General features: G+C 35.3%; 1 pseudogene; it reads right to left on the reverse strand.

The window, feature by feature from the left end:
• Nucleotides 1-4,178: 4,178 nt before the first annotated feature.
• LOC123581202 lies at nt 4,179-54,610 on the reverse strand (annotated as a pseudogene).
• Nucleotides 54,611-72,089: the final 17,479 nt, after the last annotated feature.

The following is a 72,089-nucleotide window of genomic DNA, read 5'->3' on the forward strand; positions in this document are numbered from 1 at the left end:
TGCATGGATAAAAGAAGTAAAAAATAGTCAGAAAGAAATAAAAAATGCTATAACTGAGCTGCAATCACGGATGGATGCTGCAGAGGCAAGGATGGATGAGGCAGAACAGAGAATCAGCAATATAGAGGACACACTTATAGAGAATAATGAAGCAGAAAAAAAGAGGGACATTAAGGCAAAAGAGCACAATTTAAGAATTAGAGAAATCAGTGACTCATTAGAAAGGAACAACATCAGAATCATAGGCATCCCAGAAGAGGAAGAGAGAGAAATAGGGGTAGAAGGTTATGTGAACAAATCATGGTGGAAAACTTTCCAAACCTGGGGAAAGACACAGACATAAAAATCCAGGAAGCACAGAGGACCCTGCATTAGATTCAACAAAAACCAGCCATCAACAAGGCATACCATAGTCAAATTCACAAAATACTCAGACAAGGAAAGAATCATGAAAGCAGCAAAGGAAAAAAAGTCCCTAACCTACAAGGGAAGGGAGATCATGTTTGCAGCAGTCCTATCCACAGAAACTTGGCAGGCCAGAAAGAAGTGGCAGGATATATTAAATGTGCTGAATCAGACAAATATGCAGCCAAGAATTCTTTATCCAACAAAGCAGTCATTCAAAATAGAAGGAGAGATAAAAAGTTTCCCAGACAAACAAAAATTAAAGGAGTTTGTGACCACTAAACCAGCCCTGCAAGAAATTTTAAGGGGGATTTTCTGAGGGGAGAAAAGATGAATAAATAAATAAATAAATAAATACCAAAAGCAACAAAGATTAGAAAGGACCAGAGACCACCACCAGAAACTCCAACTCTACAAGCATCATAATGGCAAGAAATTCATAGCTTTCAGTGCTCACTCTAAACATCAATGGACTCAATGCTCCAATCAAAATACATAGGGTAACAGAATGGATAAGAAAACAAGATCCATCTATATGCTGTTTATAAGAGACCCACTTTAGACCAAAGACGCCTTGAGATTGAAAATGAGGGGATGGAGCATCTATCATGCTAATGGTCAACAAAAGAAAGCCGATGTAGCCATACTTAGGTCAGACAATCTATACTTTAAAATAAAGACTGTCACAAGAGATGAGGAAGGGCATTGTACCATAATTAAGGGGTCTATCCACCAAGAAGACCCAACAGTTGTAAACATTTATGTGCCAAATGTGGGAAAACCCAAATATATAAATCAATTAATCACAAACATAAACTCATGGATAGTAATACCATAATAGCAGGTGACTTCAACATCCCACAGCAATGGACACAATGTCACAGTAATGTACAGATCATCTAATCAAAAAATCAACAAACAATGGCTTTGAATGACACACTGGACCAGATGGACTTAACAGATATATTCAGAACATTTCACCCTAAAGCAGCAGAATATACATTCTTCTCCAGTGCACATGGAACGTTCTCCAGAATAGACCATATACTGGGACACAAACCAGCCCTAGGTAAGTACAAAAATATCAGGAACATACCATGCACATTTTCAGACCACAACGCTATGAACTCGAAATCAACCACAAGAAAAAATTTGGAAAGGTAACCAATACTTGGAGAATGAAGAACATCCTACTAAAGAATGAATGGGCTATCCAAACAGTTCAATTTTTTTTAACGTTTATTTATTTTTGAGACAGAGGGAGACAGAGCATGAACAGGGGAGGGGCAGAGAGAGAGGGAGACACAGAATCTGAAACAGGCTCCAGGTTCTGAGCGGTCAGCAAAGAGTCCGATGCGGGGCTCGAACTCACGGACTGTGAGATTATGACCTGAGCCGAAATCGGACGCTTAACTGACCGAGCCACCCAGGCGCCCCATATAACTTCAAAGAGAAACTGAAATTTAATTTTAAAGCAAAAATTTCCAATATTTATATACTTTAATAATTTAAAGAAAAATATTAAATATCTTCTGCAACTCACAAAGCATGTCTATTCATCAGATGCTGGTGGAGGCTAAAAGTTTTTACATTGTCCTCTAGGTTTTTTCACATCTTACCTAATTCTGAAGAAGCAAAGACAGACACCCGCATTCATGACATATGACAAATTTGGGCCAAAAGGGAGTGGAAAAAGACAAGAAAGATTCTATTATTGGAACCTAGATGTAGAAATTAGATAGTAAGAATGCTTCAGATTGCAGACTTTAAAACTACACAGCTTTAGTTTGAGTCTTTGCTTCAACATTTCTAAGTTGTGTTGCTTTTGGCGAGTTATTTATTTAAATTTTCTGCTGGTATCAACAGCAAAATGAGGTGAATAATTTCTGCAGTGTAGAAATGCTAAATGGATTAAATGAGATAATACAATAAAGATATTACCACAGTGTCCAGCATGGAATAAACTGATAGAATTGCCATTTGCTCCATCTAATGCAATGATTCCCTAAATTTTCTGCACATTCGAATCAGGGTGCTATTTGAGAATTAATAATCTCTGAGCCATTTTCCCAAACAATTACATTAGACTCTTCATGGGGGGAACATGGTTTTGGGTACTTACAAATCTAGGAGTTTCTCTGGGCTCCTAGGTGGCTCAATTGGTTAAGTGTCCAACTTCAGCTCTGGTCATGATCTCTCAGTTCGTGAGTTAATAAGTTAATGAGTTCATGAGTTTCGGCCCTTGCATCAGGCTGTACACTGACAGTGCAGAGCCTGCTTAGGATTCTCTCTCTCTCCCACTCTCTCTCTACCCTTCTCTGCCATGTGTTTTCTCTCTCTCCCTCCAAATAAAAAAATAAACTTTTAAAAAAAATCTAGGATTTTCTAATGTGCAGTTGATTTAACTACTACTTTCTAATGGAATGGAACATAGGTGTATACAGTTGACTTATGACTGGAAAAGAAGGTGATTTACCACTAAGATATCACTTTACACCAATCAGAATGACGAGTATGAAAAAGACAAGAAATGACAAGTGTTTGTGATAATGTGGAGAAAAAGGAACCCTTGTGCACTGTTGGTGGGAATGTAAATTGGCGCTATGGAAAACATAGTCACTATGGAAAACATAGGTTTTTTAAAAGATTAAAAATAGAAATACCACACTATCCAGTTATTTCATTGCTGGGTATTTATCCAAAAAAAAATGGATTTGAAAGGATATATATACCCCTATATTTATTGTAGCATTCTTTACTACAGCTAAAATATGGAAACAGCTCAAATGTCTATCAGTAGATGAATGGATAAAGAAGATGTGAGATAGATAGATAGATGATAGATAGATATATAGATAGATAACTAATGGAATATTACTCAGCCATAAAATATAATGAAATCCTGTCATTTGCAACAATATGGATGGATCTGGGGGATATTATGCTAGGTAAAATAACAGACAAAGACAAATTCTATATGATTTCACTTATATGTGGAATCTAAAAAAGCCAAACAAATGAGTGAAAAAACAGAAACAGACTCATAAACATCAAGAACAAATTGGAGGCTTCCAGAAGAAAGTGGGGTGGGGGGTGGGTGAAATAGGGGGAGAAGAGTAAAATAAAAAGAGTCTTTTCTGAGCCTTTGGTTGCCTTGGTTGTTTCTACATTGATCTTTTAAAATTCCATGTAAAAGAGGCAATTATCTTTTATTTAATTTTTATGAGACTCTTTTAAGTGAAAAGCTTTTTTAAAATTTCTTTCTATAGCTCAGATACTTTCCTAATTCATACATAAGACTTTCTCATTTGTTTTTTAGATTGGCAATCACAGAGCTATAGAATTATAGAATTACTATTAATATTTCTGAGTCTTTATAGAAAATGCTGTGCATGGGTAAATATTTCTCATCTATGCTCAAGACTGTTTCTGAACATTATATAAGTAGATTTTTTTTTGTTTTTCTCAGGTTGAACTTGTGCTTTGATTATTCTTTATCAGTCAGTTTTTTAGGTGGCAGTTCATATTTGCTCTAAGTTCACTGCAAAACTTACACAGTTAATTATTCTTCCAAACAACTCAGAGGTAAAATTTTACCCAAAGGCAGATTTGTTTAAATATGTAAATTTCCTTCAAATAAGGAACTAGCAAAATTGTGAGAAGTTCTTAAAAAAAAATTATTTGTACAAAGATCACAGGATACCAGTCCCATGCTGACAGAAGCCCAGGTGTTACACCAGTCCTTCCATCCTCACATTGGCAAACAGAAACCTCTACATTGGAGCCTTTCTTGGGGACTGGGCACCTTTGGAAGACTGAGCCACAGCAGGAGCTGGAGCCAGAGTCACAGCTGCAGCCTGGGCCTTTGTTTGCCTTGGTCTTGGATTTTGGCTGGCAGAACCTGAGACCCTTGGCAATGTGGGCATGAGCGTGTTTCCTGAGCTGAGAGTAAGCAATGTGGGCAAGTCAATTGAGCTTGAGGCTACTGCCCTTTGGGATCCTGGGTTTGACCTCCTTGGGCTTGATGAGGACGTTGATAGCCTCAGCATGTGTACTAATGGCCTTGGCGTTGTTGGCCTGCATCTTCTTATGGCCCTTTTTGTTGTGCTTCTAGGCAAAGTACCTATTCCTCAGGAACTTCGGGTCTAAGTTAAGGCCCCAAAAGATTCATATCTTTGCGACTCGGTTTCTTGATGCCATTTCTGTGCCATTTTCGTGACTGATTGTGTGTGGTGTGGTCCTTGGACTTGGCTGTGTCTGCACCAAAGCCCACAGCTGTCAAAGTGCCTTTTTTTTTTTTTTTAAATGTATTGAAGCTCTTTTCTTTGCATTGGAGATCTGAATCACAGTTTACAACATCATTAACCTGATAATGCTTTATAATTACTCATTATCAATGAGGACTCCATGGAACCCACAATAATAAATTCTATTTGAGAGATTTAAAGAAATTAAAACAGATTGAAAATCAAATTTCAAGAGCTCTTAGAATTATGGGAAAGAAGTACATAGTTAAAGAACACTGTGCTAGGAGTAGCTAGCTTTTCCAGACTCCATCAATACCAGTTAAATACAGGTCACTAGAGCACACACAGAAGAAGACAGTGGGGCTGTGAGTGGACGTGGACACTTTACAATCAAACTTCTCTTGCCATATTGTTTCTTATATTACCAAAAGATATGATTGAACAACTGGTATTTTTAAAAAGATTTTTCCTCTTCCTTGGGTTCAAAACCATTAAAATTGCTGACCATAATTTCTTAAGCACTAATTAGAGGGCAACTGAAGAAAATCTAGGCAGAGCATGGACATAAGCAATGAATCATGTTAACCACAAACCCCAAAATGCTAAGTCTTTGATGAAATTCCCAGATAAAGATAATTAGCAACATTTTCCTTTGTTTGACTTTTCTTTTGCTTCAGAAGAGAACTTATTTTCATATCACGTGCTTTCTTTGGGGAGAACAATCTGGAATTTCTTAGCATATTTTGTGGTATTTATTTTTCTCTTGATGTATTTCATTCACTGAATTCAAAACCTACAGCATTTTCATCTTATTTGCAGGGCTCCACAATGTGAGATCTCAAAGTACCAAAAACTATTTAGCTCAGGTTATGTCAACATAGATTGGGTTTGTTGTATCTGGATGCTGGTGCTGGAAAACAAAACAAAACAAAACAAAACAAAACACCTTGCTCTTCACTTGATTCTGGCTCCTTACTTCCATAAGCTGCTGGCCATTTCCCCTTCGTTTCTTATTTATTCAGCCTAACTGCCAACACTTTTGACCCATTGTTGAGCTTTGATATGTCAACTCTGCTTGATTCTCTAGACTTTCCTTTTATACCCAGAGCTATAAGCATTTATTAACTTTGACCTTAGTAGAAAAATTAGGTCTATATTCAACTATGACCTGATTCCTATTCCCTAGCTTTGAATAGAAGAACTAATCTAGCTCAACTTTTTTTTGTGTATGTGTATATCTATCCAACTCTTCTCATGGAGAGTAAGATAAAGATTCATGGTAAGTTAAATTCTATTAATTACTTTCAGAATCTACTATTCCAACCTTCTTCATACACATATATAAAAAAATTAGTAATGTCATGCTGTCAGAAAAGAGAATATTTGTGTTGAAGAGTGAAAAATGTTTCTCTGACTCTTACCTGTGGAATTGGAGAACAGATTTGAACTCAATTTACTGATATTTTGTCTTCATAAACACTGAAGCTGAATGAGAACAATGTAGTCTGCTTCTCTAAATTCTTCTTGAACCCTTTATGTGTGTGGGTGATGTAAATCTTCCTCAATCACTAATGATCCCATTATTCTCTGTTCACCTATTCTCTGTTCACTTATTGTCAATGATTCTCATTGACTCTCAGGGAGAGCCTTTTCTCTTCAGTTGATTCAAAGACCTTTAGTGTTACTTCCAAGTATTTCTCTTTACACTCACCAAATGGCAATGACTCTTCACGTCTTCTGTATACACCCTATTCTCCAGACTCTTCTTTCTACCCCACATAATCTTGTATTTACCCAAAATGTTCTTTAAGCCTGTTTAGGAGCAAACTTATTACATTTATATTATTTTATTTTACAACGAATTGCATTCTAATAGACATCACTTTTGGAAGAGTTTTAGACTCTGTTCTCATTTAGTATTAATTGCATGTTTCAGAGATTTTTCGTAGTGTGTGATCTCTTTCATTCAGATATATACACATATGTATATATGTGTATATATATAAGCAGGGTTGATGATCAAAATAATTCAGTGACTAGAAAGGCATAAGCATAGAGTAAACAAATTAACAAAACAAATCAGTAGTAATAAGGCCTATTATATTACACTGGAACACGCTGGCTGAACATTGAATATGTGTGTGTCTGTGTGTGTCTATGTGTCTAATAATTTACAGATATGATTGGCAGAAATGATGACAGGTTTGCATTTTAGAGGGAGATATTTTTCTTTATAGAAAGTTTAATCTCCTTTTCAAGTTACAGTGATTCTCTGTAAGTTCTTAGATGCTAACTCTAAGTTGTCACCAATTTATTTTCATTTAGCTAACAAAATGAACCTTGGACTCCCTAACTAATATCTTGTCCTTGAGAGAAATATCATTTGGCCTAGGGGTAACACAATTAATCTATATTGAAGTAAAGACCATTTTTTTTAATAGACTGCAGACATGAAACCTCTTTTTAAAAGACATCTTTTATGTTTGTTAGCTTGTTCAGCTGTTTAACTTTTAAAAAGATTGTGAAAATACAATATCTTGAATTGCATGAAAAGTTAAAGTTATCACCAATTTAAATATATCAATGATATTCCCTATCTGGTATGCTTACAATGTTATAAAATATTGTTCTCAGTTCATTGAACTACTATTATAAGTTTTTACAAAATTTAGTTAAGCATTACAGTGATAGATCATTGATACATAAGGATGTAATTCAAAGTAAGTAACTGCAAATTTCATAAGGCAAACTTTGATTGTAATGTGAATTATGTAATTTTATTAGATAATTATACTTCAAAAATTGAAGCAAAAGTAAACAGATTTAGCTTCTGTCAGATTTAAAGCTATCAGCATTCTTCTCAGTATCCCTCTAGTGTTATTAACATCGTATGACAAGTCTCTGATAAAACAATATGTAGGTGGATTTTTTCCTCTGGCTTATACCTAGGTATAAATGTTAATTTTTTTAATGTTTTATTTATTTTTGAGACAGAGAGAGACAGAGCATGAGCAGGGGAGGGGCAGAGAGAGAGGGAGACACAGAATCTGAAGCAGGCTCCAGTCTCTGAACTGTCAGCACAGAGCCTGACGCGGGGCTTGAACTCACAAACTGCGAGATCATGACCTGAGCCAAAGTTGGACGCTTAAGGACTGAGCCACCCAGGCGCCCCATATATCTAAGTATAAATATTAAAAGAAATGAAATTTTAGATTACTAATGATGAAAACTTAAATGCTGTGGTAGCCTATTAGAGAATAAAATGTTGATAAATGGAACCTAGTACAATGCTTGAATCACAATTCATATTCTGTTTAAGTAAGCATTTAGATTAACCCACTGATTAGTTATCGGTGAAAACCATGTGGAGTTTTCAGATAACATAAACTAGAAGGCAATGCACACTAAACGTATACTTTTTATTAAACAAGAATTTATGTTATACCTTAAGGAAGAGGCATTAGTAGAGAATTAGTAACATTGTGTTTAGCTACTTTTTAAGATTTTTTTTTCCAATTACCCAGAAACATTGTTCTTTCTCCATTCATGTAATTTTTTATTTGTAGACTAAAAAGGATAATTTTATTCAAATAAAAACTTTAGACTTTTCTTGGCAATAGACTGTTTTCATATGAAACCACAATAAATATTTTAGGAAAGAAATTAAAGACATATAGAAACAAGGCACATGTTGAATTAAGAGACACACTATCCTACTTTATAAGTGTTATGCTAAATACTCTCTGTAGTGGTGAAATTTACCAAAGCATGGCATATTTGAAGAACAATTATTCATAGTCACAATCATAAATGACAGCAATCATGAAACTGTCCTTAAAATACCACCTTTAAACAAAAATAATTAGGTAATAATAAAAATATGGCTTCCAACAAAATGTTAAAAAATAGATTCAACCTCTTTTAAGTATACTAGGAAATATATATGTATACCAGGAAATTTTTATTAGAACCTTATTTGGCATTCCTTTTTCCTTCTATTAATTAGGAGACTGTTTTTATGTGTATAAGGCAAAATTCTTCTTTTAGGTTTATTATGTATGAGAACATACCAGGAACATAAAGAACTACTCAAAACAATGTAAAGAAGGATCTATATGATCTAAATCCAAAATTGGAGAGTTTAAAAGATGACTCTTCTATATGAAAAGAAATTCAAATGTTTATACCCTTTGTTAAAAAAAAATCCCTATCTTCAGATCTAAGCAGTTGAAAGAGGAGAGAAATTTAGATCCAGGTTCTAAATCTAGTTGGTATTTATAAACTTCTGAATATAAAATAAAGTTACTAACACAGTGTTACTGATGAACTCCTCCTAAGGTGGCCCTCAATAGAAATTTCAGTGAAGGAGTACTCAAATGACTATAAATGAGAGATTTTTGAAATTCAGTTAATAATAACAATTGCTATTACTCATTGAACTTTAACGAATATATCTGAAAGTATAATCTGTAGGTACTAACATTTTACAGATTAGGAAATGATACCTAATTTGGGAAGCTGGACTGCTATCACAAAATTAGAGATAGGGGTGCCTGGGCGGCTCAGTCAGTTAAGCATCCGACCTCAGCTCAGGTCATGATCTCACGGTCTGTGAGTTCGAGCCCTGCATCGGGCTCTGGGTGACAGCTCGGAGCCTGGAGCCTGTTTCGGATTCTGTGTCTCCTTCTCTCACTGCCTCTCCCCAACATGTGCTCTGTCTCTCTATGTCTCTCAAAAAATAAGTAAATGTAAAAAAAAAATTTTTTTTAAATTGGAGATAGATCCAGGTATAGAACTTTGGACTGTCTGATGTCAGCATTGGTATCCATAGTGCTACTTTTCAGCTCCTGAATTTTTTTCTATAGCACTTGGATTGAATAAATTTTTAGTTGTTTCTGATGGAGAGTGCATTTTCTACATGCATAGTCACACCCCAAATCCTTTAATGCAATTAGGGAACTGCCTAGGGCATTGTGGCATGAATGAAATATTATCCTTTTCCTTGATGACCTAATACAATAACTTTTTTGAGAGGCTACTATGTTGCATTGTATTTATTTACACATATAGAAGTGGGAAGTGCTGAACTCATGATGCCTTGTACAATTTTAGACAAAAGGTAACTTTTATACTGCTTCACTTATGACAAGTAGTTATTTCCCTGGAAGAGATATTGAGAGATTCAAGAAACTTGTCAGTGTAGCGAGATTTTGGAACTTGTCAGTGTAGACCCAGGAAATAAACTGCAAAAACCTTGGCAACATAAAATAATATAATGGTGACTACAGTTTGGACTTTTGTCTAAAGAAGTTGGGAGACATTGTAATATCAAAGCAAAGGCTTAACTTGTTGAGATCTGTATTGTAGCAAAATGACCTTGGAGCTGTGTGTGAAGTTTGGTGTGAAACGAGGGTAAACCAGAGTTAGAAGACAGAATTTAGACACTATTTCAGTGGTTCAGAACAGAAATAATGAGGGCCTGAATGTTAGAATGAATAAGAAGAAAGGTTTTGATCGATGCAAATAAGGGCTACCATTGAGAGAGCTTCATGAATCACTGGTTGGGAGAGGAGGGACAGAATTTAAAGAAGAACTGATTTGAAGTTTTCCAGCTTGAATAATTATTGGAATTAAAAGTATCAATGACTCAAAAGAACATCAAAGCACTCTGGGGAAAGTGAGTTTCCAAGAAGTGATTCTAGAAGCCCCTTATTTTTACTTTCTGAAGAGAGAAGGTGTGTGTGTGTGTGTGTGTGTGTGTGTATTTTTATTTATATATGCTATATATATATATATATATATAATGCTACATATATATATATTACATATATATTATAATTATGCTATATATATATATATATAGCATATATATATATTATGCTATCTATATCTATATGTATATCTATATACTAATATGATGTTACGGTATTTTGTCATGAAGAAAGACTAAAGTACTATTATGGAGTTGTTTTGTTTTGTTTCTTTTCTTTCTGTCCTCTTGTCTCTGAAGATTTCCTGTATTCTGACTGTTTCCCAACACTAACCTAGTTAGTTTTATTTACTGAACGGTAAATGAAGAGGACTCACGTAAAGGTTTTTGGTTTTGTTTTGCTTTGCTTTGTTTTGTTGTTCTTCTGTTACTGCTAAATCCCATGTCAGGAAAGGACTTAAGATAGCATCAAATCTCGAACAGGTTCAATCAGTTTGAAATTGCTTAAGATTGCATTCCAATATTGTTTGTCAGGCCAGAATGGAAGTAAAATTTCCAGACCTCTAGGAACACACAGGAAGTAGAAAATGAATAAGGCTGATAGTGATTTAGTGGTTGTAAGAGATTGCTGTCTTTACTAACTGAATTTTTAACATTTTTTTTAATATCACATTTTTGAAGAAGAGCATTACCTTTGTATATCAGGACTAATCATTTCCACTAGCTTGATACCCTGACCAATAAATTAAGAACTACGTTATGGCAGCAATGGCAAATGAAGAACTCAATCAGTTACCTGGAGAATACAGCCACTGAACGTAAAAACAAATAAAAAACTGTGATTATATACAACAAGATGCACTACCATCCTGATCCATCTCAAAAAGAATTTCCTGATCTATGTCTGGAAAAGAATTGCATTCTGTAACACGTTAATAAAAGCAAAGGAAAATAAATGCAAAGAAAGGAGGGAAGGAAGGAAGCAGCAGCAAATCGCTACACAGTAACTACAGATTCTAGCTAAAGTTTAAGTTATGGTGAAGGTGAAATATAGCATATACCTGTAAAATTCTTCTAACCTTTATGTGCAATGGCAGAGTTGAATGGTTATGACAGAGACTTGTATAGCTCAAAAAAGCTAATATAGTGACTGTGTGGCTCTTTACAAAAAATGTTTGCAAACCTTTGATCTAGTTAATGTTATCATGTTTTTATTAGGAAATTAGTCATTATTATAAACTTGTTACATTAAAAAAATTTTTTTTTCAACGTTTATTTATTTTTGGGACAGAGAGAGACAGAGCATGAACGGGGGAGGGGCAGAGAGAGAGGGAGACACAGAATCGGAAAGAGGCTCCAGGCTCTGAGCCATCAGCCCAGAGCCTGACGCGGGGCTCGAACTCCCGGACCGCGAGATCGTGACGTGGCTGAAGTTGGACGCTTAACCGACTGCGCCACCCAGGCGCCCCAAAACTTGTTACATTTATATGGTGGTTTATACACACACACACACACACACACACACACGCTATTTAACGTGATAAGATGTAATTCTCTTATTTGTTTTTTGCTTACCCAATAAAATCATATGACCATATGTTTATAATTTCAGCAGGTAATTTATGTACAAAGTCATATTGGATCACATTTTTAATCCTAGTATGTTAGATTTCACAACCTTCCGGCATCATCTCAAACTACTAGAATATTTAAATTGATTCATAGTCAAAGAACTTTGGCAAAAGACTGATCTATATTTCTCTGCCTACATACTGGATTCATTGACCAAATGGTTCAATAATCCTGACTAGAAATAAATAGTGAATCACAGGCTGAAAGCTACCTTGAGAACAATTTAATATATTCTGAGAAGAAACTTCTTTAAGACAATTTGACTCTATACTTGTGCTTCTTTCTAGTACTGATATTTTGTTGTAAAGATTATGGTACAGATACTATGTAATAATTACCTAAGATTTATATTAGAACAAGAAAAATACAGCATATAATTTTGTAAATAGGTATCTTGTTTTGCATCCTGTAATAGTTTGAAAAGAGGACTCTACTGAAAAACATTGAAGCAAAACTCAGTGTTAAAAGGAAATCTATTTCTGGTCAATTGACTTTTGAAATGATTTTATAGTGTTGAATATACTCTTTGAATGCCCTGTAATTTAACACCAGAAATTCATAAGTTAGTATGATATTCTCCAAATGAAAAATTAACTACTTTTTAAGATAAAAGTGTGATCAACCTGTGTGATTTTATCTCTGAGGAGATTCTATGGGCTACAAAATGTTCAAGGTGTTTAGGATATCAGTGTACAATGATTGATGTATAAACAGTTCCTTCTCTCAGTGACTTTCCAATACAGTGCATGAGATAGAAATTAGACAAAAAAAGTAAAGGTAAAATAGTATAGTATAATAAAATATAAAAATAGTGTAATAAAATATTTAAAAATAAATTAGTATAGTATAATATAAGGAAAAGAAAAAAGACTAGGGTACAAGGATAATCACTGTTTTTATGATTTATAATTGGAAATAAATGAAGAAAATGTCCAAATGTAAGGATTAACGACACCAATTTATAGTCTTACCAAGCGTAGGGAAGAAAAAATTGCCAGGTATGAATCTCACTCCCATGTCTTCTGAAGTGCCTAGGAGAAAATTGAATGGACAATTATTTAAATGTTGTTCTGTATGTGGGATGAGCACTTTGGTGACTTATGCTTGAAGCAGCACCATGAGTCTCTAGATGAACAACAGCAATCCTGTCCAGCGCCCAAGGAAGGAATTAAGGGATGAGGTGGGATTCAGAGGAGATTTAATCTTAGAGGTACTACAAAAAATTTATTAAAAGAATAGGGCAGGGAATGGGGAAGATGGCGGCATAGGAGGATGCTGGGCTCACCGCGCGTCCTGATGATCACTTAGATTCCACCTACACCTGCCTAAATAACCCAGAAAACTGCCAGAGGATTAGCAGAACAGAGTCTCCAGAGCCAAGCGCAGACGAGAGGCCCACGGAAGAGGGTAGGAAGGGCGGAGAGGCAGTGCGCGCTCCACGGACTGGCAGGAGGGAGCTGGGGCGGAGGGGAAGCCTGCCGGCCAAGCAGAGACCCCGAGTCTGGCTGGCAAAAGCGGAGGGGCCGAACAGCAAGCGCGACTTAGCGTCTGGGAGGTCATAAGTTAACAGCTCTGCTCGGAAAGCGGGAAGGCTGGAGGACAAAGGGAGGGAGAGCTGCTGAGCCCCCGGACGACAGAGCTCAGTTTGGTGGGGAACAAAGGCGCTCGCCAGTGCCCATCCCCCAGCCAAAATCCCAAAGGGAACCAGTTCCTGCCAGGGAACTTGCTCACTCCGCACGAACACCCAACTATGTGCTTCTGCGGAGCCAAACCTCCGGCAGCAGATCTAACTCCCTCCCGCTGCCACAGGGCCCCTCCTGAAGTGGATCACCTAAGGAGAAGCCAGCTAAGCCTGCCCCTCCTGCCCCCATGCACCCCAGCTAATACGCCAGATCCCCAGCACCACAAGCCTGGCAGTGTGCAAGTAGCCCAGACGGGCCACGCCACCCCACAGTGAATCCCGCCCCTAGGAGAGGGGAAGAGAAGGCACACACCAGTCTGACTGTGGCCCCAGTGGTGGGCCGGGGGCAGACATCAGGTCTGACTGCGACTCCGCCCGCCAACTCCAGTTATACACCACAGCACAGGGGAAGTGCCCTGCAGGTCCTCACCACGCCAGGGACTATCCAAAATGACCAAGCGGAAGAATTCCCCTCAGAAGCATCTCCAGGAAATAACAACAGCTAATGAGCTGATCAAAAAGGATTTAAATAATATAACAGAAAGTGAATTTAGAATAATAGTCATAAAATTAATCGCTGGGCTTGAAAACAGTATAGAGGACAGCAGAGAATCTTTTGCTACAGAGATCAAAGGACTAAGGAACAGTCAGGAGGAGCTGAAAAACGCTTTAAACGAAATGCAAAACAAAATGGAAACCACGACGGCTCGGATTGAAGAGGCAGAGGAGAGAATAGGTGAACTAGAAGATAAAGTTATGGAAAAAGAGGAAGCTGAGAGAAAGAGAGATAAAAAAATCCAGGAGTATGAGGGGAAAATTAGAGAACTAAGTGATACACTAAAAAGAAATAATATACACATAATTGGTATCCCAGAGGAGGAAGAGAGAGGGAAAGGTGCTGAAGGGGTACTTGAAGAAATAATAGCTGAGAACTTCCCTGAACTGGGGAAGGAAAAAGGCATTGAAATCCAAGAGGCACAGAGAACTCCCTTCAGACGTAACTTGAATCGATCTTCTGCACGACATATCATAGTGAAACTGGCAAAATGCAAGGATAAAGAGAAAATTCTGAAAGCAGCAAGGGATAAACGTGCCCTCACATATAAAGGGAGACCTATAAGACTCGTGACTGATCTCTCTTTTGAAACTTGGCAGGCCAGAAAGAATTGGCACAAGATTTTCAGTGTGCTAGACAGAAAAAATATGCAGCCGAGAATCCTTTGTCCAGCAAGTCTGTCATTTAGAATAGAAGGAGAGATAAAGGTCTTCCCAAACAAACAAAAACTGAAGGAATTTGTCACCACTAAACCAGCCCTACAAGAGATCCTAAGGGGGACCCTGTGAGACAAAATACCAGAGACATCACTACAAGCATAAAACATACAGACATCACAATGACTCTAAACCCGTATCTTTCTATAATAACACTGAATGTAAATGGATTAAATGCGCCAACCAAAAGACATAGGGTATCAGAATGGATAAAAAAACAAGACCCATCTATTTGCTATCTACAAGAGACTCATTTTAGATCTGAGGACACCTTTAGATTGAGAGTGAGGGGATGGAGAACTATTTATCATGCTACTGGAAGCCAAAAGAAAGCTGGAGTAGCCATACTTATATCAGACAAACTAGACTTTAAATTAAAGGCTGTAACAAGAGATGAAGAAGGACATTATATAATAGTTACAGGTCTATCCACCAGGAAGAGCTAACAATTATAAATGTCTATGCGCCGAATACCAGAGCCACCAAATATATAAAACAATTACTCATAAACATAAGCAACCTTATTGATTAGAATGTGGTAATTGCAGGGGACTTTAACAGTCCACTTACAGAAATGGATAGATCATCTAGACACATGGTCAATAAAGAAACAAGGGCCTGAATGATACATTGGATCAGATGGACTTGACAGATATATTTAGAATCTGCATCCCAAAGCAACAGAATATACTTTCTTCTCGAGTGCACATGGAACATTCTCCAAGATAGATCATATACTGGGTCACAAAACAGCCCTTCATAAGTTTACAAGAATTGAAATTATACCATGCATACTTTCAGACCACAATGCTATGAAGCTTGAAATCAACCACAGGAAAAAGTCTGGAAAACCTCCAAAAGCATGGAGGTTAAAGAACACCCTACTAAAGAATGAGTGGGTCAACCAGGCAATTAGAGAAGAAATTAAAAAATACATGGAAACAAACGAAAATGAAAATACAACAACCCAGACGCTTTGGGATGCAGCGAAAGCAATCCTGAGAGGAAAATACGTCGCAATCCAGGCCTATCTCAAGAAACAAGAAAAATCCCAAACACAAAATCTAACAGCACACCTAAAGGAACTAGAAACAGAACAGCAAAGGCAGCCTAAACCCAGCAGAAGAAGAGAAATAATAAAGATCAGAGCAGAAATAAACAATATAGAATCTAAAAAAAAACTGTAGAGCAGATCAACGAAACTAAGAGTTGATTTTTTGAAAAAATAAACAAAATTGACAAACCTCTAGCCAGGCTTCTCAAAAAGAAAAGGGAGTTGACCCAAATAGATAAAATCAGGAATGAAAATGGGATTATTACAACCAATCCCTCAGAGATACAAACAATTATCAGGGAATACTATGAAAAATTATATGCCAACAAATTGGACAACCTGGAAGAAGTGGACAAATTCCTAAACACCCACACTCTTCCAAAACTCAATCAGGGGGAAAGAGAAAGCTTGAACAGACCCATAGCCAGCGAAGAAATTGAATCGGTTATCAAAAATCTCCCAACAAATAAGAGTCCAGGACCAGATGGCTTCCCAGGGGAGTTCTACCAGACATTTAAAGCAGAGATAATACCTATCCCTTCTCAAGCTATTCCAAGAAATAGAAAGGGAAGGAAAACTTCCAGACTCATTCTGTGAAGCTAGTATTACTTTGATTCCTAAACCAGACAGAGACCCAGTAAAAAAAGAGAACTACAGGCCAATATCCCTGATGAATATGGATGCAAAAATTCTCAATAAGATACTAGCAAATAGAATTCAACGGCATATAAAAAGAATTATTCAGCATGATCAAGTGGGATTCATTCCTGGGATGCAGGGCTGGTTCAACATTCGCAAATCAATCAACGTGATACATCACATTAATAAAAAAAAAGAGAAGAACCATATGATCCTGTCAATCGATGCAGAAAAGGCCTTTGACAAAATCCAGCACTCTTTCTTAATAAAAACCCTTGAGAAAGTTGGGATAGAAGGAACATACTTACACATCATAAAACCCATTTATGAAAAGCCCACAGCTAACATCATCCTCAATGGGGTAAAACTGAGAGCTTTTTCCCTCAGATCAGGAACACGACAAGGATGCCCACTCCCACCGCTGTTGTTTAACATAGTGCTGGAAGTTCTAGCATCAGCAATCAGACAACAAAAGGAAATCAAAGGCATCAAAATTGGCAAAGATGAAGTCAAGCTTTCGCTTTTTGCAGATGACATGATATTATACATGGAAAATCCGATAGACTCCACCAAAAGTCTGCTAGAACTGATACATGAATTCAGCAAAGTTGCAGGATACAAAATCAATGTACAGAAATCAGTTGGATTCTTATACACTAACAATGAAGCAACAGAAAGACAAATAAAGAAACTGATCCCATTCACAATTGCACCAAGAAGCATAAAATACCTAGGAATAAATCTAGCCAAAGATGTAAAAGATCTGTATGCTGAAAACTATAGAAAGCTTATGAAGGTAGTTGAAGAAGATATAAAGAAATGGAAAGACATTCCGTGCTCATGGATTGGAAGAATAAATATTGTCAAAATGTCAATACTACCCAAAGCTATCTACACATTCAATGCAATCCCAATCAAAATTGCACCAGCATTCTTCTCGAAACTAGAACAAGCAATCCTAAAATTCATATGGAACCACAAAAGGCCCCGAATAGCCAAAGGAATTTTGAAGAAGAAGACCAAAGCAGGAGGCATCACAATCCCAGACTTTAGCCTCTACTACAAAGCTGTCATCATCAAGACAGCATGGTATTGGCACAAAAACAGACACAGAGACCAATGGAATAGAATAGAAACCCCAGAACTAGACCCACAGAAGTATGGCCAACTAATCTTTGACAAAGCAGGAAAGAACATCCAATGGACAAAAGACAGTCTCTTTAACCAATGGTGCTGGGAGAACTGGACAGCAACATGCAGAAGGTTGAAACTAGACCACTTTCTCACACCATTCACAAAAATAAATTCAAAATGGATAAAGGACCTGAATGTGAGACAGGAAACCATCAAAACCCTAGAGGAGAAAGCAGGAAAAGACCTCTCTGACCTCAGCCGTAGCAATCTCTTACTCGACACATCCCCAAAGGCAAGGGAATTAAAAGCAAAAATGAATTACTGGGACCTTATGAAGATAAAAAGCTTCTGCACAGCAAAGGAAACAACCAACAAAACTAAAAGGCAACCAACGGAATGGGAAAAGATATTTGCAAATGACATATCAGACAAAGGGCTAGTATCCAAAATCTATAAAGAGCTCACCAAACTCCACACCCGAAAAACAAATAACCCAGTGAAGAAATGGGCAGAAAACATGAATAGACACTTCTCTAAAGAAGACTTCCGGATGGCCAACAGGCGCATGAAAAAATGTTCAGCGTCGCTCCTTATCAGGGAAATACAAATCAAAACCACACTCAGGTATCACCTCACGCCAGTCAGAGTGGCCAAAATGAACAAATCAGGAGACTATAGATGCTGGAGAGGATGTGGAGAAACGGGAACCCTCTTGCACTGTTGGTGGGAATGCAAATTGGTGAAGCCGCTCTGGAAAGCAGTGTGGAGGTTCCTCAGAAAATTAAAAATAGACCTACCCTATGACCCAGCAATAGCACTGCTAGGAATTTATCCAAGGGATACAGGAGTACTGATGCATAGGGGCACTTGTACCCCAATGGTTATAGCAGCACTCTCAACAATAGCCAAATTGTGGAAAGAGCCTAAATGTCCATCAATTAATAAATGGATAAAGAAACTGTGGTTTATATACACAATAGAATACTACGTGGCAATGAGAAAGAATTAAATATGGCCTTTTGTAGCAACGTGGATGGAACTGGAGAGTGTGATGCTAAGTGAAATAAGCCATACAGAGAAAGACAGATACCATATGGTTTCACTCTTATGTGGATCATGAGAAAGTTAACAGAAACCCATGAGGGAGGGGAAGGAACAAAAAAAGAGGTTAGAGTGGGAGAGAGCCAAAGCATAAGAGACTGTTAAAAACTGAGAACAACCTGAGGGTGATGGGTATTGAGGAGGGCACCTTTTGGGATGAGCACTGGGTGTTGTATGGAAACCAATTTGACAATAAATTTCATATATTGAAAAAAAAATAAAATAAAAGAATAGGGCAGTGAGGTAACCCTCCAGAAAGTATGTTTTTCCCAATATTTATGTGAGAGAGAAGCCAGAAATTTCCCCTTGATCACAATGAGAGGTAAGTTATTTTTAATATATAAGAAACAGGCGCTAGTTTCCTAGATGTTTGTACTGTTATTAGAAAGCTATCCAGGTAGCTTCTTTTTTTTTTTTATTTTTTTTTCCAACGTTTATTTATTTTTGGGACAGAGAGAGATAGAACATGAACGGGGGAGGGGCAGAGAGAGAGGGAGACACAGAATCGGAAACAGGCTCCAGGCTCCGAGCCATCAGCCCAGAGCCCGACGTGGGGCTCGAACTCACGGACCGTGAGATCATGACCTGGCTGAAGTCGGACGCTTAACCGACTGCGCCACCCAGGCGCCCCTCCAGGTAGCTTCTTGTTGGAGAAAGGACTACGATCAAATAATTTGGGGGGGGGGGGAATTGGAGGGTTTAGTTGAGAAAATGTAAACCCTGGGTACAGGCAAAGAAAATGAATGTGTTTGAGATGTCTGCCTGTGACATAGTGGATTCCTGAGACAGTTCTAAAATAGAGCTTCAAATGACATGGCTAGCAAATGACATGGGAATGATGAGGCCTGGAAGGTCTGTAGTAGGGAGGAGCACAACTGCGCATAGGCAAAATATTCAGCTCAGCCTGGCATGTGACCCTCCATATGAGCCATCGTTTTACCACCAGTACAACCATGCAGACCCTTGCTGGGATCCAATATCTTAATTTCCCCAGTAAGGGCATAAAACAGGCAACCGTACCCTAATTTTGTGCATTGCATTTAAGCTGTCCATGCCAGGAACAACTGTGCAGCCAGCAATCTTCTTGGTTGATTCAGGAGGTAGATGTTTCTCATTCTCAAATTTTCTTTTTGGGTCAGTAACTGGGAATTCCAAAAAAATAAAAATTACAGTTATGATTGGGGAATATACATTGAAACAAGAAGAATGGATTATCAGTACATGTGTGTATGTATGTATGTATGTATGTATCTATTTTTCTCTCTGATCAGTATCTGGAGGTTGTAATGACTTTAAATTTATAATGTAAACTGGAAATTAACTACAAAATTAATCAGCAGTCATGTAGCACCCCCTCCATCAGCCTACTTAAAAGTATCCTAAATGAACATGTAGTCCAAGTAAAACTGAACAAATACAGCCTTAAAACAAGTCTCCTCTTAAAAATTTTTAAAACTCTAAAAAAACAACAAATTAAAACAAATCTCCTCCTCTCAACAATATCTTTGTCTCTATTTTCTTCCTCTAAATAAATTTCAGAGAAGTCAATGAAATCAACAGAGAAATATAGAGACTGTGCAGATGGAGTGACTTTTAGAAGACAGACTGATATCTAAGCCTTTTAGATTTGACTAAATCTGCTTGAACATATGAAAACAAAAAAGGAAACATGTGAGCTGCTCTGGAAAGGAAATTAAGCTCTCAGTAGAATCTATACAAATAGAAGAGTTTTTCCCTTTTGTTTTGGTTTGTTTTACATATTAGGCTTCCATATAAGATCTTGATTTTAAGGAAGTGGTTTGTTGCTTTAAAAATGCATTTTCAAGGATGTTTCTAATCTGGTTTGATGGAATGTCATTTTAAATTAGATGAACATGAATTAAGTAATACCTCCATCATTAGCTCTATGTCATCAAGCTTGCCCCTTGGTTTCTTTGGGTCTCAGTTCTAGTATTTGATAAACACGGATAAAAAATATATTTTTAAAATTTTTTAATGTTTATGTATTTTTGAGAGACAGAAAGAGAGAGACAGAGTGTGAATGGGGGAGGGGCAGAGAGAGAGGGAGACAGAGAATCTGATGCAGGCTCCAAACTCTGAGCTGTCAACGCAGAGCCTTACGTGGGACTCGAACTCATGAACTGCGAGATCATGACCTGAGCCAAAGTCGGACACTTAACTGACTGATCCACCCAGGTGCCCCAGGGATAAACATATTTTATAATATTCCAGAATTGCTTTTATGATTATATGAAAAGCATTTATGATTAAATGTATACAAGTATACAGACCATTTTATCCTCCTTTCCTTGCCTCTGTATTAGATCTTTTTCTAATATGAAATGTTCTTTCACTGATGTTTCTTAGACAAAAGCATATCACCAAGTCTTTGTAACAATTGTGAGAAAACATTGTTTAGGTGAAAATTTTATTCATTTTTATTTTTTTAATGTTTATTTATTTTTCAGAGTGTGAACGTGAGCAGGGGAGGGGCAGAGAGCGAGGGAGACAGAATTGTAAACAGGCTCCTCACTCTCAGCACAGATCCTGATGCGGGGCTCGAACTCACGAACTCCTAAGATCATGACCTGGGCCGAGATCGAGAGTAGGATACTTAACTAACTGAGCCACCTAGGTTCCCCTGTTTAGGTGAAAATTTTAGATAAACATTGTTTACTTTACATATTTCAAGCACCTATAATAATAATCTTAAGCCATTGATATTGTTTCTGACACTCTTCAATTATTTTGGACTGGAAATAACCTTGACAATTGGCTTTTTTGTAGTATATACACATTTATTTACACATCTCAATAGATAAATAGATATTAAGCATTTACCAGGCAACAGCTAGACCTAGTGAATATAGCGACTCAGTAAGATACAAACTATAATCTCACAGGTCCTGCAGAAAGTTAGAGTGATGACACAGAAAGTGTCTAAGGGACTAGTTCAGATCTGATGGCCAGCAAAACATTCTGAGAAAATCACAGGTAAGCTTAGGTTAGAATGAGTTCTCCATAGAATGAACTCTCCCTTAGAAAGATGACAGGAAGAAGAGTTCAGCTCAGCTGGAATAAGTGGTAGAAAAGCCTTAAGACTGGATTGACTTGAGATATTTGAGAAACAGACCAAAGTCCATGGGTCAGTATTTATGGACAGAGGGCAGTGGCAAAAAAGGAGATTGAAGAGAGCAGGGCGTATAGGTAGAGCATCTCTGTAGGATAGTATACCTTAGGAGGCTTACTGTAGGGCCAAGATATAATCTTTTTGGTTTTAAAAGGCCCATTTTTGTTTCTTTGTTGGCAAGGAATAGTCAGGGGTCAAAGAGAAGCATAGAGACCAGTTAGAACACCAAGGTAGAGAATATGTCTCAGGTAGCAGTAAGGGAGATGGACAGGATTAGACAATAACAGGTTATTCCCCATAGCATATGGTTTTATTCATTTACCAGGCACTCCCCTACACACACACACACACACACACACACACACACACACGTTATTTTAAATTTCTCTCATTGCATTATTGAATCTTTCCTCAAATGTTACCTTTCATCTATTTTAGATGAATTCTGTCCTTTTCCTGAGAGTGTATTAATATGATATTATAAATAATAGTTACAGAAAGCTAATTTGACTATTCAATAACTTTTCCACCAGTTATTCATTTACTATATCATTTTTAATAAGTGTGTGTTGAGTGTACCACTGAATGAATGAGTGAATCAATCAGAAGATGGGATGAAATTTTCATATCTTTGTTTACAGCCTTCAAATTCTAGCTGTGAACTTCAAGGTCCCTAGAGATGCCTTCTTGTTTCTCTGGTTGCATCAATCATCTGTCCATGAATGATCAGGACAGGTTTTATCAGTGACTTTGGTGAATATTTGATTATGCTTCTTCATGCTTTATCGCACTTTGCTTGGTTTGTAGGTACTCCTGGAACATCTGCTTTTTAATTGGTTGATTCCAAGTCTTTTTTTTTTGGTTGCTATTATATTTATTAATATACTTATTAAGCTGTCTACTACTCTGTTAGACATGTTCAAATAGTTTAATTAATCTTCTTTTTTTGCTTTTTTGATCCAAGTACTTAATTTTTATTAGAAATAGCAGCACAAGCAACTGTCCCCAAATTTGCTCCATCTTTATATTCTTATTCAGCATATCTTCTAGGTAAACATTTCTACAGTTAAATATTCATTTGCTTACTTATCTTTTACTTATTCTGAACTTCTGACTAATCGATGGCCCTTTAATATATTTAATTAGAGTTAGACATTATAGAATAAATAGAGAATATCTAACCGGGCAGTCTCAAGCTTGCCTTTAACAATGCAGTATTTTTACAAATGAAATCATAGCATACAAATAAGAAAATAAAAGAGATAATAGAAAAGTTGTTCTTTCTGAAGGAGCTGGTGAGATGGAACCTTCTAGTTTGTTTCAATTTCCCATAAAGTTGCTTCTGATAAGATTGGAGGAACCCATAGCCTCAAATGAATCCAGATTGCAAAGAATGAATTTAGTACAGCTTCTTATGTTACAGATGATGACACAGAAATCCAGAGAAATTTATCCAATACAATGCAGCCACCTCGAAGCATAAGTTGGGGTGGCTTCTAGACACCGGGATCATAAGGTAGCAGTATTAAAAAAATCAGAAAGTCTTTGATGTTAAAAAGACTTGGTGTTAAGTACTGCCATTTACTTCTTATCACTTTTGTGATCCTGTGAAATTTACCTACTTTCTCTGATAATACAGGCTTTTTAGGAAGTTGTGATAATTGCATGCAAATAAATGATAGTGTATAAAATGTCACCATATTCTATTCAGTACTTTCAGTCGTCTTATGGTTTACATAGATAATATTATTCCATTTTATAGATGAAAACATTGAAACCCAGGTATTAACCCAGTTAATAAGTGACTATTCTAGGAATTGAACACATAGACATCTGATATAAAGTTCCATTATATTACTGACAACAGATGTTAATTAAAAAAGAAAGGGTGATGGAGAACCAACAGTGCTATATGTATTTAATGTTTTGCATTGCACTTCCAACACAACAATCTCATTTTTAGTCCATACCAGCCTTATAAAGTAGATTTTATTACTCTTCTTTTACAGAAAAGGGAACTGCAATTGAGGGGTTAAATAACAATGTCACACAAGTAGAAATCAGAAAACTGGATTTTACCTCAGGATTTTTAATCAAGGACTATTTGAAATTCATCGTAATTTTTCACTCAAATATACGATTCTATTAGAGCCAGATTGAATCTGTTTTGTTACTTGGGACAAGTGGAAAGAATCTACTGATCCTTGCTTCCTGTCTTTTCCTGTCCACTTATTTTTGCTAAATCTCAAAATTACACTATAAAACCTGGAATTATTTAAGAACACAGCAGCATAAATTCTTCTTGTATTTAGGGAAATAAGCAGGGCTTCTTTTCTTCTTTTCTTGAACCTCTTGGTACTTACATAATGTTGAAAGCATCATTAGTGAGATGCTCATCAGAATTTGATATGTATGCTGTGTGTCTAATCTGTGAATCTAGCATCTTGGAACATGCATCAGTGCCTGCTGGCACTCCAGACTCATGACAGTACTTACAGAAAATGCTCTGGCAGGCCACAACATAAACAGAGCACATGGAAATTACTCAGGATAACTTCCTCCAGGCTATTCTTTCAGCCACAAGACAATACAATACCAGTGTTCATCTAGTTCTGCTGGAAGTCAAATGACTTCTGAGTAGCTTCCAACATCCTCATTCTTAAATTATGAATCTATCTTCCAACCACAAAAACCTGCTTAGTGTGTATTTTCTAGTAGTTAAGAAATTCACACACCCACAGGGAGCTAACTACATATTTCCATTTTCTTATTTCTTCTGTCTTGCTTTCATAATTACATGTCTGGACCATCAAGAAAACACCCACCACTTTTCTTACATCCATTCCCACAAAACCTAATAAAAACATTGACACCTACCTTAAAGTTCTGTACCATTTATCCTTTTAACTGGTTATAAATATCAATAGGATTCCATTGCGGAATATTTTAAAATATAAAAAAGCATAAAGAACAAAAAATCCTACTGGAAGTACTCCTATATTAATGTATTTCCTTTTGGTGCTATGCTTTGAATGTATAAATGCTCTGTGGGCCTGAATGTGTGTCTGTGTAGGAGCCAATATTGATATTACGTCGTATGTAGTAGTTGTATTTATTTATTTTCATCTTATATTGTGAACAGATCATTAAATATTTAACAGGTTGCAGAATATGCCGTCTCATGATTATTTCAAACAATATTTAAGCATTTTCCTATTGTTTGCAATTAGATTCTTTCCAAATGCTTCTCAGTAATTCTGATATTAATCTATTTGTGTGAATAATCTTTGATTATGTCTGACTGATTCCTTAGGACAGAGTCACGCAAATAAATAAAAGCCTCTAGAGGATTACTTCATTTTAAATTTCTTAAAATAGTTTGACACAATTAGTTTTCTAGAAGACTATGGAAATTTATGCACAAAACTGCCACTCCTTCTGGTTATTGTAAAGATACCAATATCTAGTTTTTGTAAAAAATTTAGAAAACAAAGGAAAAAATAGAGAAAAAATAAAAACTACACCAAGTTATACTTCACCAGATTACCCTAAAGACATTTTTGGAGCGCCCGGGTGGCTCAGTCAATTAAGCATCTGACTCTTGATTTCTGCTCTTGTGTCATGATCTCATGGTTCATGAGGTCCAGCCCTGGCTTCTGGTTCAGTGCTGACAGTGGTGTGGAACCTCCTTGGTTTCTTTCTCTCTCTGCCCCTCCCCCGCTCGCACTCTCTCTGTCTCTCAAAATAAATAAATAAATAAACTTAAAAAAAAAAGACATGTCTTTCTATACAGATATATGGATAGCTAAATTATAGATGTAGTGAAATAGAGAACTAGAGAGAAAAAAAAGACAAACGCTAAGATCTTACTACAGAGATGAGTTCCTAATTCTTTCATTGAATGCTATGACATGCTCACTTTATTTGTTTGTAAAAACTTTAATATGAAAAGCAAAAAAAAAGTTATTACATATATTTTTCAAGTAGAAGGTTTTGGATACTTAGCAATACTCTCTTCTAAACATTTGCCAACATTTTAATACACTTTATAGTTTCATTTTTATATTAAACCCTTTTAAAATAATTTTTATGAAAGTATTATGAAGATGTAACTTTGATTTTATTTTGTTTATAATTCATTTGTTTATTCTACAATATCTATATAGAGATGGGCAATCTTAACTTATGCTATGCCCATATAAATTAGAAATATATTAATGCTGCTTATTCTATCCATAGAATTATGATTTATTTATCTCCATTGAACTGCTCAGCTGATCAGAGAAAATGAATTCATATAAGTTTACCTAAAGATATCATAGCTGTACTCGTAAGTATGCACATGCATGCACATGTGTGTATGTTTAACAGAATTCCCCTCCCCTACATTACAGCCAAGTCTGGGTATAGCTAAGCCTGAAGTTTTTCCCTAAAGAAGACTAGAAAACTGCACAGAGCAAAGAAAAGTGGAAACATCATGTGAACTCATCAGAAAGTTTAACTTCCCATCAGTCTGGTTTTTATAATAAGTGAAATATTCCCTTGCCTTCTTTTCTGGATCCAAAAAATATGTTTTATATATCATATAAATATTAACTCTTCATCTAAATTAAAGACACTTAACAGCAGGATCTGTGTTTTATAACTCTTTATATCCCCAAGGATCTAGAGCAGCGCTCTGCACACAATACATTTTCAACAAAAATTCTTATTGATTACCATAATGAAGTACATGGTTATTTTTCTGTCTCAGTAAGTTTATCCGTTGGCAGAACAAGAAAGAAGGAAAGGCTGAATTTTTGTCAGTTCACACTGCTCATGCTTTACAGATTTCAGTCACAATTCTTCCCAGCCCCTGCCTTTCTACATGTGTAACTCCGGAAACACACAGTTATTGAGCATCTGTGTACACTGTGCTCCAAGACCTTTATATCTGGGCTCAGTATTTCTTAGTGTTTTACTTTTTTCCCAAAAAACTTAGAATAGAAAGCTGCAATAACCATGGTGATGGAGGACAACAATAGGGCCTATTTTATAGGTTTGGCTATTTGTTTTAAAGGCAGAAAAATGTACTGTATAATGAGCATACTTGGTCTGAAGTATAGATAAAAATACAACAGAGAGGAACTTTTGTGTACTGTATTCCAAAATGGCAAAAGGCAGATGGTGCAATAATATTGAAGGAAAATACGAGGACTTAAAATTAAAAGTGCATATAAAAAAAAAAAGAAATAAAGTGATACAAGTACTAAGGGAAGAACAGATTGTTTTGAGCATGTTTTGTGTAGAAAACTAAATGAGAAAACAAAATTTAGAAGGTAGGTCAAAGGATACTGGGCTTAGAAGAGGACAGACTCAGGATTTACAACCATATGTGAAATACGTTAAACAAAAAAACATGGGGCAGGTGAATGAAAACAACATCCATAAATACAATGATGCAAAAAAAAAAAGATGTTTTGCATTTAGGAATATCTAATACCAAGGGGAAAAGAAAATAAATGAATAGGATGAAATACATTCTTATACAAAAGCACCTACAAATCTCTACTTCACTTTGCAATGAGAGGAAGCATATTGATATGAAAATAACAATCAGACTTTAACCAGGATCAAGTTCAGGGGCTGAAAAACTTTAGGTAGCTACGGATAAAATTTGGAATAGTACAAAGCAAAGTTATTAAAAGTTCCTTTTAATAACTGAGGAATTCCATGGAACCAAAATAGAAATAGAGAGTGGTGTTTGACCATGGGCTATACTTTAAGGTTGTTAAACAGATGAATTTTTTTTTAGTTTTCCTAGGACAGCAAAACATACCGTAGTAGATGAATTATAACTACTTTTTATTTTAGGTTTGTTTAATTAGAGATTAATCTTGAAGAGAACTGATTTGTAACGGAAAGTTACTATGTAAAGAAAATACATTAGATGTCATTAAAATCTACTTTGTCAAACTTTTTTGTCTGTGCGGCACAAAGACCATGATTCACGTGGGAAGCATGTGGAATATAAGCAGATGTATGGTGCACATGCAATTGGCAATACATTCAGGTGAAAAATTAATCTGCTTTGCATTACTAGTAGAATCTTTGAAAATGTATGTTATTTTAAAAGCAATGTGCTGCTATAATATACAGATGCCAACTCTTCCCTCTTACTCATTAAAAATATATATAAATGTAGAGACTAATCACCACGCATCAAGGTTTTATAAGTGCCATCTGTCTGTCTATTACTCTAAAAAGGGCTGTGCTGGGCACAAAATTAGTTACTCCAGAATATCTCTCAAAGTGCTGCCAACATTTACTACCATGCTTCAGTACTCATCATCATTTCTCTCCTAAACTATTTTTCTCCATTCCTCATTATTTCTGAGTAAATTTTAGAAGTGCAATCTGATTGCGCAATTACTCTGCTAAAAATCTGTATGTGGATTACCACTGCCTTTGTTAAAGCTTAAATTTAGTACCATATTTTACCAGATCTTTCTTCATCTTGTTCCTGAATTCTATTCAAGCTCTGTGACTACCATTCCTGCCATGTATCCTGTGATGCAGGTATATGTCATAAATTACGGTTCATCAAATGGCCAATGTTTTCTCATGGTTCTGTGCCTTGGCAATTACAGCTTGCTGTGCCCAGATCTCCATTTCCCATATTATCCATAGATTTAATGTACTCCCTCAAATGTAGGTTCCCATCACCATCACCAAACCTTTTGTGACCATTCCATCCTCCCCTGTCCCTAGCACACATACCTAAATTTCACTGGGTGTTTTCCTCCTATAACTCATTAATAACATCTCCACACTATTAAGGTTGCTGATTTCTTTATTTTCTGAGTTGAAAGATAATTTGTTTAGTTACATCCAAGCTTCTGGTAACTTAAAAATTGTGAGTCCTAGTTTCCACATGTGTTAGAACCAGTCTTATTGTGACAGTGGAGCAAAATGAGGTGTGTAAGGTAGATTCTACATAAATGAACGATCCCTTCCTATTGCCCTTTTTCCCCCATTTTCACCAAAATTACAGTTCTTCATCTGCATATTTTTAAGACTTGGAAAAGTTCCTAGCAGGAATTTAGGATAATATTGATGAAGAAAAGGAAAAGGGAGGATTAAAGGAAGGAGGAAGACAAGGAAGAACAAAAGAGGGCTAGGAAAAGAATTATAGCTTGGAGAGAGTAGGAAGTGGAGAGTAACCCAAGCTCACACAGATGGAGTTGGATCCCCAGGTTTCAGAATCCATTTTTCTCTCCTTCCAGAGGCCCTCTCTCATTGTTTAAAGGGGAACAAGCATCCTCTCCTGTTGCTCAGATTCTGGTTTCAGGTTCTCACTCTTGCTTTTAAACACTGTTTTCTCAGATGTTTGAGGTTTGGGGAAGGAACAGTCCTTGACTCAGGCATTTTGTACCTCATGAAGCCAAGATTGAGATACAATCTATTTAAGTATTTACTACTGTCTCCTGTCTAGACTTATGTTCTGGCTCTTCTCTTATTTTATTATAATAATGTATTTACACCTATCTTATCCAATGTAAGGCTGCTCTAAAATGTTAGTTTTGGGATTTAACAAGTGTGTACTACTCATTTCTTTCCAATTTCCTTACAAGCTTCTGTTCTGTAATTATTTTTTGTTTAAGGGGAATGGTTAAAGGTTAAATCCTGTTTTCAGTTTTTGATATATGCATGGATTAGGACAAGATTTAAATTAAATGCAGGCTTACTTTCCCCTCCTAATACAATATTTTGTCTTTAAAACAAACAGCCACAGAAATGATACCTGAAATAAATAATAGTAATAATATTAATGTCCTCAGCAAATTTCCTTTGTAACCTAGGATTCTGTTTTGTTTCATCTTGTTTTAGGTATGTGCTTTCCATTTATGTTCTTGGTAAGCTAATAGATTTCTGAAGGGTATGCTTGAGTGAGACCATCTTAAAGTGTTATAGAGAAAAAAGACACTGTGAATCTCAGCATGTGCCATATATTGATCCAACTGGTTGAATTCGTAAACTCAGGTAACTTCTCTCCAAAGCTCCGAGTATGTCTCATCATGATTATTGCTCACTGTTTTAAGTCTTTATTCTTATATCACATTCTAACTGTGTGTAAGTACTCACAGATAGCCTACTTATTAATCTAAGGTAGTAGAAGCTGGGGATTGTTAGACTGCAGAAACAGTTCCTAAGAGATCTGGGTAATTTTAATTAAACACGTTTTATAAATAAATAAATAGTAGAGTACATCATCCCTAATGACATAAAATGGGGCATAAAATGTCCTTCGATATAAAGTGGTAAAACAAACACATTAAAAGGAGCTGAAGCTCAGGTCAGAACATGTATAATGAGAAAATGCCTAGAAATTCTAATGACCTTATGGTTTTTTCGGGTAACTTTTATCCAATTAACAAGAAGATTTACATATCATATCAAAGAGATGCTACATTAAGGATGATTAATGGAAAGAGACTTCTCATAATATGCCACAAAATCTTTGGTCTCATTCTTATCAAACTTTTTCTTTTTAATGGATGACTTGGATGAAGATCCAGAAGCCAGGTTTGAAAAGATTATACTACACTGGAGGAATAACTACCACCACATTACAAGAAACAATAATAATAAAAAATACAATTATATGCCCTGGCATTAGGGAAATGTAAAGTATTGGATTCATGGTTAAAAAGAAAAAAAAAAAAAAAAAAACAATTGCAGGGCACCAGGGTGGCTCAGTCGGTTGAGTGGCTGACTCTTGATTTTGGCTCATGTCTTGATCTCACATTTCGTGAGATCGAGCCCTGCACTGTCAGTGCAGAGCCTGCTTGGGATTCTCTCTTTCCCTCTCTCTCTCTCTCTGCCCCTACCCGCCTTGCTCTGTGTGTGTGTGTGTGTGTGTGTGTGCGTGCGTGTGTCTTTCAAAAAAATAAATACACTTGAAAAAAAAAACTATTGCACACAATGTGTGAATGGAGGGTTAGAGAAAGGGTTTTGGTAGTTGGGGAGCTGTGTGCTTGGATAGAATTCAAACAGAATAAAATGAAATAAAAAGTCTATTTTGAGGCCCAAGAAAAGAAAACTATTTAAATAATAATAAAAACATAGTATTTGATGAAATAATTGCCTTCAAAAGACTGAGAGCCAATATCTCACCCTGAAGTCTATACTAAAATAGTAACAATACTGTTTTCAAGTCAAAATTTAAGAATATCATGAAAAATCAGCATGTATTCAAAACATGGTGAACAACATGGAGAACATGCCAAAAGAGCAAAGATATAATTAAAAGTAATGGAATGTTGAGACAAGGGCGAGAGAAAGATGCGAGCAGCTAAAATTAGTCTTAGAGCTACAGAGACTGGATAAAGAACAAATGGATATTATTAAGAAGATGCAGATTACTTACCTTACAAGACAATATTTTTAGAAAACTGATCTATTCAACAATGAAATGACCTGACTCAAAGAACACTGAGTTTCTTGTCACTTACAGTATCTGAGATCTATAATGAATGACCACTTGTCAGAGATACTGACATTGATAATTTCTACTTTGGGTGGGTAGTTAGGCAAGGTTATGTCTTGGGTCAGTTCCAACTCAAAATTTCTATGATTATTTCAAGTGAAAGTGAAAAATCTTTTAGATTTGATGAACTCACAGTGACATGTGTAAGTATCATAGATAATAAATGCCTGCTAGCCAGCTGGGGCCAAGAATGAATTCTTCTTTTTTTATTACACACAAAGACTGTTTAAAAATTTATTTGAGGAGCTGATAGTAGTTCATCCCCTCAGAGCAGTCATTCTTGAATTAATTTGATATTGTTAGAGGGGCTTATATGGAGGGGAATAACACACACACACACACACACACACATTCTTCTGGGAGTAATATAATAAACTACAGTATTTTTATCACTAGAATTTGTGGTACCAATAATAAGAACTTGCCCTTCTCATGCTAATCTAATAGCAGATATTCTTGTTTTATTTCAAATTCATATATGAACAAAATAATAGGGATTCACATGTATAAGTAGGTCTGAAATATGTCAAGCAATTCCATAAATCTAAGTCAGATTTTCTACATGACAAATAACCATTATCAATCTCACGCTAAGTGGATGTTTAAATTTTCAGAAATCAAAACAATTGAAAAATAAAATCAATCATCATAAAAATCAGAGCTATAGTTCATCAGTCATGAGGTGTCAGAAGGTCCCATATTTCCATAACTCCATTCAATCTGAAATAATCAGACAGTGAAAATAAGTTATAAAATACATAAATGTCACTTTCACTTCCCTAGTGTTTTGAACCTGGAAAAATTTAGATTCACAGAGACTCCACTCAGACATTTTATCTCAGTCTACCCCTGCATCACTAGTTTGCATCACTGCAAAAGGAGAGAAAAAAAAATTGCTGAAGCAAGCTTCACAATCTGACCTATTTTGTAAGGATCCAGTTAATCCAATGACCATGTTACGCTTTGGCTTATACTATCAAAATTAATACCCCTGTTTGAAAATGATTCATACACTGCATATGAATAAACCCAACATTTTCTTCTTCTCTTTTGTATTTGTATATAGACCTTGGTAACAAATCTGTACATTTTTTCATTAAAATTATAGTTCAGTAATTATGCACTCCCATCTTGGAATTTCATTCTATATAATCTGTCTCCTCCATCTACTTCTTGCCAATTTATGAATGAACAATTTTTACAGATTCAGGATCTCCATGTGAAGTTATTCTCTCTGTGGCTTACATTTTGGCTGTTGGCAAAGAGTACCAGAGACAGCTCAATCTGATGCCAACTTTGGCAGGACTGAACTTAAGCAGTTTTCCAACATATTTGACTCTGATAGCCTCCTTTCCTCGGTTTATTTGTATTCTGAGAGAACACAATTATAGGCTACAGCAAAAGGGGAATTTAACTTTTTCTTTTACATGTTCTTCATTTACCTTTGCATCAGCAAGAATTAATCCATGTCAAACAATATTCCAAAGATCAATCTTTTTCCTTGAATCACATATTAAAATACTTCTGAGTTATTGCTAGTCAACAATGACCTTCTGATCTTAGAGCTTGATCTACAGAAAATGCAGATAGATCTGCTTTGGATTGGCACAAAATGTACTGTTTGAAACATTGCCCAATAACTAGAGACAGAGGTACTAAAGCAGATGATGTGTAAGCAGGTGCTTTTCAGGCCTCAATGACAGCATTAGCAGCTCTGGTTGGAACCAATCTTTGTTTTGCCAGTTCCCCAACAGTGCACAGTGAAGCATATTCTTTTGCTTTCCAACACCAATGTGCTTGTGGAAGCATGTTTTATATTTTATAAACCAGGATAAGTTTGAGATTCTTTACCCAGCTTTGTACAAACTGCTGAACACTTGTTCTGGTGCCCAGACCATGCCCATGCAGTTTGAGGAGTTGACTGTAACAACATCCCTGTTTTGCTGCTTGTAAAATAGAGCTCATAAGAGTTGTATTAATCTTCTGTTGCTGATATAACAAATTGCCACATATTTAGTGACTTAAAACAACAAAAAAATATTATCTTAAGTTCTGTAGGTTACAAGTCCAATTCACTTCTCACTAGGTTAAAATCAAGGTGTTGGTAAGGATGTGTTCCATTTGGGAGGGTCTTTGGAGGAATCCATTTCTTAACTTTTCCAGCTGTTAGAGGCAACCCACATTCCTTGACTGATGAGCCTCTTCCATCTTCAAAGCCAACAACTACCACCCAAGTTCTTTTCCATTTAACCCACCTAGATAATCCAAAAGAATCCTCCTACCTGGCAATTAGCAACCTTTAGTCAAAAGTTTGGCTTTCCTTGTCATGTACTGAACATATTCCCTAGTCCCAGGGATCAAGACATGGACATCTTTGGAGGGCTATTATTCTGCCTACCACAGTTGTGGTTAACAATGTGTTTCTCTTATCCTGGGAAGAATCGCTTCATCTTTGATTGTGATTCTAATTTATTTACTACAATTAAATATATAATTGTAAAATACATATAATTTATTTATTTCATATTTTTAAATGGAAATGCTACCAGGAAAGTGGTCTATACTCTCCTTTTGGCTAACAGCTCATGGGGAGCAGAAGGGAAAAGCAGACAGTTTATGAAACTATGGTTCAATCCTTTCCTTTAACCAACATCTTAGACCTTTTGATTCTCAGGCAATAGAATGGAGCTTTCCAATTCATTCACCTTATTTTCCAAGAACTGTCATAGAATTTCTGGCAACATCTAAAATTTTTGGAAAACTAAAACCTTGGTGACTTTCAAAATAGTGTTGAATTAAAATATATTACAAAACAATAAAACATTTAGAAGCTATGTCCAATTCCAGGAAGTTTCTTTATTTCTATTTCATTTCTTTCTTTCTTTTTTTTTTTTTTTTTACCTACAAAGACTTCTTCCCTGTAGCAAATGGATATGTATTAAGGGCAACTTTTTTCATGCTCTTAGTGCTTAAGGATCAATTTAAAAAATTACATATAAAACTGCATTTTTTCAAAAAGATGAAATTTGAGTTTTTATACTGAAAGTAAAATATGTAAATGTTATTAGAGAAAAATGGCTTTTTTTATGAGACTTATTGCCCAGAAGATAAGATTGAAAATTTCTTTCATTTTAGCACCAGTACTGGAAGGAACTGTGGTTATTTGCTTTGAAAATTTTTTTTTTTTAAATTTTTTTTTTTCAACGTTTATTTATTTTTGGGACAGAGAGAGACAGAGCATGAACGGGGGAGGGGCAGAGAGAGAGGGAGACACAGAATCGGAAACAGGCTCCAGGCTCCGAGCCATCAGCCCAGAGCCCGACGCGGGGCTCGAACTCACGGACCGCGAGATCGTGACCTGGCTGAAGTCGGACGCTTAACCGACTGCGCCACCCAGGCGCCCCTGCTTTGAAAATTTAAGGCTAACACTGTTTTTTTTCTCGCACAACCAATTAGATAAATGCAATTTTTGAAATGAAACATTAGAAAAATATACACATTTCTATAATTTCAAAAAGTTTTAACACCAAAATTTTCTTTCCTAGTCCATAATCGTAATGCTAATAATACTGATTCTTAAATCAAATCATATAAATTAATGATTAAGGATATAGATAGGTAGATAGATTACTTAGATAGATATGGATATATACCTGTGTATACATATATACATAATTGATATGGATAATTGAGTATCCTCTATTAATAGTATTACTACCAATGAACAATGTCTTTTTAAAATCTTTTCATGTTTTGGAGCACTCAGGGACCACATTTCACTACATTTAATTCCATCTCTGAAATTTAATTTTACAGATATTTTTAGTTGAAAAAAATATTCACAAAACACATACATAAAAGTAACACTCTACCAGTACACAGCTTAACGACTTTTCACAAATTGAACAGAGTTGGGTAGCCAGCATGCAGATCAAGAAGCAAGTACCCCAGAGTCTGTGTATAAAGTGCTTTCATCACTGTTTCCACTCACAGAATAACTATCCTAACACCTAACACTATAGATTAATTTTTACTTTATTTGAGATGCATGTAAATGGAATCATGTAGTGTAATTTTTTTCTCACTTCTTTCATTCAACATATTTGTGAGACTCTTGTAATTGTATGTTGTTCACTTTCACTTTTGTATAAAATTTCATTGTATGATTATACCACTTCATCTATTCACCCCAGTGAAGAGGATTGTTGGGTTATTTCCAGTTTGAGCTATGAAAAGACTTTCACTATCTTTATAAGTGTCTTTTTCGTGAAACACACACACATGCACAAAGCAATTGTTGGACATGTATCCAGAAGTATTAATTGCATTTCCTTGTGACTACTGAAGTTGAATAGATCTTAAGGTTTTTATTGGCCATTTGATATTCTGTTTGAGTTACTATGTAAATATTTTGTAATTTTTACATTATTATTTTAATGGATTCTCAGGAGATCATTGCATAGATAATGTAACCATGGCCCAGGGATACAGTAGCATCTGGCTTCAGGGATCCCAATGAGACCAGGTTCCACCACTTGCTGCTGACAAAATCCAAAGGCAGAGAGACTAGTGGTGGTGAAACAAGAAAAGAATTTATTTCAGTGAGGCTAACCCTGGAAGACAGAAGACTAACATCACAGGACTGTTTCCAAAGTGCTGAAAATATTTCTAGGTTTAAAAAAGAAAAATGTGGGTCAAAGATCTGGTGGGTATGTGCAGGTAGGCAGTAAAGGTCAAGTTGATCATTGTCTTGGGGTCAATCACAGAGGATGGTGTCAGGGCAGTTCCTACTGCAAAAGGAGGTAGTCTTGGTTCCCATTACAGGGTGATTTGCCTACTGAGATTTTGCCTGAGTTAAAAGATAAGTTAGAAAGAAGAATTTATGTCGCTGTCCAGTTTTCCCAGCACCATTTGCTGAAGAGACTGTCTTTTTTCCATTGGATATTCTTTCATGCTTTGTCAAAGATTAGTTGGCCATACATTTGTGGATCGATTTCTGGGTTCTTTATTCTGTTCCCTTGATCTATGTGTCAGTTTTTATGCCAATACCATACTGTGTTGATGATTACACCTTTGTAGTACAGCTTAAGGTCCAGAATTATGATGACTCCTGCTTTGGTTTTCTTTTTTTTTTTTTTAATTTTGTTTAATGTTTATTTATTTTTGAGATAGAGAATGACACAGCATGAATGGGGGAGGGTCAGAGAGAGAGGGAGACACAGAATCTGAAGCAGGCTCCAGGCTCTGAGCTGTTGGCACAGAGCTCGACGCGGGGCTCGAACTCACAGACCGCGAAATCATGACCTGAGCTGAAGTCGGGTGCTTAACCGACTGAGCCACCCAGGCACCCCTGGTTTTCTTTTTTTAACATTATTTTGGCTCTTTGGGGTCTTTTCTAAAATTTGCATAAAAATTTTAGAATTGTTTGTCCTAGCTCTGTGAATAATGCTGGTGTTATATTGATAAGGATTGCATTGAATATGTAGACTGCTTTGAGTAGTATTGACATTTTAACAATATTTGTTCTACCAATCCGTGAGCATGAAAAGTTTTTCCATTTCTTTGTGTCTTATTCAATCTCTTTCATAAGCTTTCATTAGTTTTCAGCATATATATCTTTTACCTCTTTGGTTAAGTTTATTCCTAGGTAGTTTATGGTTTTGGTGCAATTGTAAATGGGATCAATTCCTTGATTTCTCTTTCTACTGCTTCATTATTGGTGTATAGAAAAGTCACAGATTTCTGTATATTGATTTTATATCCTGCAACTTTGTTGAATTCATGTATCAGTTCTAGCAGTTTTTTGGAGTACTTGGGTTTTCCATGTAGAGTATCATGTAGTCTATAAAGAGTAAATGCTTGACTTCTTTGTTGCTGATTTTGAATGCCTTTTACTTCTTTTTGTTGTCTGATTGCTAAGGCTAGGACTTCTAAAGCTCTGTTGAATAACAGTGATGAAAAGGGACATCCCTGCTATGTTCCTGACCTTAGGAAGAAATCTCTCAGTTTTTCCTCATTGAAGATGGTATTAGCTGTGTGTTTTTTGTATATGGCCTTTATGATCTTCAGTTATATTCCTTCAATCCCTATTTTCTTGAGGGCTTTTATCAAGAAAGGATGCCATATTTTGTCAAATGCTTTTCTGCATCTATTGAGAGGGTCACATGGTTCTGATTCTTTTTTTAATTAATGTGATATATCACATTGGTTGATTTGTGGATATTGAACCAGCCCTGCAAACCAGGAATAAAGCCCCCTTGATTGTGGTGAATAATTCTTTTAATGTATTGTTGGATTCAGTTTGCTAATATCTTGTTGAGAATTTTTGCATCCATGTTCATCAGGGAAATTGGTCTGTGGTTCTCCTTTTCAGTGGGGTCTTTGGTTTTGGAATCAAGGTAATGCTGGCAGTGCAGAAGAATGAACCTAGACCACTTTCTTACACCATACATAAAAATAAACTCAAAATGGAGGAAAAGGCTACATGTGAGATACAGAATCATCAAAAGCCTAGAGGAGAAAATAGGCAGCAACCTCTTTGACCTTGGCTGGAGAAATTTCTTACTAGACATATCTCCAGAGGCAAAGGAAACAAAGCAAAAGTGAACCTTGGGACCTCATCAAGATAAAAGCTTCTGCATAGTGAAGGAAACAATCAGCAATACTAAAAGGCAACTGGTGGAATGGGAGCAGATATTTGCAAATGACATACTGATAAAAGGTTAGTATCCAAAATCTATAAAAACTAATCAAACTCAACACACAAAAACCAAATAATCCAGTGAAGAAATGGGCAAAAGTCATGAATAGACACTTCTCCAGAGAAGAACCCAGATAGCTAACAGACACATGAAAAGATGTTCAACATCACTTATCATTATGGAAATACAAATGAAAACCACAATGAGATACCATCTAGACCTGTCAGAATGGCTAACATTAACAACTCAGGCAACAACAGATGTTTGTGAGGATGTGGAGAAAGGGAACACTTTTGCACTGCTGGTGGGAATGCAAAGTTGTGCAGCCATTCTGGAGAACAGTATGGAGGTTCCTCAAAAAGTTAAAGATGGAACTAACCTACGACCCAGCAGTTGCATTACTAGGTATTTATCCAAAGGATAAAAAATGCTGATTTGAAAGAACACATAAAACCCAGTGTTTTTCGCAGCAGGATCAACAATAGCCTAATTATGGAAAGAGCCCAAATGTCCACTGACTGATGAATGAGTAAAGAAAATGGGTGCCCATTACACATGATAATGGACTACTACTCAGTGATCAAAAAGAGTGAAATTTTGCCATTTCCAACAATGTGAATGGAACTAGAATGTAGTATGCTAAGTGAAATAACTCAGTCAGAGAAAAACAAATGCCATATGATTTAACTCATATGTGGGATTTTAGAAACACAACAGATGAACATAAGGGAAGGGAAGGAAAATAAGATAAAAAAAAAAAGAGAGGGAGGCAAACCATGAGAGACCCTTAAATACAGAGAACAAACTGAGGGGTGCTGGAGGGGTGTTGTGTATAGGGATGGGCTAAATGGGTGATGGGCCCTAAGGAGGGCACTTGCTGGGATGAGCACTGGGTGTTATATGTAAGTGATGAATCACTAAATTCTACCCCTGAACCAATTATTCCTCTATATGTTAACTAAATTGGATTTAATAAAATTTAAAAATTAAAAAAAAGGAATAATTTAATCAGTTGGAAAGTACAGACTGACATCAAAATGGAGGTAGTTGAATTCCACTTTCAATAACAACTTATTATGTTCCAATATGTATTAAAATAAAATAATGTTATTAATATAATTTATTACATTCATTACTGTCAAGATAATTTTAGAAACTTAGAACATTTTGTTTAATTAGTCTTTTTCTATGTTTTGCATTATTTTCTTCATGCACTTTAAGTTTCCCCATTTCAAAAGTCAGTTCTGAGATAAGTAGATGACTGTCTTCTGAGTTGCCACAGAACACGGTATCATTCAGGTGTAGCTTTACCATACTCTGTTGATATCTTCAGGTTACTCGTTTTGCCTTCCTCACTCAATTAAAGATGAATACAGTAGCACAGGGATTAAGTGTGCTGCTTTGACTCCTAATAGCCAAGTTCAAATCCTGGGTTTGCTGTTTACAAACTTGTTGACCTTGGACATGCTATTAACCTCACTTTTAACACCTATAAAAATGGGGAATTATTGACTCTTGCCTTATAGGTCTATTATGACTATTAAGTGAATTAAAGTTATAAAGTCTTTAGAACTCTGCCTTAGTAAGCTCAGTAAACAGTAGCTATTATTACCTATGCCTTGTGGTAGAGATCTGTCCAGACAATAATATGTTACCTTTATGTTACTATCATTATAGGTCAATAAATCTTAATTTTACTAAGACTTGTGTAGATTTTTTCTTTGTTTTATTTTTGTTGTTGTTGTTTATTTTTGTTTTTTATCTTAGCCATCAAGTACTCTGTTACCTAGTTATATCCTTTACATTCCAGTTGAAATTTCTGAATGCTAAAAAAGTATTTTGACCTTTCTCTCTGTTATCATTTCCAAGTACACAGAGAATAGTAACTCATTTCCTTTGATTCCCTTTGTTTCTCTAAATTTTGATTTTTTGGAATCTCCTGCACCAGTGAGTATGATAGATGTCAAAGAGTCTTCTTCTATGCTTTCTGTTGTCAAAGTGATGGATTCCTTTCATCAATCTGCTTCTCTACTCAGGTGCTAATAACCTTATTTGAAAGTACTAAACACATAGTTCACTAACTGTAAGGGAGAAATTTGCCTTAAAGTAGCATGAATCTTGATAAAGTAAAAGGCGATCAGGATTGGGATCCTAAACAAAGCTGATTAACTAGATTAGTGAGGGTCGAATCTGTGTCAGGAAGTCAGGAAAAAATGAATGCCAGGATAGTCAATATGAAATACGTTTGAAATTTAGAATAACGATGTATTTGATTTGAAGGTTGGACCTGGGAATGATTTTCCCTAACAAATGTTATGAATACCAATATGATTTATATACATCTTTTATTCAGAAAATGTAGAAGACTTCTGTTTCTGAAGATTCAAGATTTGTGTGCCCTGCAGCTATTTTCCAGAAAAGTCTCACTGTTTAGTAGAATAGATACAGCTAGCTTAACTTTTAAATAAATGAGAAAAAATGAATTTAATTTCAAAATACTTTAAATATTTATAATTGTACTATAAGGGTGTTAGAGTAGACAATGACCAAGCACAGACTTGTCAAAGAATCTTGTATAGGACCTTTTCCAATTTCCATTTTTATTCCTTCATTACTTACATGAAGTTTCTTGTAAATGAATAAAAATATAGGTTTCTGTCAATGACAATTTTACAGATAATTCACTTATTTGCTTGAAAGCTCCTTGCTTGTTTCCCCTGAGAAGACTAATAATAGACCTCATTATTCTTAAAGGAATCGATTAAACATAATATAGTTACTGATAAAAAAAATTCCTCTTATGCAGAAGCATTTAGCTAGAAATAGAAAATCATATTTTCTGTCATGTTTCAATGATCATAAGTTCATGTAACTAGATTGAGTTACCCTCTCATTCCAATAGAAAATTATTAGTAATTCTTTTCCATAAGGAATACTATAATATTAAATATGTTTATATAAAGAATTGGTTTTGGGGTGTCTGGGTGGCTCAGTTGGTTGAGCAGCCAAATATTGATGTCACTTCAGGTCATGATCCCAGAGTGGTGGGATCGAGCCCCTCATCAGGCTCCGCACTAAACATGGAGCCTGCTTGAGTTTCTATCTCTCTCCTTCCACCCTTCTCCCTGCACCACATCTCTCTAATTAAAAAAAAAAAGTTAGAAAAAAAGAATTGGTTTAAAGATTTAAGATAGTACTGACAATAAGTTTTAACATACCTCTGTGTACAAGATGTAGCTATATGTTATTGAAGTTAACTGCCCAATTACCATAGTAAAAATGACACTTGTATATTGTCCACTTCAAGGTTGTCAACAATAGATGTATGCTTATTACATCAAGTTGACTATCCTTAAAACATTGGAAACTCTTTTGTTATAATTTTACAAGCAGTTTTGTTAGTTTTATGAGACCAAAAAGAAAAATCATTCCCCTTATTTTATAAGCATACATTTTCTTTTTTCCAAAAACTCATTATGTACTCATGAAATATTCCTACCCTACTCCACATTATCTCTGCATCATGCTCATAACCTTAGCACAAAGTTCAATAGAGGTTTATTGGATATGTTGGCTTTAATCATTGAGAACAGTAATGATGAAATTTCACTAGTTTTTGTAAATATTCTCAGAGGCCAGCTAAATCTCAGTCTGTCCTGAGACCATCCAGTTTCCAGATGGTCTTACAATAGAATCTCTTTCTTTTGCCTTGAAAAAACATAAGTTTTAAAAGCCAGAGTTCTTGGTAGTGTTGCACATCTACAAAATACACGCACAGGGTAATTACTTCTTGGCTATGGTAACTAATATGTAAATATTTTAGAAAATAGTAAACTAACTTTAAAAGTTTTGCAAGTGCCATTTGCCTGCATTAGGAATGTTTAAACAATAAATTTGATGAAAACTGCTAAAAGAGAAATCTGGGACGGCAAATGTCATTTCTAATCAATATGTTTTATGGTAATTTTATTCTATTTTTTTTTGTATTTTTAAAAACAATATTTCAAAATGTAGGTGTGTATAGATATAAACTTCTTTGACACTTGAAATTTCCCTATTTTTCTTAAATGACCAGCTTTATAAGTCATTTATTATTATTCTATTTTGAATACTTGTTTCTAATGAGATGAAATGCCAGTTTCAGGCTTAGTTTTGTGGACAATTAGACACACCAAAAAATCACCACCACAGAATCATTGTTTAGTGAGAGGCCTTAAGCATGGAAATTGCTAAAATAAACTTTTCTAACCACAATGGTAAATGGTTTATTCACAGTGGTAATGGAACTATTTGAGCCACTTAAAGAAAACAAATTATGTAGTTGCATTACTGCCATTGCAGAACACCACTGTTTTGTTTTGTTCTATTTTATTATTTTGTTTTGTTTTATTTTATTTTATTTTATTTTATTTTATTATTTTATTATTTTTAAAATTTATTTATTGTTTAATTTACATCCTAGTTAGTTAGCATATGGTGCAACAGTGATTTCAGGAGTAGATTCCTTAATGCCCCTTACCCATTTAGATGATTCCCCCATCCCACAACCCCTCCAGCTACCCTTTGTTTGTTCTCTATATTTAAGATAGCACTTACACTCATTTTAATGATGAGAATATTTAAGATTCTTCAATATGGCCTCCAACTTAAAAGAGTGTCATCCAGGTCAAAAAGTCATGTTAAATAACTAATCATCCTCAAGATTAATTTTTATCATTAATAAGGTATTTGAGAAGAGATAAATTAATGTGAAGTATACTTTTCATGACAGTATTAACTAAAAAAGCCAAATTTTAGTTTACATTAAATGTGGATACATCAAACATTGGAAAGGGAGTAGACTGTCCAAGAAATGAAATTCTTAAGATGATGGGCCTGGTATGAAAAACTATATAAAATTTTAAAAAACACACAAAGAAATAATTTATTTTTCTCTTTGGATTTTTTTGTTTTCTTTCCTAGTTTCAGCAGGCTGAGTTCCATATAGTTTTAGTAACCAGGCATAATCATTCTTAACTACACACACACATACAAACACACATTTGTGCCTCTATGTATGTATGCATCACTTTCTGTTCTCATGCCACTTATATTTTTGTCTATATTATCATATTAAATGATTGTTTTATAAGAATAAATTGTAGAAATTACAGTAGGAACTGTAGAATGCTTAATAATTAAAACAATTTTTTGGGGGGGGGGGAAGGGCAGAGGGAAGGAGAAAGAATCTTAAGCAGTTTCCACACCTGGTGCATACCCCATGACAGCACTCAGTTCCATGACCCTGGGATCAAGAGCTGAAATGAAATCAAGAGTGAGATACTCAACTGACTGAGACACCAGGTACGCTGAAATTGTAATAATTTTAATTAACTGTATATCATGGGATATCTTGTATAGCACATCCTGAGGGTTGTTTAGTAAAAGATTAAAATTTTATTAAGAAAGCAAGATAAAAAAAAACTTAGAAGCTTTGATTATCATACACTGAGGACAGCTGTGGTATTCAAAGCTAATGGTTGGAGAACAATCACCTACTGCAAAATTGATAGTACAGATTGACCATGAAAGTACCATTAGAGTGGAAACAACAACCACACACACACACACACACACACACACACACACATCTTTATCTATCAGGAAAATAGACATTGAGTATTTTGTGTGAAAATATCTGTTTTTCTACAATGTAATTTAAATGTTTCTTTCCTCTCTCCCTACAAGTAGAGCTGCAATACTTCAAAACATTTTTTAATTAATTAATTAATTAATTAATTTTTAAAATTGTATTTATTTATTTATCTATTTTAAATTTTTTTTAAAGTTTCTATTTATTTTTGAGACAGAGGGAGACAGAGCATGATCGGGGAAAAGACAGAGAGAGAGGGAAACACAGAATCTGAAGTAGGCTTCAGGCTCTGAGCCGTCAGCACAGAGCCCAATGCGGGGCTCGAACTCATAGACTGGAGATCATGACCTGAGCTGAGGTCAGATGCTTAACCAACTGAGCCACCCAGGCACCCCCTAATTTTATTTTTTTTAATTTACATCCAAATTAGTTGGCATATTGTGCAACAATGATTTTAGGAGTAGCTTCCTTAATGCCCCTAACCCATTTAGCACATCCCCCCTCCCAGACCCCCTCCAGTAACCCTCTGTTTGTCCTTCATATTTACGAGTCTCTTATGTTTTATCCCCCTCCCTGTTTTTATATTTTTTTGTTTCCCTTCCCTTACGTTCATCTGTTTTGTCTCTTAAAGTCCTCATATGAGTGAAGACATGATATTTGTCTTCTTTGACTGACTAATTTCACTTGACATAATACCTTCCAGTTCCATCCACAGAGTTGCAAATGGCAAGATTTCATTCTTTTTGATTGCTGAATAATGCTCCATTGTATATATATATACCACATCATCTTTATTCATTCATCCATCGATGGACATTTGGGCTTTTTCCATACTTTGGCTATTGTTGATAGTGCTGCTATAAACATGGGGGTGCATGTGTCCCTTCGAAACAGCACACCTGTATCCCGTGGATAAATGCCTAGTAGTGCAATTGCTGGGTCGTAGGGTAGTTCTATTTTTAGTTTTTTGAGGAAACTCCATACTGTTTTCCAGAGTGGCTGCACCAGCTTGTATTCCTACCAGCAGTGCAAACGAGATCCTCTTTCTCCGTAACCTCGCCAACATCTGTTGTTGCCTGAGTTGTTAACGTTAGCCATTTTGACAGGTGTGAGGTGGTATCTCATTGTGGTTTTGATTTGGATTTCCCTGATGATGAGTGAAGTTGAGGATTTTTTCACGTGTCAATTGGCCATCTGGATGTCTCCTTTGGGGAAGTGTTTATTCATGTCTTTTGCCCATTTCTTCACTAGATTATTTGAGTTTGGGTGTTGAGTTTGATAAGTTCTTTGTAGATTTTGGATACTAACCCTTTATATGATATGTCATTTGAAAATATCTTCTCCCATTCTGTCCATTGCCTTTTAGTTTTCCTGATTGTTTCCTTCGCTGTGCAGAAGCTTTTTATTTTGATGAGGTCCCAGAGTTCATTTTTGCTTTTGTTTCCCTTGCCTCTGGCGATGTGTTGAATAAGAAGTTGCTGTGTCCAAGATCAAAGAGGTTTTTGCCTGCTTTCTCCTCGAGAATTTTGATGGCTTCCTGTCTTACATTGTGGTTGTTCATCCATTTTGAGTTTATTTTTGTGTATGGTATAAGAAAGTGGTCCAGGTTCATTCTTCTGCATGTTGCTGTCCACTTTTCCCAGCACCACTTGCTGAAGAGGCTGTCTTTATTCCATTGGATATTCTTTCCTGCTTTGTCAAGATTAGTTGGCCATACGTTTGTGGGTCCATTTCTGGCTTCTCTATTCTGTCCCATTGATCTGAGTGTCTGTTCTTGTGCCAGTCCCATACTGTCTTGATGATTAAAGCTTTGTAGTATGGCTTCAAGTCTGGGATTGTGATGCCTCCTGCTTTGGTTTTCTTTTTCAAGATTGCTTTGGCTATTCGGGGTCTTTCCTGGTTCCATACAAATTTTAGGATTATTTGTTCTACCTCTGTGAAGAATGCTGGTGTTATTTTGGTAGGGATACCATAGAATACATAGATTGCTTTGGTAGTATCAACATTTTAACAATATTTGTTTCTTCCTATCCAGGAGTATGCAATCTTTTTCCATTCTTTGTGTCTTCTTCAATTTCTTTCATAAGCTTTCTATAGTTTTCAGTGTATAGATTTTTCACCTCTTTGGTTAGATTTATACCTAGGTATTTTATGGTTTTTTGTGCAACTGTAAATGGGATCTACTCCTTGTTTTTTCTCTGTTGCTTCATTGTTGGTGTATAGGAATGCAACTGATTTCTGTGCGTTGATTTTATATCCTGAAACTTTACTGAATTCATGAATCAATTCTAGCAGTTTTCTGGTGGAATCTTTTGGGGTTTCCATATAGAATATCATGTCATCTGCGAAGAGTGAAAGTTTGACCTCATCCTGGCCAATTTGGATGCATTTTATTTCTTTGTGTTTTCTGATTCCAGAGGCTAAGACTTCCAATATTATGTTGAATAACAGTGGCAAGAGTGGACATCCCTGTCTGGTTTCTGACCTTAGGGGGAAGCTCTCAGTTTTTCCCCACTGAGGATGATATTTCATCATTGGGTCGTTCATATATGGCTTTTATGATCTCGGGGTATGATCCTTCTATCCCTACTTTCTTGAGGGTTTTTATCAAGAAAGGGTGCTGAATTTTGTCAAATGCCTTCTCTGCATCTATTGAGAGGATCATATGCTTCTTGTCCTTTCTTTTATTGATGTGATGAATCACGTTAATTGTTTTGTGGATATTGAACAGCCCTGCATCCCAGGTATAAATCCCACTTGGTCATGGTGAATAATTTTTTTAATGTATTGTTGGAGTTGGTTGGCTAATATCTTGTTGAGGCTTTTTGCATCCATGTTCATCATGGAAATTGGTCTATAGTTCTTTTTACTGGGGTCTCTGTCTGGTTTTGGAATCAAGGTAATGCTGGCTTCATAGAAACAGTTTGGAAGTTTTCCTTCCATTTCTATTTTTTGGAACAGCTTCAAGAGAATAGGTGTTAACTCTTCCTTGAATGTTTGTTTGAATGCCCTGGAAAGCCATCTGGCCCTGGACTCTTGTTTTTTGGGAGATTTTTGATTACTAATTCGATTTCCTTACTGGTTATAGGTCTGTTCAAATTTTCTATTTCTTCCTGTTTTAGTTTTGATAGTGTGTATGTTTCTAGGAATTTGTCCATTTCTCCCATATTACCCATTTTATTGGCATATAATTGCTCATAGTATACTCTTATTATTATTTTTATTTCTGCTGTGTTGGTTGTGATCTCTCCTCTTTCATTCTTGATTTTATTATTTGCGTCCTTTCCTTTTTCTTTTTTATCAAACTGGCTAGTGGTTTGTCAATTTTGCTAATTCTTTCAAATAACCAGCTTCTGGTTTCATTGATCTATTCTACTGTTTTTTTTGGGTTTTGATAGCATTAATTTCTGCTCTAATCTTTGTGAATCCTGTCCTCTTCTGGTTTTTGGGTTTTATTTGCTGTTCTTTTTCAGCTCCTTAAGGCATAAGGTTAGGTTGTGTATCTGAGGACTTTCTTCTTTCTTTAGGAAGGCCTGGATTGCTATATATTTTCCTCTTATGACTGCTTTTGCTGTGTCCGAGGGTTTGGGTTGAGGTGTCATCATTTTCATTGACTTCCATATACTTTTTAATTTCCTCTTTAACTGTTTGGATAGCCCATTCATTCTTTAGTAGGATGTTCTTCATTCTCCAAGTATTTGTTACCTTTCCAAATTTTTTCTTGTGGTTGATTTCGAGTTTCATAGCGTTGTGGTCTGAAAATATGCATGGTATATTCTCGATCTTTTTGTACTTAGGGCTGATTTGTGTCCCAGTACATGGTCTATTCTGGAGAATGTTCCATGTGCACTGGAGAAGAATGTATATTCTGCTGCTTTAGGGTGAAATGTTCTGAATATATCCGTTAAAAGTCCATCTGGTCCAGTGTGTCATTCAAAGCCATTGTTTGCTTGTTGATTTTTAATTAGATGATCTGTACATTGCTGTGACATTGTGTCCATTGCTGTGGGGTGTTGAAGTCACCTACTATTATGGTATTACTATCAATGAGTTTCTTTATGTTTGTGATTAATTGATTTATATATTTGGGTTTTCCTACATTTGGTGCATAAATGTTTACAATTATTAGGTCTTCCTGGTGTATAGACCCCTTAATCATGATGTAATGCCCTTCATCATCTCTTGATACAGTCTTTATTTTAAAGTCTAGATTGTCTGATAGAAGTATGGCTACACCGGCTTTCTTTTGTTGACCATTAGCATGACAGATGGTTCTCCATCCCCTTACTTTCAATCTGAAGGTGTCTTTATGTCTAAAGTGGCTCTCTTGTAAATATCAGATAGATGGATCTTGCTTTCTTATCCATTCTCTTACCCTATGTTTTTTGATTGGAGCATTGAGTCCATTGACGTTTACAGTGAGTACTGAAAGACATAAATTTATTGCCATTATGTTGCTTGTAGAGTTGGAGTTTCTGGTGGTGTTTTCTGGTCCTTTCTAATCTTTGTTGCTTTGGTATTTATTTATTTATTTATTTATATTTTCATTTTTTCTCCCCTCAGAGAGTCCCCCTTAAAATTTCTTGCAGAGCTGGTTTAGTGGCCACAAACTACTTCAGTTTTTGTTTCTCTGGGAAACTTTTTATCTCTTCTTCTATTTTAACTGACAGCCTTGCTGGGTAGAGAGTTCTTGGCTGCATATTTTTCTGACTCAGCACATTGAATATATCCTGCCACTCCTTTCTGGACTGCCAAGTTTCTGTGGATAGGTCTGCTGCAAACCTGATCTGTCTTCCCTTGTAGGTTAGAGACGTTTTTCCCTTGCTGCTTTCATGATTCTCTCCTTGCCTGGGTATTTTGTGAATTTGACTATGATATGCCTTGTTAATGGTCGGTTTTTGTTAAATCTAATGGGAGTCCTCTGTGCTTCCTGGATTTTGATGTCTGTGTCTTTCACCAGGTTAGGAAAGTTTTCCACTATGATTTGCTCACATAACCCTTCTACCCCTATTTCTCTCTCTTCCTCTTCTGGGACCTTTATGATTCTGATGTTGTTCCTTTTTAATGAGTTACTGATTTCTCTAATTCTTAAATCATGCTCTTTTGCCTTAATCTCCCTCTTTTTTTCTGCTTCATTATTCTCCATAAGTTTATCCTCTACATCACTGATTCTCCGTTCTCCCTCATCCATCCTTACCACCATGGCATCCATTCTTGATTGCAGCTCAGTTATAGCATTTATTTCATTCTGACTATTCTTTACTTCTTTTATCTCTGCAGAAAGGGATTCTAATCTATTTTTGACTCCAGATAGTATTCTTACTGTCGTGATTCTAAATTCTGTTTCAGCATCTTGCTTTTATCTGTGTTGGTTAAGTCCGTGGCTGTCGTTTCTTTCTGCTCTTTATTTTGGGTGAATTCCTTCATTTCATCATTTTGAAGGGAGAAAAGAAATTAATGAGTAGAAAAAATTAAAATTAAAAAATTAAAATTAAAAAATTAAACTCACACACACAAAATTGAATAAATGATGCTAGATCCTAGGTGTGTTTTGGTCTGGGGGTTAAAAGTGGCTTGATAGATTAAAAAAAAAAAAAGGGAAAAGAAGAAAAAAAATCATTTGAAAATTTGAAAAAATGAATACAATGAAGTAGACTAAAATGAAATGATGGAAGTAAACTAGAATTTGAAAAAAAATTACACAAAAGTAAAAAATATAGTAAAAAAATAAAGAAATTATTTTTAATAAAAATTGAAAATAAAAATGAATTTTTTCTCTTCTCAAGAAAAAGAAAAGAAATGAAAAAAAGAAAGAAAGAAAAAGAAACAATATTGAATAGATGGACCTGCTAACAAACTGAAATACGACTGAAATTACTTCGTTTTTCCCCTAGAAGTCAGAATATGAAGCACTTTATTGTCCATAATTAGGTGGTGACACTTGAAGAGCAAGGTTGGCCCAGTTGGGCGGGGCTTATTGTAATGGCACCATTCTCCACTAGATGGCGGTGCTAGTCTAGTGGGGGTGGATTGTTTGGCGCTAGTAGGTGCATATATGTATGCATGGGATCGGTGAAAATGGCATCACCCAGAAACCCAGTCTCCAGTATCGGAATTCTGTTCTCCCCAATCAGCCATCATGCATCCATCCTTTGTCTTCAGCTTTCATCCACTCCCTGCTTTTACACTGTCCGTAACTGAGCCCCAGGTAGTACCTCGCTCCTGAGTTTTGTCTCAGATGTGGCTGTTTTCCCCGGGCCCTTACTTCTGAGGGACTGTGGCTTTGACCCTTTCCACCCCTCTGAGGGAGGGTCTCACTAAGCTATGGCCAAATATGGGCTGCAACCAGGAAAGTTAGCGTTATTTTGTTGCTGCCGATTCCTAGAGACTGGTCAGATGCCAGCCTGCCTCAGAAGAAATTCGTGAGATAGTGTAGCAGCAGCATTTCAGGGATTATCGAAAATCTCAACACCCATCTGGCACCAGGCTTCACCTTTAATGACATTTTTCCAGCATCAGTGAATGTGGCCGCTCTCTGGTGTCTGCTGGGCCCAGGTTGCCTCACAGCCTCTACCAAATGTCCTTCCAGCAATGGAACCACTTTTCCCCGTGTGGCCTGAGAACCTCCCAGACCCCACTCTGCTCCTGGGGATTCACCTTTCCCATCAGAGCACCGCCAGGTATGGAGCTGCGGAGTTGCAGCCTTTGCGCTCCCCTTGTTTACAGTTTTAATGGAAGTTAAACCCTCTCCTCTCTCCTTTCTCCCTTTTTAGTTTAGGCCCTGCAGCTGTTTCCAATTTTCCACTTTCTCTCCAGCTGCTTTTGGGGAGGGGTGCTTTTCCCATATTCTACCTCCTGCCCCCAGAGTCTGTCCTCTTTCCGCTCACAAGAGCAGTTACAGTAAGGGGTGACCATCTGCAGACCAGGAAGACAGTACTCACGAGTACCCAAAGTCACAAGAGCGATGAGAAAAATACATCTCTGTTGAAGTCACTTGATCTGTGTTATTTTGTTATGGCAGACATAGCAGATGAATTTACTCGGTTTTACTGTTACATAGGCATTCTCATTTAATCCAGTAATATCTCTGAGGATATCAAGCAGGCACAGAATTAATTCAAATTTGAGATTCATTGAAAGGGTTTTTAAAACTTATTCTTCTTAGGGGTACCTGGGTGACTCAGTCGGTTAAGCATTCATTCAGCTCTGGATTTTGGCTCAGGTCATGGTCTCTTGGTTCATGAGTTTGAAACCTGCATCAGGCTCTGCACTGACAGTACAGAGCCTGCTTGGGATTCTCTCTCTCCCCCTCTCTCCGCCTCTCTCCCCCTCTCTCCGCCTCTCTCCCACTCTCTCTTTCTGTCTACCATCCTCTCAAAATAATTAAATAAACTTTAAAAAAATAAATAAAACTTATCCCTACATATTTCCTGAAAGTATAGAATATGGAAACAAAATTACAAGTAACACTTGAAAAGTTAAATATTGAGCATATTAAAACTGATCAGTCTCAAACAATTTATTTGTAAAATTAAGGTATTAGAATGTACATCCCTTAATTCTGCAGTTAGTCTGACCATTTCATAATCCTGTTTTTTAAAAGTATATTTGGTAGTTCCTTTAAATGGCAATCATTTTAGTTTATGAAACTGAAGACTATTGTCCTTTGTTGTGGAATTAGTCAATTTTAAATGCAAAAGGAAAGGCTGTATAGGTGACATGAGAATAATTAGCATCAATGCGAAAGTTATCTAGAGTTGTAAAATAATGATCTAAAAAAGACAGAAGACAAAAAGGAGGTCAAAGACAAAAAAATTACTCTGGGGTAATGCCTAAAGCCAGCCACTGAATTATGTATCTGTATTTCAGACTCCATCATAGAATACAATCTCAGACTCATGCTCTTAGGTATAACTTTTTTCCTATTAACGTTACGATCTAACTGCTATATAAAATGTGAATATACAACACATACAATATATTGTGGGATTTAGGAAGATCTATAATGATGAGCTTCAATTTGGGCTTGTAGGTACATCATTAAAAGTCATCCTTCTTATGTGACAAATTAATAAATAAAAAAATAGCATTTAAATGCCTAGAACAATATTTTACTCTGATGACCTTAGAGTCATAGTTGGAATTGATACACATGATTAATACAAGAACTTGTATTAATAGCAATCTTTAAAAACAACACATTATAAAAACGATTAGAAACCAATCAAAAATATCTTTCTTCTTAATGGTAAGCAATGATTTTATGACATCTCAGATCAATTTTTTGTTCCAGTTGTTCCAGCCCAGTTGTTAGTAGAACACATGTGATAATCACTCCATGAGCTCTATGAGTTTACAAGTTAATGCAAGAGTAAACACACACACACACACACACACACACACACACACACCCGGAGTTCGAGAAAAAATAACATGGAGATTTTAGTACTGTTTTAGGTAGAGCAGCGTAGTCACTGAAGGTCTTTTGAGAATGGCATTTAAGATGAAATCAGAATAATAAATGAAGCTTCAGAAGAGAAAGAAGAAAGGGAGAGACTTATCAACAGGAGAAAACATTTGGGAGTATCTTCAAAACTTGTCATGGGAAAAAAGAAATAAAATGTCAAAGACAATGAAAAAACATAAGAGAGAGAGAGAGGAGAAAGGAGTTAAAAAATGAAGACAGATATAAAGGTCAGGTAATCAGGTCTTGTAATCCTATTAAGGAATTTAGATATATTTTTCTAAATTAACAGGAAATAATAAAATATTTTAAGAAAGATTTAATACTAAGATTTATTCTAGACACTGTAAATTTAGCAGATCTTGGTATAATCTATTGAGATACAAGGGATATTTTTTAAATATTGTTTTCTTTTTTTTTGAACTTATTTCAGTTAGGAATCAAGGGTCCAATGTAAGAAGTGTCAATATTAGGATAACTCCAATGCATCAGTATGAATATCCAGTTAGAAAGATATCTATAAGAAAGGTCTGGAAAAAGTATATTTTAAATATATGTTTTGGTAAACAGAAGAAATATAAAGTTATGAAAAAGGAAGAAATTAGCTGGATAAACTATAGATATAAGGGAGAAGCCTTAGAAGGTCTGGAAAAGTAAACTGAAAAAAATATCTAGAAAGAAAATTAGAATTGTGTGTGTCATGGCAGATATGGAAAGAAGGATCTAGGAAGGAGTGGTCAACTCTGTCAATATTGCTGGGAGGTCAAGTAAGATGAAAACTGAAAACAGATTCTTTTTTTGGCCATTGATGGCGATCTTGGAAGTTTTAGCAGAGGATTGGGAACCAAAGACATATCAAAATAGATTTAATGAATGCATGAAAGCTTCACATAAAATTTTTATAAAATTTTATTGAGAGACACTTATAAAGCTTAAATAAATGGAAAAATACCTTATGTTCAGTGATCCAAAATTCAATATTTTAATGATGTAAAGTTTCCTCTAAAATATCTATAGATTCAAAGCCATCTCTATAAAAACTAACAGATTTTACAAACATTATCATTATGAATTTTAAGATGTATGCACCAGGGGTGCCTGGGGGGCTCAGCTGGTTAAGTCTCTGAGTTCAGCTCAGATCATGATCTCACACTTCATGAGTTTGAGCCTTGCATCAGGCTCTGCGCTGATAGCACAGAATCTGATTCTCTTTGTCTCTCTCTCTCTGCCCTCTCCCATTGGTGTTGTCTCTGTCTCTCTCAAAATAAATAAATAAGTAATGAAATAGACAAACAAATAAATAAATAAATTATAAATAAATAAATAAAATTTATGCACAAGATTATCCAAGAAAATTTTGAAGAAGAATTGGGTGTTTAGAGGGACTTGACTTACCTGATAATAAATGTATTATAAATTTTTAGTAGTAAAAACACTGGTACAGTAGAGTGAAAAAATGATAAATTAATGTCAACTAAGCAGAATACATAAACCTTAAACAAACTCATGATACATGGACACTTACATTTGTTTGTGTGTGTAACTGCGTATTGGTGAAAAAAGACAGGATTTTTCAATGAGTTATTATAGAACAACACTGTAAAGGATTTAGAAAATAATATAGTACACACCATCTTTATGTTTCCTGGATATGTTGAGACTTTTAAAACAAAGACAAAAAGCATTAACATCTCCACAAAGATTAATCTGACTAACATTAAAATATATCTATCATCAAAAGAAACTAAGAGGCAAGTTAAAATAGTAGCCCTATGGTGGAAAAAGATATTTGCCACAAATTTAACCTGGTATCTTAGTATTGAATATTTAAAATGCTCCTAAGGACCAGTAAGGAAAACTAAAACCTACTATCTAAATGAGCAAACAACTTGAGCAAGCTGATTACAAAAAAAGAAACTACAAAGGCACCTGGGTGGCTCAGTCGGTTAAGCATCCAACTCTTGGTTTTGGCTCAGGTCACAATCTCAAGGGTTAATGTGATAGATCCCTGCAGGGAGTCTACTTGGTTTCTCCCTTTTCCTCTCTGGCCCTCCCCCTCTCATGTGCTCGCTCTCTCTCTCAAAATAAATAAATTTTAAAAAAAGGAACTACAATGGCCAATATATAAAACATTAAATAACACCTAAATTAATTAGAAAATTCTACTTACAACCACAGGGAAATACTGGTACATATTCACCAAATTTGAGGGGGTTGAGGGAGTCTGTCAATCCAAAATGTTGGTGAAGAGGTGGAGGAACAAGAACTTCTGGTATCATTGTAATTGCTATAATGACTTGGGAAGACAGGTGGATAGTGTCAGAAGATACGCTGATGATACATTTAGCCTATGACTAGCAGCTGCACTCCTAGATTGATTGCCTAAGGGAATTCGGTGCCCATGTTAACCAGGAGACACATATACAAGTGTTTATGTCAGCCTTGAATGAGTAAACACTGAAAACAACTCAATGGTCACCAACACTAAAATCAGGAAATAAATTAAGGAAAGCACTTTACAGCAACAAAAATGAATTAATTGTGATTATATGCAGAATGTATAAAAACAAACATAATATGTAAGAAAGAGAAAGAAAGAAATATATACAGTTCACTTTTATTGATGTACCTTATTAAAGCTGTCAAAATAAAATTATTTTAAATAATTTACACATTGATTTATACAAGCAAAAGCAATTAAACAATTAACATAAAAGTCAGGAGAGGGGTTACTCAAGGGGTTGATGGAAGTGATTATATGGTCTTTATGTATGGCTTTGGGGATCCTGGCAAATTTTCTATTTCTTGACCAGATCAAAAAACTTGTTTGCTCAAGGGTTCACTTCTTATTTATCCTTTAAATTTCACATTTATTTATATGTATTTGCCTGCATATTAATGCACTCATCTGTGTGCTAATGCTAACAACAACATGCACACAAAGCAGAATTAGTCGAATATTAAACAGTGACTCTGAAGAAGTCTATAAATAGGAGCAGAGCCACAGGATGGTCATAAAAAGATGTAAAGTTAAGACGGATTTTGTAAACATGGGTGGTGCTCAAGCATTTTATTGATGTAAAAAGTCAGCCTTATACATAATTTTTTTTAAATTCCTGCAAACCTGCTAGTTAATATCTTTCTATACTTTATTAGATAGTACCACGTTTTTAAAATATATTCTTAGCGCTAATAGTTTGCGTTTTGAAAGTTGCTGTCTTCAAAATCCACCGTAGTATTGCGAAAACATGCTTATGGTAAGCAAATACTTACTGAGATCGAAAAGTTTAGCTTTCAGAATTTAGAGCAAAAATAATTTCCATTTAAATATACATAATATTCACATGATTGTACTTAAGTTGGAAAGGCAATAGAAAGAGAATAACAACACTATATAACAGATTTTGCAGGTGATGAACACATTCTACAATAATAATGGGATAAAAATGTCATTTCTTGCTGCAATTCACTTATTCCTAGAACAATGTTTGAAAAAGACCCGTTAATAATAAAAGAAAGGGAAATTACAAAAACAAGGCAAAATTACCCTAACACCAACTGCCAAAACATTTTTTATATACCACTTTGGGTTTTTCCATCTTCACTGAAGTATAATTGACCAAAATTATTTATATTTAGGTTGTATGATGTGATTTTTAAGGTGTACAATAAAATGATTTAATATATACATATACATTGTGAAATTACCACAATCAAGGTAACTTAAACATCTTTCATCTCATGTAGTTACTGTATTTTTTCCTTTTTGGGGGGATGAGAAGGCTTAAAATCTGTCTTGTAAAGTTTTAAGTATACAATAAAGTATTTAAAAAAATTTTAACATTTATTTATTATTGGGGCGCCTGGGTGGCTTAGTCAGTTGAGCATCCGACTTCAGCTCAGCTCATGATCTCGCAGTCTGTGAGTTCGAGCCCCACGCCTGGGCTCTGTGCTGACAGCTCAGGGCCTGGAGCCTGCTTGGGATTCTGTGTCTCCCTCTCTCTCTGCCCCACTCCTGCTCATGCTCTGTCTCTCTCTGTCAAAAATAAATAAACATTGGAGTACTACATGGCAATGAGAAAGAATGAAATATGGCCCTTTGTAGCAACGTGGATGGAACTGGAGAGTGTTATGCTAAGTGAAAGAGCCATATAGAGAAAGACAGAGACCATATGTGTTCACTCTTATGTGGATCCTGAGAAACTTAACAGGAATCCATGAGGGAGGGGAAGAAAAAAAAGAGGTTAGAGTGGGAGACAGCCAAAGCATAAGAGACTCTCAAAAACTGAGAACAAACTGAGGGCTGATGGGGGGTGGGAGGGAGGGGAGGGTAGGTGGTGGGTATTGAGGAGGGCACCTGTTGGGATGAGCACTGGGTGTTGTATGGAAATCAATTAGACAATAAATTTCATATATTTAAAAATAAATAAATAAATAAATAAACATTAATTTTTTTTTTTTAATTTATTATTGAGAAACATAGAGACACAGAGCATGAGCAGGGGTGGGGCAGAGAGAGGGGAGACAAAGAATCCGAAGCAGCCTACAGGCTCTGAGCTCTGAGCACAGAACCTGACGTGGGGCTCGGGCTCACAAACTTCCAGATCATGACATGAGCCGAAGTCGGTCGCCTAACCAACTGAGCCACCCAGGTGCCCCTACAATAAAGTATTAATACCAACAATCATAAGTACATTAGATCCAAGAATTTATTCATCTTATAAATGAAAGTTATACCCTTTGATCATCTTCCTATTTCCTTACTCCCTAGTCCTATCACAACTTTTTTTCCACTCCCCGTTTCTATTCGTTTGACTTTTTTAGATTCCACATATAAATGATATCATAGAGTATATGTCTTTCTGTGTCTGGCTTATTTCACTAAGCACAATATCTTCCAGGTTCATCCATATTATCACAAATGACAAATTTTCCTTCATTTTTGTGGCTAAAAATATTCCATTGTATATATAGATCGCATTTCCTTTATTCATTTATTTTTTAATTAAAAAAGGTTTATTTTATTTTGAGAGAGCATGAACAGGGGCAGGGCAGAGAGAGAGAATCCCAAGTAGGCTCTGTGTGGTCAGCACAAAGCCGGATGTGGGGCTTGGTTTCATGAACCATGAGATCATGACCTGAGCTGAAATCATGAGGTGGGAGCTTAACCAACTGAGCCAATCAGGAGCCCCTCTTTATTCTCTTATTTACAGACACTTAGTTTGTTTCCATGTCTTTGCTATTATGAATAATGTTGCACTGAACATGTGCAGATGTGTCTTCAAGATAGTGATTTCATTTCCTTCAGATATATAGCTAGAAATGGAATTATTGAACCATGTAATCATTCTATGTTTAATTTTTTGAGGAATCTCCATACTGTTTTCTATAATGGCTGTACCAATTTACTTTGGATTAAAAGTGATTTTATATTCTTATGAAGAAGATAGAATTGGACAAAATTTATGACTTAAATTAAATAGATTATACAACCATAGAGGAAAAAGTACAAATACAATAGTTGTTTCAGAGTATATGTATTTTAAAATTCATATACGTAAAATTTTGGAGATAGTTTAGTTATTTTTATGACTGCTTTATTATTCAAAAGATACACAGCACATGACTTAGAATCACTAAATATATGAATGAACAAAGAAAATATTATTGCCAATTATATATGTGTCTATATGTGTGTAAAGTTCTATGTACACTCTTATTTTTCACAATTTATTGGATTTCAGTGTCTTGTGGCAAAGAAGACTCAGGTCTCTTTACTTCTCTCCATTTCTGTTCCAGGGCAACAGTATTGCTAGGTTGTGATTATTTTGTGTCTCATATTTCACTGTTTTTCCATGGATAGAAGAAATTTATTCACATGGGATGGGATAAAAATGTGTCAGGTCAATGTCTTTACTCCGTGCTCATATTCTACCACTAAATCACTGCTCATTCTGCCAAAACAAGAAACTAGTTCATTGATTTACAATATGAATGGCCTCTGTCTGTTGGTATAAACACACAAAGCAGAGAATCTTTCAGGACTTTGTAATAAAAAGTCTTGGATGTGAGATGAATGACCTACAAAAGATGAGGAAATCTACCCCTTTCTTCACCTCAGTAATGTCTGTTCTGTGTGTAGAGAGTTGATTTCTGCTCAAGGGATATAAAACTGCCCATCTTCAGTTGCATCAAAATTCTTAGCAGTATTAGGGGCTCTGAATGAATTAAGCTTTGTATATGTCCCTATACAGAAAGATTTAAAAGATTAAAAAAAAATAAATGCCTCTAGTTAAACTGTTTTCTTTCACTAATCCCTTCTTCTTCTCAGGCAAATTTTGTGTCTTGTCACTTTTCTCATTTTATAGGAAAGATCATAAAAATAATTTTGATTTTTTTCTCTACAAATTTGATTAGAGTTATTCCAACAGTAATCTTTGATCTCCAAGTATCTTCTTCTACTTTTCAATATTACAACCTAATTTAGCCTAAGTTGTCCTCTAACTCACTCAACATTTTTAAAAAAGGATTTCTGATCTACATTTATCTGACAAGGTGATGTATCTTTTTGAAGTTTTGTCTTCCATCACATCATGATGGCCTGTCACTCATGTGACAAGGAGTTTAAGATGAATGGAGTTAAGGAGAAAGGTCAAATAAAATGCACTGCCAGGCTCTGGCATGACACAATCCATCAAATGAAAGAGCAAAACCTCTTTAGCCTGTAAGCATTCAATTACAAATTGTCAAATGTTCATGATAATCCTAACTTCTGAGATAAACTGAAAGTGAAGTTTTGAAAATGGAAAATGGCACTAATTTAGTGAAAATAAAATTGGACAACCTTCAAGCATTTTTCTGTTTTTAAATGAACATCATACTAAATTATATCTTCAGAATTTGTTTTATTTCAATGTTTGATTTTATTTAGATTTAAAACTGAATGCTTCCATGTTAGAAAATTGCTTTAAGGTTGCCTGCAAAATAGCATCAAATCTCAAACTCAGTGATTTTAGCAAATATGAAATAAACTCACGTGCCCAGATAATAACAGGTGCAGCATTATATTTCACTATATTAGAGCTTACAAGTTAATAAAAAGATCAAGGAATATAAATTTGGATATTTTCAGGTGAAAGCAGTTATATTCTAATGGGGGAAAATGGTATGGATGGCCAAAGGGACTAGTGATTTGACTACAATCACTAATCACTAGTTGGATTTATTACAAAAGTTGAGGTTGTAAAACACCATGTTAAAATTTTACTTTTGGGGCGCCTGGGTGGCGCAGTCCGTTAAGCGTCCGGCTTCAGCCAGGTCACGATCTCGCGGTCCGTGAGTTCGAGCCCCGCGTCAGGCTCTGGGCTGATGGCTCAGAGCCTGGAGCCTGTTTCCGATTCTGTGTCTCCCTCTCTCTCTGCCCCTCCCCCATTCATGCTCTGTCTCTCTCTGTCCCAAAAATAAAAAATAAACGTTGAAAAAAAAATTAAAAAAAAAAAAAATTTTACTTTTTCATACTCTAACTTCAAATTTTATAATTGATATTCATGCCAACCTTGAAAGAAATAATTATCATCATCAGAACTCTAAGCAGTTAACAATCACAACATAGTCATACCTTGTTAAAAAGGTCACATAATGAATGAATTTTGGAATCCCAATAAAAACTAATGGAAAAAGATCAATTAGCAGAAACAGATAATCATTTGGGGGAGAAAAGTCCATTTTGCATGGAAAGCTTCCTATTCTTTTTTACTTGGAGAAGGGCTATATTAATGTCTCCAAAGCAATTCATTCAAATTTCCTAATTAATTTGTTCTTCACAAGCTAAAAAAAACAATCACTTGAATTTTAACTTCTTACTTCACCAAGTAAAGTTTTCAGTATACTCAAGCTGATCTTACTAGTAGTACTTTCAGTAGAAATATATTTAGATTTTAAATTTAAGTTAGTTTACTAATTCCATAAACAAATAAGGCTGGTTTCTTAAGAGTAATTATTCATATTTTAAAGTATTTCATTATAGGCATGATTTAGTACATATTTTAATCACTTCTCTTGTGCTATATAAAATTTATCACTTATGTCAGATATATCCATATATATGTAATGAAGAATATCTATGTATGAAAATTATTTGTATATTCTTTGCTGTGGCTTCTCAAGTATTGTGTGTTGCAAATCATAGATATCCTTCTCTGTCAGGAATGTGTTTAAGTTGCATATAATGACTCTTATGTTTTCTTAGTTCAATTACATTTTTATTTCCTATTCAACATCTCAGATGAAATGCAAACTCATTACTATAAATTTTGTTAAGAAATTAGATCATACCTGAGAACTGAAATCTTTTGATAAATTTCTACCTCCCAAATTTTTATGACATGATCCTTTTTTGAAAGGAAATCAGCTACTTAAGAAATGAGGTAGGAACCTGGAGTAGTGGGGCAGATAGACAATTATTTTCCAACTTAAAAATGCTAAAGAATATTCAGAACTTTTTCATGGTATGGTTTTATTTTCAAAGTTAATATAGTTCTCAGATGATATCTGTTCATTTCTTGAGTACACTTTAGAAAAGATAGTTCTAACACACCAAATAACAAGATCACAAATAAAATTTTCAATAATATTACATTATTGATAATCTGATATCACAGCAAAAAAATTATAACAGAAAATTTGAAAAAGAAGTTTTACTCTCTGTCTTGCAACCACACTATCTTCATATATTGCTAAGAAGTCGATATATATATTTTTTGTTTTTAGTGCAATCTAACCAGTACAGAAACATTTCAAATGTGTGAAATTAATAATGGACCGATCACAAAGCATTTAGCAAACATGGTATCTGAAAAGAACTACTAATTACCATGAAATCATTTCTGCAGGTGCTTGGAGTGGGTTAACATTTTTGAGTGATAAAAATTAAGCTGTTCAAGTGTAAAGGGACAATGATAAGCTGCTTTAGTTGTGACTAAAATTGTAACTGCATTAGAGTCACTGGATCAGGTAGGTGATGTCTCTCTAAAGTGATTGTCATCTAAGAATCTTACATCTCAACCTGACAACCAAGATATATAGAAGTTGATGAGCCACCAAACACCTCAGTGCCCCTTGTTTCAAATCAGATGGAACGCAGGAAGGAGGGATAGCTACCTGTCACATCATAACAAAGTTGAACATACTGGCTAGGGAAAAAGGTCACAGGCCCAAAGAATAGAAAAAGAAAAAGAAGAAGTACACATAATGATGATTCACAGTATTTCATTCCAAGATCTGGCCACTTGCTTTTTACCAAACACCTGCTAGTGTTGTATATATGATTTTTGTAAATGAAACTATAGCAGATTATATAAGATTAACTTTATAGAAATGACAGAGCTTTAAATTATTGCTAATCACTTTGTTCTAAGGCTAACCAGCTTGTTGTAGGATAATCAATGTTTCCAGTTCACAGTACAATATGAAAGTATATTCAGAAGTGTAAAAGTATTTTTAGGAATGAAATTCTTAAAAATAATCCACTATTCAAGTTAAATAGTAGAAAATTAATACAGTAATTAAAATTACACATTGTAAAATGTCTTCTATTTTAAAATACTCCTCAAGTGTTATAGGAATTTCCCATTTTTCCAGTTTTATTGAGATATAATTGACATATAGCATTGAACTAGCTGAAGGTATGCAACATAATGGTTTGATATATGTATATGTTGCAAAATTATTATTATGAGTCCAGTTAACATCTTCACTTTACACAGTTACATTTGTTTTATAATTAGAACTTTTAAGATTTACTGTCTAGAAACTTTTAAATATGTAATACAGTATTAGCAATGATAGTCACATGTATATCCCCAGGATTTATTTATCTTCTAGCTGAAAGCTTGTACTTTTTGACCACTTTTACCCATTTATCCACCCTCTGACCCTCACCTCACCAACCACTGAAATGTTCTCTGTTTCTTTAGGTTTATTTTTTTAGATTACACATATATTTGAGATCATAGAGTATTCATCTTTCTCTGTGTAAGTTATTTCATTTAGCATATTGCCCTCAAATCCATCCAGGCTGTTGACACAGTTTCCCTCTTTTTATTCCTAAAATATTCTGTTCTCTCTCTATATACATATACATATACACCACATTTTCATTATTCATTCATCCATGAACACTTAGTTTACTTCTATGTCTTGGATATTGCAAATAATGCAGTAATGAACATGGAGATGGAAATAGTGATAGTGATTTTGTTTCATTTGGCTATATGCCCAGAAGTGGGAATGTTGAATCATATGGTGGTTCAATTTTTAATATTTTTGTGTAAGCCTCCGTATTTTTTCTATGATGGCTGTACCAATTTGCATTCCCATCAACAGTACACAAGGATGCCCTTGTCTTTACATCCCCACCAACACTTGTTATCTCTCATCTTTATCAGGACAGCCATTCTAACAGCTATAAGGTGATATGTCACTTTGGTTTTCATTTTTATTTCCCTGATGATTAGTGATGTTGAGCACCTTTTCATGTATCTGTTGGTCATCTCTAAGTCTTTTTTGCAAAGATGTCTATTCAGTTTTTCTGCCCATTTTTAAATCAGATTGTTTTTTGCTATTGAGTTGTATGAATTCTTTATATATTTTGGATATCAACTCCTTATCAGATACGTGATTTGCAAATGTTTTCACCCATGACATGTTTTGTAGATTTCATGAATACAGCAAAGGTCTTTTGCAGTACATAGTACATAGTAAATGGGCTAGAGAATGCTTTTAAAAGAACAATATTCCTTGCCATGTCTCCTGATTATATTGTGAAGTGTAGTGCTTTGGACAGAACATGAATAGAGACAACTTTACACATAGTGATGGTGATATGACAGGAAAAACACATTGAGGTACTATTGGAAAGAAACACATTGAGGTACTATGGAAAGAAAAGTTGTAAGTTTTCAAGTAGAATGCAATTAATATTTTAATTAAAAAACTATATTTAAACAATATGTTAGAAACTAAAAGTCATATATAAAAACAATCCCCTCACTTCAAAAAATAGGTTATTTTGGGGGTGCCTGAAGGACTCAGTAGGTTGCGCATCTGACTTTGGCTCAGGTCATGATCTCAAGGTTTGTGTGTTCGAGGCCCACATCAGGCTTTGTGCTGATAGCATGGAGCCTGCTTTAGATTTTCTGTCTCCCTCTGTCTCGCTCATTCTCTCAAAAATAAATAAGCATTAAACATTTTTTTTAAATCAAAAATTAAGTTATTTGGAACCTTTGCTGATATTTATCCTGAATTGTTATTTTATTCTTCAGGCCTCCAGCCATTCACTCTTCTACTAAGAATCAAAGATCTCTAGCCCTAGTTCAGAAAGTAGTGTAAAATGTGAATAAGAAGTTTGCCAGAATATTAGTCAAACTTAATACTGAGTTTGAGGCTTAAGATGGCTATGCAGATCCTCTTTATATAATACTGGGCATACTATATAATTAATCATATCCTTGACTTATGAAAATATCTTTAAGTTCAGTAACAGTTGATGTTAAACCAGATGCACTAATCTTTACAAAGTCAGTGATCAATGACTATCAAAGATCAGCAATTAATTGCATGAACATATCTATCAGTAGCCATTTTTCAAAAGTTATTTTTATACATGGGGAAAAAGCTAAACATTTTTACAATGTAGTCTTTTTTTTAACCCTCTAACATTACATAGTTTGTGCAAATCGCTGCCTTTATTGCTCCCTTGCCAGGCCTGGATCTCCCAGAAGTTAGCAAGAAAGATTTTGAGCTGAATTTTCTTTCCACTGTGACATATCACCACAAATTGTTTCCAGCAAATTAAGTTACCTATGGTAAAATTAACTAAAGTACATGTCTTTGATCATTAAATCTAAGGGTAAAACATCTAAGCCTAGCCAAGTAGCTGTAAAGTGACTCTGTCTGAGGCTCTCCAGGCTACTATAACAAAATACCTTAGACTGGGTGCCTTAAACAACAAATGTTTATTCCCTATAGTTCTAGAGGCTATGGGGTCCAAGATCAAGGCACCTAAAGATTTAGGGTCTGGTGAGAGTCTGCTCCTGATTCACAGATAGGCATTTTCTCACTGTGTCCTCATATGCCAGAAGAGGAAAAAGAGCTCTTGGAGGTCTCTTTTATAAGGGTAGTAATCTTTTTTCAGAGGGCTTCACTCTTGCATTCCCGCCAACAGCGCACAAGAGTTCCCTTTCCTTCATTCCTCACCAGCACTTGTTCTTTCTCATCTTTTTGATGGCAGTCAATACATGTGAGATGTGAGGTTATATGTCACTGTGACATGTCATGACCTTTTAAAGACACACTTCCTAATACCATCAAATTTGGGTTTGGATTTCAACATATGAATTTTGTGGAAACACCAACATTTAGTCAATAACAGAACTAGTGTTCAGAAAGGTTAGAACATTTCAGACAGACACAGAGTGTGGAGAAGATGACTTCCAAGTATCTAGAATGAAATATGAGGCAAATAACATTCATTACTTGAGGTATGCAATAAAACATCATCCTTGCAAAGGAAACTGAAATGTCTTTCAAGTTTATGTGGAAGAGAAATCTTTACTGGAGGCAGCTTATTTAGGAACAATTCCCCACTACTATATTGACATTCCAGATACATATTCTAAGCATATGGAAGAAATTGACGTTGTAAGCATTAAGTTAAACCAAAAAAAGATGTTAAAACAGGTAATATAATGGCACTAAATTCATATCTATCAATAATCACTCTGAATGCAAGTGGACTAAATGCTCCAATCAAGACATAAGGTATCTAAATGGATAAAAAAATAAGGCCCATCTATACACTGGGGCCATTTAGACTCATTTAGACCCAGACACTTCCAGATTGAAAGTGAGGGAATGGAGAAACATCTATCATGCTAATGGATGTCAAAAGAAAGCCAGAGTAGACAAACTTCTGTCAGAAAAACTAGATTTTAAATAAAAAACTGTAACAAGACAAGAATGGCAATATATCATAATAAAGTGGTCTATCCAACAAGATCTAACAATTATAAGTATATATGCCCCCAATTGAAAGAACCTAAATATATAAATCAATTAATAACAAACATACAGAATTAACTGATAATAATACAATAATAGTAGGGGACTTTAACATCCCGCTTACAACAATGGACAGATCATCTAAGCAGAAAATCAACAAGGAAACAATGGCTTTGAATGACACACTGGACCAGATGAACTTAACAGATACGTTAAGAACATTTCATCCTAAAGCAGTAGAAGACACATTCTTTTTGAGTGCACATGGAACATTCTCCAGAATAGGTCACATCCTGGGTCACAAATCAGCCCTCAACAAATACAAAAAAAATTGAAATTATACCATGCATATTTTCAGACCAACATGCTATGGAACTTGAAGTCAACCACAAGAAAAAAATTAGAAAGAACACAAATTATATGGAAATTAAAGAACATCCTACTAAAGAATGAATGGGTTACCAAGGAAACTAAAGAAGAAAATATTAAAAAAAAGTATATGGAAGCAAATGAAAATGAAAACACTAGAGTCCAGAATCTTTGGGATGAAGCAAAGGAAGTGATAAGAGGGAAGGAAGTATCTAGCAATACAATACTATTCAAGTAGCAAGATAAGTCTTAAATACACAACCTAAACTTACACCTAAAGGAGCTAGAAAAGGAACAGCAAATAAAGCCTAAGGCCAGCAGAAGAAGGGGAATAATAAAGATTAGAGAAGAAATAAATGACATAGAAACAAACAAACAAACCAACAAACAAAAAACCCAGTAGTACAGATCAATAAAATTAAGAACTTGTTCTTTGAAAGAATCATTAAAATTGATAAACTCCTAGCCAAACTTATCAAAAATCAAAGAGAAATCATGAATGAAAGAGGGGGGATCACAACCAACAAAACAGAAGTACAAACAATCATAAGAGAATATTATGAGAAATTATATGCCAAAAATTGGGCAATCTGAAAGAAATGGATAAATTCCTAGAAACATACAAACTACCCAAACAGAAACAGGAAGAAATAGAAAATTTGAACAGACCCATAAATAGCAAAGAAATTGAATCAGTAATCAAAATCTCCCAACAAACAAAAGTCCAGGGCCAGATGGCTTCCCAGGGGATTGCTACCAGATATTTAAAGAGGATTTAATACCTATTCTTCTCAAACTGTTCCAAAAAAATATAAATGGAAGGAAAACTTCCAAACTCCTTCTCTGAGGACAGAATTACCTTGATTCCAAAACCAAAGATCTCACTAAAAAGGATAATTACAGGCCAATATCCATGATGAACATGGATGCAAAAATTCTCAACAAAAAGGTTAGCAAATCAAATCCAACAGTACATTAAAAGAATTATGGGGCACCTGGGTGGCTCACTCAGTTAAGCGTCTCACTCTTGATTTTGGCTCAGGTCATGATCTCATGGTTTGTGAGATGGAGCCACATATCAGGCTCTGTGCTGTCAGCCTGGAGCCTGCTTGGGATTTCCTCTCTCACTCCCTCTCTGCACCTCCCCTCCTCAAAATAAATTAATAAGCATTAAAAAAATTCCTAGTGTGCTTTGGAAATTGAAAAACAAAAATAAATGCAATGTCAGATTAACACTTATTAGTTCATTAATGTAAATCAGTCTACTGTCAGAATAAAGAAAAAAGAAGCAATATGATAAATTCAGTAGATGTATAAAAACCATTTTACCAAAATCAATACCCAGTCATGATTAAAATAATAAAACAAACTTCTACTAAACATTGTATTAGTCCATTTAATAAATCTAGAAAAAGAAAATCTAAAAATATCAGAAAGGGCAAAACACAACTGTCATTACTTAAAGATAACATTATTATCTGCAAAATTCTATAAAATATACAAATTTTTAAAAAGTGAACTTACCAATGTCCAGGACATAAGATCAAAAAAACAAAAAATCAATTCAGTTCAGGTCATGATATCATGTTCGTGAGCTGGAGCCCTGCATCAGGCTCTGCCTGAAAATACAGAGCCTGCTTGGGATTCTCTCTCTCCCTCTCTTCTCTACCCTTCCCCTGTTTGCACACACACATGTGCATGTGCTCTCTCTCTCTCAAAATGAATACATAAACTTAAAAAAATATACATACAATATGATTCCACTTGTAAGAACTTCAGAACCAGGGAAACTAATGTAGAATGGGAAAAATCGGGACAGTGGTTCCTGAAGGCATAACTGTTGACAGAAAATGGATATGGAGCAACTTTCTGTGATAATGGTAATGTTTGATATTTTCACAGGAGTGCTGGTTACACAGGCATATTAATTTGTCTAAATTCATTATATGTGCATCAAGATGCATGCATTTACCATTATATAATTTTAACCTAAATAAAACAATAAAAGCCCTGTACTACAACCTTGAACTTTAAAGGAATAGAAAGGATGAACGTATATTGGTTAAATTTAAGATTCACAAACTTTAAATACAGTAATACCTGACAGACTTTAAAATCATTATGTAGTCTATTTAGTTTTCTTGGGATGTTTCTACTTCTCAGAATTCAAACCTTATAACTGAAGGAATAGAAAAAATGACGGAGGACAGCTTCAATCACCAGAAATAAAGAGAAGATCCATGGGTAATATTGTTCATTTTTGGATAGATTATAAGAAAGGTGACAAGAACCCCATGTTTCTCAAAAGATGTAGGAAAAATTTAAACTCTAGAGAGATTTACATGAGATAAGAAAAGAATATTCTGATATTATATTTGGTGTAACCTAAGAAAATTCCCCAAATACTTGGTGATTATCTTTTTCTGGAGATCCTACAAAGAAAATAATTTTTTCATATAGTTGTCATTCTACATATAGATTCTGCAATTTCTTGATATCCCTTTCAATTCTGTGGATGTGGCTACCTAGGGATAAATAAATGTAGAAACAGAAAGCATTAAAGCATTTGTGACTCCACTGCTTCTAAAGCATAATTCATACAGTAGAAATAAGACAACTGAATTTTATGCCTGAGAAAAGGTAGGTTATGTGTCCCTTAAGTCTAAAGTGACATAGTATAAATGGATTGCTCCGTTTTTAGAAATATATCAACTAAAACACTGCTAGGGGTTAGTATGGAAAGGCATATTCTTCCTAAATGTCAAAATATATAAATATTCATAGCACAGACATTGCAGCCCACATTTTAATGCACTGCCTACGTTATACCATTGGAGTGAGAGACTTGCTCATGTAACCATGATACCACATAGTAATGGGGGGATAAAGGTCCCTAAGACAAAAATGGGCACCAGCATAGATACTTCTAGAGAAGGTCTATTTTTTTTTCTAAATGGCTTAAGTGCTTAACAATCATGAAACTTGTTTGTTTGATATCTAAAAAGATTACATTATTTTATGAAATGAAGAAATGGAAATCCACACAAGGTCCACAAAATTAGGCTTTATCATTTACTAGAAAGGGAAAAATCCAAAACAAAAGCAAAAACAAAGAAACTGAAAGATTACAGAACAACTATTATACCTTGGAAAATAATATTATACTCAAAAGAGATGTTTTTCTTGGAAAAAGGATGTTTTTTGGCTTAAATAAATTAATGAATATCCTATTACTAAAAGAATGAATAACCCTTGGTGAAAATAACTTTTCTGAAAACTGAAGAACAGGCAATGCTGGTACAGTACAACTGCTAGCATTAAGTTAAATTATTTCTAGTACACCTGTGTGTTCACAACGCTGCCAAAAGTAATATGAAAAGGTGGTGGCTGCATGCATGTGTTCACATAGTGCACAAGTGCATAGTGCACTTCACAAGTGCTCTCGCTGAGCATGCAAACTTTAAGTCATTACTAAAAAACGCACACGTTATTTGAAATAATAAAATAATCTATACATTAATTTAGTTATCAATACCATATCTGAGATGAACATAAATCAACCATTTGGAAGATGAGGGGTAAATGCAAAGCTGAGGGGAAATTTTGAGCAAGAACACCAAGAGATATTCTTCATGGAAATATTTGAGTCCGATGAAAAAAAGTCTCTGAGTTTCCTGTTAATTAACCTACTGAATTTCCAAAAATATTTAACAATCATTAGGATATTAAATATGCTTCCCCAATCATATACTATAAATTTATTATTTTCTTTAAACTTAATTTCTTAAAACTTAACTTTGAAAATATATCCCGCATATTATTGGAGTCACGTGTATTCTAGGTTAACAAGTATAAGGGGTAATTCTCAAAATTAGATACCACTGGATCTTTAGCTAGTACTCTACCAATAAAATAGATATTAAAGGTTTCTTCTAGAATCATAAAATCAAGAAAGAATTGGCTGTATGCACAAATATATAGTAAGAGATCATTTATTCGTCTTTTCCTGATCTAAGCATTCCCTCTTAATATAAGTCTCAAATGTTCAAGAGTTTCTTCTTGCATACATTTAGTAGGTAAACATTACTGCATTAACTACTGTTAATACCAGTAGTATTAACTAGATTTTCCTAGTTAATCTATTTTTATCGGGAAATTTGTTTTTAAGAAATATGGGTTGTAGTACCAAAATAAGTATATGCCAAAGAGATAGTGTTACGCTTGAGTTTCAGTTTCAATTTTATATATCTGTTGAGACTGAACATACCATTATTTGGGAAAGAGGTATTGAGTTTGTATTTAGTACTTTATAAAATATGTGTTTTTAGTTTTGCTTGGCTTTTCACTTTTATTGAACTTTTTTTCATTTATAAGCTTTTAATTTGATGCAGCAAAATTCATAATTTGATGCAGCAAAATTCAGCCACAATAAATTATAAAGCTACAGTATTTGTTTTAGTATTTTTATAGTATAACTCATAAACATTGTTTAATTAAAAAAATCAAGATTATTTTGCCCTGTGAATCAATATCATGTGAGTGATCTTAATAAAGTCACTTTTTATCATTATTTTTTTACTCCGCAAAATATAGTCATCTGTTATGGAACTATCACAATAGTTCAATGGCTTAGGCTAGTATTGAATAGTTAATTTAGTTAAAAACATGTTTTATTTCAAGATATTTTACAACAATAAAAATGACATTTCCACAATTTACACTGCATAAAAGGTGACCTTGAAGTCAGTGCACTAGATTTTGTTGAAAGACAATTCTACATGGATCTCTCCTTCTTCCATATATCTTGCAAACAGAGGCATGAACTGTCTCTTTTTATGAACTACCTTTTCAAGGATGCTTGTTCAGCAAACATTGTTGGAATATAGCGATAGTGTATCTCTTTGAAGCAAAGGGCAGATATGTTAAGTCCCCATTAAGAAAAGTTCAGGCTTCCCAAACTTATGGTTTCTCCCTGTAATGCAAACCAGTACACATTCAGATATTAGTCTGAGCACAACTACATCACCACATGGGAATCAGGGTCAAATAGAACCGACCCAAAATACACTAATGCTCATGATGCTTGCTGTGATGTGAGTAACAAAACCCTTTCTGCCTAGCAGTCTCAGTCAGCATCCATAAAACAATGGCAAGTTAACTTGTTAGCTTGCAAGTAGGATAATATCTCAGATCTTTCACAGTTCTTGACTGGTTGGCATTGAGAATATGATGTTGACAGAAATGGTTTTCTAGAAGAAGAAGGATGAGAGCTTCTTGGGCTAGGATAGGGAATACAAGATGACTCCCTGGGATCAGGATAGTGCATGTTCTTGCCCTAGTAGTGAGCAACGAGGAGAGGCTATATCCCAATGTCCTAGTGAACGGGAATAGAAGAATCAGTTTTTAGAGGCTGAGCAGTGAAAGCGTTAAGTCAAGCTGTTCACATGTTGTGTCATTTGTTGTTCACACTCCTCTGAGGGGACAGTGAGTGTTGAGAAAAGGGTATCATTATGTAATGGAGAGGCAAACTCCATGGTCCTAGCTAAAATCCATGGCTCCTTGGCAACTAAATGAAGATGCCCCAAAAGCTAAAACAAATACTGTCTGCAAAGAGGAACTTGCAATTCCGTATGTAGCTTTGGGCAGACAGAAAACATTAGAAAAACATTTTAGTTAAGCCATGAACAACGTGGCATAAAAATGAAAGCAAATGCAGAGACTTGCTTAAAAACACAGTCATTCTCTCCCTGTGTACTCTGTTTCCTTTCTCCCTCTCTAACATAGCCCTAGCTGGAGACTAAACTGGCAGGTTAAAGCACATCTCTTTGGAGCCACAAACTGTGGAAACAAATCATGGTTTCTTGCTGAGCCTTCTGGTCACTATAGTAGGTTGAATAGCAGTCCTAAAAAGGTATGTCCAAGTACTAACCCCTGCTATCTATGAATGTTATTTTATTTGGAAATAGTTCATTTTCAGATGTGATTAAGTTTAAGATTTTGAGATCAAACTGGATTTAATTTGGGCTCTAAATCCAATAATTTGTGTCTTTATATGAGAAAGGAGAGGGAGATTTGAGATATACAAACACAGAAGACACCCAAAGAGAAAGACCACATGAAGACTCAGGAAGAGAAGTGATACATTTACAAGCCAAGGGACACCAAGGATGATCTGCAGCCACCAGAAGCTGGAATTAAGCATGGAACAGATTTTTTTCCCCCGAGCCTTCATAAGGAACCAATCTTGCTGACATCTTGGTTCTGGCCTCTAGATCTGTGGGAAAATCAATTTCTGTTATTTTAAGCCATCAAGTTGTGGTAATTTGTTAG

This window comes from Leopardus geoffroyi, chromosome A1, assembly GCF_018350155.1.
Source record: "Leopardus geoffroyi isolate Oge1 chromosome A1, O.geoffroyi_Oge1_pat1.0, whole genome shotgun sequence".
In the NCBI taxonomy this organism is placed as follows: Eukaryota; Metazoa; Chordata; class Mammalia; order Carnivora; family Felidae; genus Leopardus; species Leopardus geoffroyi.